Source organism: Lepisosteus oculatus, chromosome 8 (genome assembly GCF_040954835.1).
Source record: "Lepisosteus oculatus isolate fLepOcu1 chromosome 8, fLepOcu1.hap2, whole genome shotgun sequence".
In the NCBI taxonomy this organism is placed as follows: Eukaryota; Metazoa; Chordata; class Actinopteri; order Semionotiformes; family Lepisosteidae; genus Lepisosteus; species Lepisosteus oculatus.
Window position 1 is genome coordinate 22,915,680 of NC_090703.1, and position 72,089 is coordinate 22,987,768.

The 72,089-nt window shown below is 40.0% G+C and overlaps 2 protein-coding genes across 3 annotated transcripts; both read right to left on the reverse strand.

The window, feature by feature from the left end:
• Positions 1-10,211: 10,211 nt before the first annotated feature.
• Positions 10,212-45,049, reverse strand: dcaf5 (ddb1 and cul4 associated factor 5). The gene is made up of 9 exons (XM_006632708.3): positions 44,651-45,049; positions 40,844-40,987; positions 39,968-40,004; positions 36,118-36,257; positions 30,340-30,469; positions 26,876-27,089; positions 20,196-20,262; positions 17,337-17,464; positions 10,212-12,291 (listed from the first exon to the last, which is right to left on the reverse strand). The coding sequence occupies exons 1-9, from the start codon at positions 44,856-44,858 to the stop codon at positions 10,798-10,800; spliced, it is 2,562 nt and encodes an 853-aa protein (XP_006632771.1). The 5' UTR covers positions 44,859-45,049; the 3' UTR covers positions 10,212-10,797.
• A 4,743-nt stretch (positions 45,050-49,792) lies between these two features.
• Positions 49,793-60,112, reverse strand: LOC138241036 (DNA excision repair protein ERCC-6-like). 2 transcript variants are annotated; one of them, XR_011190245.1, is made up of 2 exons: positions 54,055-54,176; positions 49,793-51,639 (listed from the first exon to the last, which is right to left on the reverse strand). XR_011190245.1 is itself a non-coding variant. In XM_069193406.1 (2 exons), exon 1 carries the CDS (start codon positions 60,110-60,112, stop codon positions 56,534-56,536), a length of 3,579 nt encoding a protein of 1,192 aa, XP_069049507.1. In that variant the 3' UTR covers positions 49,793-51,639; positions 54,846-56,533. The 2 variants fall into 2 exon arrangements, 1 of the variants encoding a protein (XP_069049507.1); XM_069193406.1 differs by lacking the exon at positions 54,055-54,176 and adding an exon at positions 54,846-60,112.
• Between the last annotated feature and the right edge of the window lie 11,977 nt (positions 60,113-72,089).

Genomic DNA, 72,089 nt, shown 5'->3' on the forward strand with positions numbered 1-72,089 from the left:
AACCCACGAACCTGTTCTCTCTGTAACTGTAAATCATAGTACCAAGGCCAGTCCGTTCTTCCTGTGTAACCAGCTCTTTGCTCTTCTATACGCATCTGAGACTATGGATAACCCAGTTTTGCCTCCCAGCAACATGCTGAGATCAGGGCTTCTCTTTCACAGGAGACTGATCACAAGACAAATTAACAGATACCACCTCAATTTGACCTGAGTACTTATATACAGTGAATTTATGCTCAAGATAACACTTACAATTGTCTCTTTGCATACAGTGGATGCCCTGGAGTCTGGAAATTCTGGCAATCCAAACCCACTCTGGGATTTTTAAGTAAATACCAATACCCCCTTCATAGAGAAAACTAAACCCTGTCTCTCCCTCATTCTTAAACCAAATCTGAACCTTAGTAATTAATATCCATAATCTTGAATAAGCATAATCGATAGTAGTCTAACCTACCCATCTGATCCTGCTTGGCCAGGGACACTAACAATAACCCAGTGTTGCACAGCAGAAGTCTGTTCAATTTCTCCAGAATGTTCGTTCAGCTGCTACTGTACTTTACTAGTGTTCTCAGTTGCTGATGGGAAACATAACCATCTTACATCTTTGAACCAACCTTAGATCAGACCTCCTAACCATTGCTCCTTCCCTCCCAGTCTTCCCTTTACAAACTAGATGCTCACAGATGTTAACCAACAAGCTAGAAGCTCATTTTGGTTTAGTTGTAATGCAAGTAACTTATTAGGGTGTTCAGCGTGTTAATTATAGAGCTGCATTCTTATATATTAGCAATTATGCTCTAATACAGCTAAAATTCTTCTTTTTAAAGCAGCCAATCTTACTCTCCAGGAAGCTACATTTTTCAGTTTCTTTAGTGTCAAATGTTAACTCCTTATTAATGTTCAATCTACAATCACAAGTTACACAGTTTCTCTTTCTTGAAAATTTTCCTGTGTTTGTCTTTGCATTCTGTAACTTCAGCTTTAATGGGGATCAACCATTGCTTCAGCTTTGCTATTGTTAGTCACAGTTGTTAAGGGTTAATGGAGAACTGGCTAGAAGAAGTCTGGAATTAACACGGAACTAAGCGTTCTAAGGCAAAAATAAGTGAATCCATACTTTTATTAAGACATAAAGCCATGGAATCCAATACAGAACCAGCTATCTTTGGGCAAGTTTGAAAAAATGCTTTCAGAATACAGATGGATAAAAGATCAAGGCCCACAGTGACCCAGTAAAAGAATGGAAGTCATTTCTGAGGACACAAGCTTGTGGTAAGATGGGTAACAAAATGCTTTTTCCCATAATCCTGGTGTGCTGTCTGTGCTGTTTGGTTTGCCTGAAATCCAACTTTTCTTAGTTCTAGGCAAGCGTGTCAACCTGTCCCCATAGTGAACCACAAGGAGATTTCTGTGAATTGACCCTGTATGTTTAAATTGATAAAACTGGTCTTCCTTTCCTTCCAGTTGTTTCCTACTGTGTTGTACCTGTTCCAGCAGATTCAAACAGCCTTCACAATCACCGTTAAGAGTTTAATATGTTTGTGTGAAGTAGGACATGTTGCGGCTCAGCTGCAGCTTCTAAGTACTGACTCTAAAAAACTTAAGATGGGCATGCTGCCTATTTTATTTCGTGCTACACTCACACAAGAGGACTTCTTGGAGTTGTTGGCAGGAGAGCACTGAAACCTGATGGCAAGCTTTCACACCCGGAGGTGTATGTACTGAAATAAATTTCAAGTTTAGGAGAACTGAGGCTGTGCTGGCTCAGTCTTTGGGTCAAGAGACAGAGTGTGGTTTTAAAAGACTCTTTCAACTGCTGCCTTTAGACTCATCAGGTAATGGTGAATGCGCACACAATCAAGCCAGCAGACTCATCCTTCCCTCAGGCCATCTTCACACTAGAGCGGTTAGACACTGAATGTGGTTTTGACTCAGCATTGACATAGGTGCTTCACAGTACTTTACCACAGCTAGAAAAACACCTGAAAGCCCACCCATTTAAGAGTCCGCCTGAATGTGTGGTTTACAAGACTATGAGCGTCAATGAGATAGCTGCTGTTCCCATGAAAAAGCAGGTTAACTGAGCTGAGAAAGGTGACCACTGTCATTTGCAGAGACCTGAAGGAAATAGTTTTATAAGCTGAAAAAAAGGATGTTGAGCATGTTTGCTTTGTGCAAACAATATATCACAAACACATGCAAAATAATATAAAAAGACTTGAAAAGCTCTACTAAACATTGGTAAGTTTACTTGCAAAAGATGTTAAACATTTGGTACATTCCTTATTTTAACCCTAATAATGATGTGTTGTTGCAATAATAATCCTCCTCTTTAAGAGGTGATACATTTGCTGTCTGTACTCGGCTGAGGAGCCAATGGTGTGAAACTGCCTTCTGTGGGGTAATGAATGAGCCCTTCTAGATCGGTATCTCCCCTAAAATTTTTTCTATAGTTAGCAAAAGTAAAGGTTAATGATGGACAAAATTTTCTAATACAGGTTATTAACACTATTTTCTGACACTGTTGATTTCCTTTCATTTTTTGTAAGGACAAAGACCTTATAAAGTCTCTTTAATAAGGCAATGTGTGATATGTGAATGTGCTAGCTCTTTCAGAAAACACAACTGTGTTCGAGAAACATCATTTCAAAACCATTGTCTATGTTTCAGTACTACAGATCAAACTTCATTGCTTATGGCTCAAATGCTTATTTTTAAAAAGGTTCAGTTTTTAAAAAATAGGTTAAATAACAATTGGCTCAATAAAAAAAAAATATTTTACTTGGTACTTTCATTTGTATTTTAAGAATGCTTTAAGTTTTGATGAGTGCTGAAAGTCACATCACAGGAAATAAGTCACCACAAATACAGAGAGCCAGTACAGAAGAAGATGCCTAATATGGTGTGTATCAGCACATAGCGAAAACCTGCTGCAGACCTCCACAGCTCAGTATTACAGGGTGTACAATGAATGAAGGGTCTGCCATTCTCCACAGACACAAGAGCTCACACATGCTGACCACTGAGCAACTTGTATTTTAAATAAGCTCAGGCACCATAGCATTCTACTGAAGTGTGTGACATGACAAATAACTGTAGAGTTGTGGACATGAATTACTGGCCATTTCTGAAAGATGACATCAGCTGCAGAAATGAATTTCTTTTTTTATTGTTCCTGTTTTTGGGGTGTGTTTTGACAGACAAACCCAAGCTTTACTTCGATCAGCCCTACTTGCTGCTTCACCAACACTAATTGTGGAAGAGGAGTTTTATTTAAACCCTTTTTAAAAGCTGTTCTGGTCTGGCCTTCCTTGGGTTCTGATTTCTGATGGCTATACCCGAACTTCCCATCAATTGAAATGAATACTGTACAATACATAGCTCATGTGACAATGGAGTTCCTTCTCTAACCAACTTCCTACAGAATGACACCTTTTGAATGTATCACATGATGGCAGACCTTCTTCTTCTCTGTATTTTTGCATTTAGAATAATGAAACAGAACCAGAGGATACACATGGGAACTATGCGGTGGTGCATTTAAAACTGGGAACAGGAGGCACTTCTTTACCCAAAAGATTGTGGGAACGTGGAACAATACCAAGCCATGTTGTTAAGGCCAATGATCTCACTTCCATCAAGAGACACCTGGATGAGATCCTTTGATCTACTGGGTACTACCTAACAAATGGTTAGATGGGCCAAAGCTTTCTTTTTTCAAATCAGATTTCATAACCCTCGAGTGGACTAAGTGTACTTACTGAAAACAGGATTGTTGGACTAAATGGACTAAGTTAATGAGAAGAGATGAACACGTGCAGTCTTTAAGCTGCAAATACTAATATCCATCCATTTTCTAACCTTTTTTCCCAATACAGTGTTGCAGGGGGAGTCAGAGCCTATCATCCACAAGCAACAGGCACAAGGTGGGAAAATAGAGAGTTTTAAAATGCATAGTACTGATAATAAATAATCTGTAACACATGTGTTCTTGCTAAATGAATTTTAATTCATGTTAAATGAATTGGACCAGTTATTTTGAGACAATTTAAATATTTGGAGAAAGCTTGAGATGGATATACTGTATGACAATTATACATTATAATTCACATATATGAACAGGTTATCCAATAAGTTTTGAGCAGAGGTCTGTGTTAGTACTGAATGTGCTGGTCACAAAGGATCAAACAGTGGTCAATTCTATACTTAAAAAAAAAACATTTTGGGTGATGGGCCTTCTTCACACCTGCAATGTCGTACTTGTTCTTTCTGCTTTTCAGCATGGAGTTAATCTTTATTTGTTCCAAATCAGAAATTTCTGGAGTTACTACCTCGACCAGTATTGCAATCCAACCAGAACAGTATTATAAATGCCATCCAGTCTATTTAGTCTGTTCTGTAGTTAAAAATGCCCTATTCATGCCAGGAAGATTCAAATGAATGACATCTATTATATTAATGAGCCTTTTACCCCGGCTTATTTTCAATGTTGCTCAACATTAATGTAATATAACATACAGACTTGTATAATGCCTTGAGTCAAAAGCTGAGCTGGAGGAGCAAAAAAAACCCCTCAACAAATCAGAATCTCACCCCTTACAGATAAGTCTTGAAACAGGATTTGAAGCTACTTTTTGTTGAAGTTTGCATGGCATTATTTGGCCACGCTCTCTCCTTGAATAGAGCCCTGCCACCCTCTCTTTGCAACTGAAAGGCCAGAAGCCTCAAGTGTTCAGAACACAAAGCTGGGGCAGTAAGTCCGCCAGACAGGATGGAAACTGAAAGTAACACTGCGAACTGTTTTTGGAAGTTCTGACGCGGCAGTGTGGGTCAGTATAATTTTAACTGACTCTGAAGATCTGACTCTGGCATTCTCTCAATGCATTCCTGGTATATTATTTTTATGGCATAATCTGCTTTTTTTTGCCACTGTACTCACATAGCCAGAGCTGATTCCTTGTAAGGTGAAACATAGAACTGTGCAATGCCACTATAGCCTTAGGCCTCCTGCTAGGATTTGTCAGAAGGGGCCATTCAAAGGCATTGTCAAAGTCGACTCAATGGATGTCTTCAGAATGAACAGTGAAACACACTCATCCAGCATTGAAAGCAACCAGGGTATCACTTCCAACAGCCTAGAAGGGTAGCTTGTTCCACACTCCTGCAACCCTTTGGAAACAGACATGCTGCCTCTTCTCTGTTAAATGCATATCCATGTTGTTTCCACTTGTGTCCTCTGCTTCATGTTTCACTGACCATTCCAAAGAAATCTGCTGGGAATTTGAAGAAATCTGCTATGATATGTAAAGCTCTTTGGGATCACTGGAGATCAACAGAGCTACAGTATATGAATGTAATTACTACCATCCTTTTTTAAATTTGATGATTCTTCTTTTTCCTTCATATTTGGCAAAGGCAGTCATCCCTTCTACAACATAGGTGAGTTGTATACCGCACACATCCTCCTAGTCACTGACCTGTCAACACAAGCAAATTGCATCTTGCAAAACAAGCCCACAGTAAAATACACTATATTTGGGACCCAGCTCAAGGACTGATGCCTCTCTCGATGATGGCCTGCAGACTGTCAGGCGCCTACATACAGGGGCTGTGGAAAAAAACAAAACATTGCCCACGTCCTACTCGAACCTCCTGCTGCCATGGCATCCACTTTTGGGCATCCATGTTGTAGGTAGGAAGTTTTAGTTCTAGGTAGTATCCATTTTTATTAGGACACAGGTTATTCTCTTGATGTAGTTCAGGTGGGTAGCTGCGTCAGCATGCGTAGGCTGCAAAGGAACACGTAATAGGTTTATTCCATGCTGAAAAGAATAAAAAACACAATGTTGAAGACTCCATGGTTATATTTGTTTCTCTTTTCAGCATGAAATTAACCTATTACTAATTCTCTTGATGTCCTTTTAAGGTGGTATAGGGTGTTCTAACTACAGGAGTAAAATTATGTATTTCTAGCTGTGTAGTATGTATATATGTTGGTCTCCGGAAGTCATTGAATTGTACATGTTGTTGTGTAGCTGTGTTTTACTTAACTGTTTGTCTATTCATGTTCGACTCTGATTATTCTATTAACAGAGTTGTGCCAGTGAATATTATAAACTCACGTGATATTTCTCACAAGCCTCATTTTTACTCAGTGCTGAGGTTATTTAAAATAACTTTTCTCTTTAACACATGAAATGTACAATTGGTCATGTTCGGGAAGGACTAACACAGCTCACAAGGCAAAACTGCGTTGTAAGTAATAGATTTCTTCAGGATTTGACTGAAGAACCTCATTTGTTATAAAGTAGAATAATGTAAAAAACAAAGAACCCAATTTATCATAAAGCTATGTTGTGTATGTTTAGATTTTTAACATTAAGGGGGAAGAGGTGATGCATTTTTGTGGGCCTCAGTTTCCTGCAGATGTGAGATTGTGGGTGTCACTTATTGGAATGATAAACAAGGTGCAAATTCTTCTGCTGGCCCATAGCTGAGGACACTGATGAAAAGCAGCTCTACAGTAGTAGATGCTACCAAAGATCCACTTCGCCTCCACACTCCAGTTGATTTCCTGCCAGGAATTCGATGTGGGAATGCCGGCACAGCAAGTTCTTGGCACTACAAAGTAAAGTCCCACTTGTAACTGACTGAAGTCATTTCCTCCAGGCCGAATCGCATGCTGCCCTGGGTCACATAATAAGCATCATCGAGGTAGATGCTGGACTTGCTTTTGTCAGCTGAAAGTGCTCACCCAAGGACATGAAAACATGTAATAGTTCTTGTTTATGAGTTTGTCTTTTTATTGAGACAGAGTCAGACCATTTAAGGACTTTACGCTTCCTTCATAAGGGCTTTTTGGAGGATAGATAATCAGGAAGCCTGATTCAAGCAGCTCAACTAAGGAATAATTTGCAGGGCAGGTTGAGCCACAAAGTCCACACGTGACCAACTGCTTTCAGTCTGTTCCAGCTGACTACGACGACGTCTTTGGTTACCTTAAATGTAAGACTCATTTTTTGTGCTCCCAGATCTAATTGCTTTTGAAACAATCAGTAATAGTTTTAACCAAGATTACCATTTTAGAACAATTTCCATTTCCACAACATCCAATGGTGGAGCCCAAGCTATGGTGAGTCACATATTCTCCAAACAGGTTTTATGAAATTTTCCGATTTCAGAATGCATACTGTAAGCAAGAAGCAACAAGGCAAACGCAGTATATTGATGGATAACAGAGAAAGCAGTGTTTGTTTAGTCATTAGTAAAGGCAATGCAAACAGATTACAGACTCTCCTGCCTCCTGAATGTCACAGAACACCAGGCCTGCTTCACTTTACCTTTCCTGAAGGATAGAGCTGATGTAACCCAAGAGTTCTGCTTCCACATAGTGCACACTGCGCCGGGAATGCACATCTGTCAGCAAAAAGGAACGCGTTCAATCTTAAAGGCGTGTGGATGGGCAGTTTTTATCCCAAGGCCATATATCTTTTACAAGCAATAATGTGCAAACACCTCACCTAATAATCAAATAATTTGTTATACACGCATGTACGCTACACCAGATTCTTTATCATTTAGTTTAGTTTCGTCTACTCGGAATGATGTAAACAAGAATATGGATTTCATCAACACTTTTTATCCATTAATCATTTTCTTACATTTCAGGAAGAAGAATAAAAAAACCTTTGAAGAGATTGAAAATTATATTTAGGTATGGTTTTAGAGCTTCCTGTACCAATGGTTGCAATCAGATTGCAAAATCTTTCAATGGTCTTTAGCTGCCTGAAGATTTGAAAATTATTTGATAGTATTAGCTCTAGGTAAATGTTAAATTGCATCTGCTGCAGTAAATCCTTCTCATATAATGTGTGAATAGAGCAGTGCTTACTTTTCAGTTAAAAGCAACCTGTGATTAAAAGACACAAGGCCTTGCTCCTCAATAAAGAAAGAGTAAAAAAAAGCACACTAAAAACCTACAGTGCACGTGAAGGACTAAACCCTAAACTGTCTAGTAGATGTAAAATGATCTCACAGACTTGTACTGTAGATCTCTCAGGGCATGTGGTTGCATCCTTCTGAGTCATTCCTTCACAGCAGAGTGAAACGAAGTCATCAGACACTTGGAAAGAGTCATACTGCGATGATCTTCTGGTGACCAGCCCAGGCAGAAGGGGACAAGTCATCGCAGGATGGAAATTCCAGTAAGATCTCTCACATGAATCAGAACAAGGTAACGCACAGAGAAGATTTATCTTTTTCCTCTTCTAATTGTCCCATAGGTCTTAACGATCAACTGTAAATGCATACTTAGTACTTATACTGCACAAATGTGTGCCCAGCCGTAAAGCACGTTAAAAAAGAACTAGTCAGTAACCACAACTTTTTAAATTTAGTCAGCAAACTGAGCATATTTTTGTGAGTTTGCTTCAATTCCACACAAATGCCGTGGAAATGCACAATGCATTTTTCTTTAGCTTCTTCTTAAAGTAAAAAAGTAAGAGATTTAACTATGTTTAAGCAAACTATTCAGGCATTTTTTTTTGTTTTCTTCAGCAGTACAAGGATATTGTTTTAGCTTATTTCCAATTAAGGCCAAATCAAGGATTTTTTTACTCACCCAATCCCTTTCCAAAATGCATTTACAATAAAAAAAAGCTTCTGAATCATCACATGTCCAACAACTGAGTTGTTTTTAGAAAGTGATCTATTCTTAAAATGAAGAAGCTTTCCCATTTTACCCTGATTTTTAAATTCCAAGCATTACTCACAATGACTTTCAATCTGTCCTAAGAGAATCAAATGCTCACAGCATGGAGATGTGTGCTTTCTGGAATGTCACAGGAGTCATTCAATTTTTTAAATCCAAAAATAAAAAGTAAAAGTTCATTTCCAATAAACAAGAGGACAAAATTCAAGTATTCATAATCCTCAAAAACAAACGAGGTCTGAGAATGGACTGAGAAAAATTAACCAGAGGACACAACTGAAAACTATGGGGAAACCATAGTTTCCCATAGTTTTCCATAGTTTATACTACTTATTAATAATTAATAATTGCTTACAGTTATATAGCCCTTCTGGACACTCCACTCAAAGCACTTTACAGGTAATGGGGATTCCCCTCCACCACCGCCACCACCAATGTGCAGCCCCCATCTGGATGATGCGACGGCAGCCATAGTGCCCCAGAACGCTCACCACACATCAGCTATTAGTGGGGAGGAGAACAGTGATGAAGCCAATTCATAGATGGGGATTATTAGGAGGCCATGATTGGTAAAGCACAGAGTGTAATTTGGCTAGGACACCAATAGGACACCTATTCTTCTTGAGAAACGCCCTGGGATTTTTAATGACCACTAAGAGTCACAACCTTGGTTTTACGTCTCATCTGAAGAACAGCACCTTTTTTACAGTATAGTATCCCTCTCACTATAGTGGGGCATTAGGATCCACACAGACTGCAGGGTGAGCGCCCCCTACTGGCCCCACTAACACCTCTTCCAGCAGCAACCTTAGTTTTTCCCAGGAGGTCTCCAGGTACTGACAGGCTCACACCTACTTAGCTTCAGTGGGGGGCCAGTTGTGAGTAACAGGGTGCAACTCTACAACTTTACCCTAACAGACATGGAAAATGCTGCATTTCGCCAAATGAAAGGTCATCTTGTGAAGTTTCTGATAAAATTGACTAGTATAGCTCAAAATAATTAAAAGTTATATTGATAATGTATATATATATAAAGTTAAAACTAGGGCAATTAATTTTAAACAGTATTAAAGAATTAAATTTTTCTCAAAAGTATCTCAAAATTGTTTTTAAAACCCACAGTAGCTGTTTAGAAATACTTTTAACTCTGCTGAAAGAAAATTAATAGTATATACTGAGAGGCATTAAAAACAAATGAGTTTGGGAACCAATAACACTTGTTTTTTTTAATACCTCTTAACATAGGAATTTATATACAGCAAAAATGTATAACCTTTTTTTCAGTGGGTGACATGCAGTAACTTTGAATAAAAACTTTAATTTAACTTGTTTCAAATACGCAAAGAATCTTTGCAGTTTGTCATTTAGCAGCTCACTGAAGTTAACGCTTCAAACTAGGAAAGGTTATCATCATATTTTGCCAAACAGGTCAAAAAATAAACTGTAACCTAGTAATAACCCTTTCAATATTGAAATTAGAAAACAGTGAATGCAAGAATGATGGATGAACACTGGAATATAACTTTAATGCACAATCTTGAAACAAATCTTGTACATTTGGAACATCACAATAAGTTCAGTGGAGAGAGGTTTTGACCATGCCTGATTATGCCATATCCCAGCTCACAGTCCACAAAAGAATCCCTGACTTTCAACTCTCTCCACATGGAACACATCAGAAATCCAAAACGCTTGGTAAGTAGGTCCTTACCTTTGGAGAAAAGTGTTAGATTTTGCTTTGTTAAACTTAAAAAAAGCCCAAATTAATTCTTCTGAACTGAAAACTGAATAATTATCAATTGCACTACTTTTGTTATTATTAATGTCTGCTCTGATTGCCTTCTCTGGAGTTGGAATTCAACTGAAAAATCCAAGCAAAAATTCGAATGACTGCAAAAGAACAAGCCGGCAGGTCCCCGTTGCTCAAAGTAGCTATCGATGGGATAGATGTCTTCTATGACTACCTAAGCTCCTAGATGTTGCAGTTTTTAGTCTGAACTCATACTAAATTTTAGGAACTCAATGATGGCTCTAACACTTAAAAAAAGGCTCTTTTCTCAACATTCAGCCTAGATAGGTTGCCATCATGTTCTGAATTTCTTTTCAGACGGAGAGCTCTCAGAGTCTGCCTCCTCTGGCCCGGCTCGAGTCCGTTTTAGCCCGGCTCCTGTGCTGTGCACCATCCCAAGGGCTTGTGGTCGTTTGGAGGACCTGTCTGCCTTGATTTTAGACCCCAAAGATTCTGCTTCTGGTTTGCTGTGGCTGGGGATTTGCGACTCATTTGGGGAGGCCTGAGAACTTTCCAACAAGTCTTGATTTTCCCCATCTCCGGGATGCTGTCCATTGACGTCCATATTGTGCTGAATGGTCGAGTTGCAGCTGTTCTCTGAAGGCTGCGAGATGCTGCTCGGCTCCAGAGCAGCAATAGGAGGTGGGGGTCCGCTGTAGTCCTCCACCTCGGTTTCTGAACCTCTGGCTCCAACACTGCTAGCTCCCTCTGCCATCAAGTCTCTTTCTCCACCTGCCCGCAGCTCCTTCTTGATTGGAGATGTCAGGTCCTCACCAAGAGCCTTACTAAGGGGGATCTTAGGAGCTGAGCTCTCCTCTGCGGGGGCTCTACTCACCCCTGCTAATTCCCTTTCCTCTTTGGGACTCCCTGGAAGGATTTCAGGGATCGTTCCGGGTGGAGCATCATGCTGAAACCCCAACCTGTCTTTGTCTGGGCTCACGCACCTGGCTTTTTCAGAATTTTGTGCTTCATCCCCAGAGGATGAGGAAGGGTCCTCTACAGTGATCTTGGGGTACGCGCAGCTGTCCATCCAAGCATAGAGGCCCCTGGCAGTTTCGGGCCTCTCCCCCGTCAGACATGGGAACCTCCTACGGCGCTTCCTGGATGCGTTGCGTTGCCGGGTGCTCACCCTTCTCTGCTCCTCTTGGGCCTCCTCCTCTGCCTCACTGCTGGTGCTGCTACTGCTGGTGCTGCTGCTGGTGGCTGCCAGGGAAGAGGCTACGCTGGAGAGGCTGGAGTTTTCCCTGGGACTTGGAGAGCGAGGCCGAGGAATCGGGTCCGGCCAGTATTCGCTGGACTCGGAGGAGTCGTTCACGAGATCCAGCAGGCGGACGGCTTGGTAGGACTGCGCGCGGTGAGGCGTGGAAAGCACGTCCTCCTCAACGGGACAGGGAGAGCCCGTCTGCGTAGGGGCAGCCAGTGAAGACGAGGAGGAGTGTTCGGAATCGCTGTGGACAGCCGGGGTGGCAGCGGCGGTGCTGGCTGCCTCTCTCCCTGCCCTCCCTGACCGGCGCCCCCGCGCATGCAGCTGCAGGATGGTGCCCTCGCTCAGGTCACTGTCCGAGTCCGAGCTCCAGCCCTCAATCTCCCGACGCACCAGTGAATCAAAAAAGGCCATCATGCGCGGGTCTTCCTGGATGGACTGGCTGACATAGTCGTGGGACAGGCCACTGCCGCTGTTGAGCACCAGGCTGATGTACTCCTCGTGGGTGTACAGGCTGCGGGACTTGTCCTCCACACGCCCCTCCAGGTCCCCCACACTGTCAGGCTGCTGGTATGGGCTCCACACCTGCAGGACAGAAGAAGGAGAACATAAGAACTGTTACACCAAGAGGTTTCTCTTTGCATCTCCTGAAGAGTACTAGATCTCAGATTCTCAAGGAGTTTTTGTGAAACATTCTGAGAGGACCACCTTTGACAATTCAACTGGGTAGATTCCTCCAGAGACCTATTTCTCTTAGTGGGAAGTGCCTCTAATGGTTTCCAACTGCTTTTAATTTCTGCTTGTGACAGCATGTCCGTGTCCACTGTTGAGCCTAAAGCTGTCCTTCAGGTTAATGCAGTATTAAGTCAATATATTATGGAGGATTCCGAGCTTCTGAATCCTGTCCTCTGATGTGTTCATGACAAAAAAGAAACATTTCCTTTAACCTGTATATGTGACATTTCTCATTCTGGCTGCTGTTTTCTTTTTTGAGTCTCTGAACTCCTTCAAGCCTTTTGAGAAAAGATTACCAAAACTGCACACAGTTTTTAAAATGAGGTTTTACTAGTGTGCTTAAGGAGTGGAGCCAGGAGACAAATTTGACAGGGACATGTTACAAACTGGTCTGTAAAACACCTAAAAAAGGTAACACTCAATTGGTGAGCAGAAAACATTTCCTGTCTGCCTGCTTATTCAATCAGCTTCAAACTAGATCAGTTAAAACAGCTTTGTATAGGAATTTAGAATGTATGATTTGACAGTTAAATAAATACATAAACATGTGAAATACAGATGAATTGGCCTTTTCTGAATGCTTACTGTAATGTATGTAGATTTGCTCACTGGATCTATTTCCTCTGGCAGATGTATACCTCCTTGGAGGGTATATTATATGTTATGTGTAATTGGAAAGAAGTTCTGTGCAGTCCAGTAAATGAGAAGAGCAGCCTGCAACATAGTCCTTGCCTCCCGTTACTTTGTTTCTTTTAGTAGTTCGTGTTATAGCACATCCAAGAGACTTACAAATACCCCCCTCCAAAATATACCAACCACTTCAAGGATGATTTGGTTTCACATAAACAGTATATTCCTGTTCCCCAGACAGTTCTAGCCATTACTACACCCAGGTCTCCCAAGATTTAACCGCTAAACCACACAGCTTGTCTCACACAGTCGTCGCTCAATGCCTTCTCCTTGGTTTGCACTGCAGACTTAACTGTTAGCTCTAGCAAACATTATATCAATATCTCCCAGGCTCTTTCTTTCACTTCAACCACTAAGACACACTCTGTTCCTGAATCTCAGTCCAATAACACATTACTCTGCCCCCTGGCTCTCACCAGTAACCCCGTTATTCCTCTGAATTCTACAAGGTATTTGCAAACAGGTTTCTGTTTAACAGGATCAAAAGCAGCACAAGCCCATGCAAGCAGAGATAAAGGAGGGGTTCGGATTTAGATTGCTGACAAGATGAGGCCTGCAGTGAGATAACAGAAACTGAGATGTTTAAGAAGCATGTAAAAAATTCCTTTAGTGAAGAGACTGGTCCGCTTATCCCTTTGCTACATTGACCCCCTCCCCTTCTGACGAGTCTTAAGCTAATACTGTTTTTATAAATCTGCCTTTTTGTGTAAATTACAAGGTGCAAACTGCTCAAAGTGTTACACTTACTGTGAAAGCAAGCCTTAGATGTGTGATACTTGTGGATGCAGATGTGGGGGAGAATCATACCTTGAACTTTAAGGAATCATTTTTAAATGAAATACATTGTTTATTTACAAGGCCTGGATAAAAAGACAATAATAATAGAAAAACAGTCGGCCTGAACACTTCTTATTTCATGTACATGGTCTTGAAATGCCATATAAAAAGCAGGCTGTTAACTAGTTTAAGGCTGATTTACAGTAACCTGGGCAGGAGGCCCTGTCTGAGAAGGCCTACAGTGAATGAAACAGGCATGGTTATAATGAAGTTATTTTTAAAAAAATCCTGCGTGCACAAGCTTAAATTATATTTAAAAGGATGTTAAGGAGAAAAACAAATTTAATTCTACTTATTTTCCCTACCTGTTCAACACACCTAACCTGATAGCTGGTTAGAATGTTTTGGTTGTACACACATTGTGCACATGTGCACTGTAGAAGGCTAATTGTGGTTGTATATTTACTGTGACCGGGATGGTCTAATTCTGACCATCCTGTCAGTGTCCTGTCACAGTGAGTGGATCTTGTCCTGAGTAAAGTTCCCTCAGATCCAGAAGACCCTTCTCCATTTTCCTAACACCCCTTTTCACAAGTGGGCCTGAGTGTTGAGCGAAAGCTGGGGCAGTCTGTTCTTATGAATTTCCTTTTAAAATCAATGTCCATAATTATTCATCCATTTTCTATTCCGGGTGGTGGGAACCAGAGCCTATCCCAGCAAACAATGGGAGCTAGGCAGGATACACCATAGATGGGATGCCAGTTCATCACAGGGCACACACAGCCACAGTGCTTGACACTCAAATAGGGAGATGTCTTTAAGAATTCAAGCCACTAAAATCACAAACAATCTGGATCTCCCTGCCCTCAGGAGGGGCTTGAAGTCTCACAATTTAGTTTGATCTGAACAGTGACCGTTATTATTATAGTTCTAGCACAATTGGCTTAACAATTAGTTTTAAAAAGGCACTATTTAAATCCCGGCAAGCATTTAAAAACTCAAGTACTTGGTTTGGGATTGAAAAAGGGACTTGATTAGAGATATATAAGTAATTGGGACCAAAATAACAATTGTGTCATAAGAGAGACAGAGAAAAAAGGGCAGGCAGCAATTACGATTCAAAAGATCTTAGGACAGAAGAAGCTGAACAGCTGAGTAAAGATCTGACAGGAGATGAGGCAAGATGACTAGATATTTATCATCAAATGAGCCTGAACTAGCAGCTGTTCTGGGCAGTATTATGTTCTTTGGTGAATAGAGGGGAGCTGTTTCACTGACATTATCTGGCTCTCTTATCAGCTCCTCCCAGCAGTATATCAAGGTGACATTGGGTGTTGCAGACACTGATTTTTAAAGGAAAGATTATCCTGGGGCAGTGTTTAGCTCTGGAATTCAGCTCGTTCATCACACAAATCTCATCCAGCACCACGCCTTTCAAAACTACACTGAACTAAGGGGAGAAAGGAGCTACTGTATGGTGATAGCCATCATACCTCCCTAAACATTAACACTATGGCGTGCATATACCCACGGAGCTCCTATTTCTGCAATTTTGAAATAGTGTGTGCATAGTCAGAACAAAGTACCTCAAAACCCAGGAAATTTGTCACTATATTAAATTAGCCAACTTTAACTCGCCAAACATATGATTCAATTCGACAAGAAAGGAGTAAGGGAATGGAACTCCCGAACAGTATGAGCAATAAAGGCGCTTGACTAAAGTGTCTATTGGATATCACCAATTTGAGCCTGGGGCCTGGGGCAGGCAAGCACAGGATTAGAAACCCAGGGACTCTTGCCTTTCTAGCAAACAAAGCTCTTGCCTGGTACACCATCCACCTGCAGATCTGTGGGATTACTTACAGTCTTATACCACTCAGGAGGAAAGGAGAGCCACAGCTTAAAAAAGGTGACAATTCTGAACTGCTCGTCATATAATAAGGAAGTAATTTAGGACAAATTAATCAACAGAAGAAACAGAACCCTGAAGGTCTAATATGAATGCTGCAAAACATAAGTGAAATCTTGGGAAAGTGTAAGTGTTACACAGTATTAACCATAGTCCATCTTGCTGTTCAAACCAAGAAAAAACAATAACAAACAATAAAAGGTAAAGGCTTTTTCTTATCTATATTTAATTTTTAGTGTGCACAGAACTAAACTTTTACTTAATTTAAAATATGAGCTCTTATCAATCTGGAATTATTTACATCCTCATCTTTGTAAAAACTAATAACACAGCAACGCACTAAATGATAAATGAAAAACATTAGAAAATGCTGCATCTCAGCCACTGAGGCTAAATGAATGGACTCGAAGCAGCTTTAATTTTAGCATTAATGCAGAAAATGCAGAAAAAAATAAACAGCTAACTGATCAAGTACTACTATATTAAATGGAGGAGCTATCCAATCTCTAAACAGGCTGAGGAAGCAATTAGCAGATGTGAGTTGCTTTAAACCAAACTAACTTCAGAGGAAGAGCTTTTAATTAAAGCATTTTAACCCACCAAAAAAACCCAGCCATTTCTGGTAAAAAAAAACCCTCAGATGTTCAAATAAATCTGCACATTACCGTACTGGAAACTGCAGCAGGACCAAAACCAAGGGCATCGCAGCTCGATAACCCCTTGTCCTTGTGGCTAAAGCTTAATGGCCTCATTGACATATAACAGACAATGAACTATGTTTTCATGAATCATATTTCAGACAACTTTTATGCACTGCAGTTATTGTTTTTCTTATACAGTGCCTATAGAAACTTTTTTATTTTTCATTAATTTAGTAAAATGTCTGGATTTTTTTTTACTTTATAGAGTACTTTGTGTTGATGAGTGGCAAAAATTCTCAGTTGAATACATCATGGTTCCATGCTGTAACACAAAATGTGAAAACGTTCAAGGGAGCTGTAGACTTTTTATGGGCAATGTATATTTGTAAGCATTCAGAAAATGCCAATTCATCTCACATGTTTATGTATGTAATTAAATTCATGTACATTGAATTTCAGCTTTCAGAATTTCAACAACCAGCTGATTTAACTGATTTGATTTGAAGCTGATAGTATAAGCAGTGACTTGGGAAATGTTTTCCAATGATTGAGCAGTACGAGTTTTTTGTAACATCCATTCACTAAATCTAATGCAGGGTCTCAGGGGAGCCAGACCCTCTCCCAGAAAGCAACAGGCTCAAGGCAGGATACACTCTGGATGGGATGCCAGTTCATCCCAGGGCAGACCCAGACACACGCACTCACACCAGGGCCAGTTTTCCTAGAACCCAGTATGTCTTAACATACCAGTATGTCTTTAGACGGAGGAAAGAAATCTCTTTTAGGTGTTTGTGCTGCTCACGGAGCTCCAACATGTATAGCAGGGGTTCCTAACACTCCAGCCAATGGGGGCAGTGCTAGGAAGACAGTACACCTACCTTGATGACCTTTTCTACGCCCGAGGAACAGATCATGTAGGTGTGGGGGTTGAAGCGGACCTGGTTAACAATGGACCGGTGCCCCTTCAGCACCATGAAGGCTCCATTCACCACTCTGCCTGGGCCTCCTGTACAGCCAAATACAACAGTGAGAGTTTGAAGCCAATTTACAGCAACACCTCACAGCTCCTGACAGTTTATAACAATAACCAGGAAAGGGTTCTACAGAGCCAGAAAGGAAAAAAAGTGCAGATGTATATGTATTTAAAATCACAGTGCTGTGGCCAAACATCTTGGAAATGTCGTATCCGACAGTGTCTTTCCTTAGCCACACATTTGGTTCCTTTAAGATACAGTAGCAGAGAAAAGGTAGACATGGCAGTAAAATACACGTGCAGACATGTGGTGATGGTGATCTTAAAAAAAACACAGAAGGAACGTTCCACATCTTTACAAGATAATACAACTGGATTCATTAGGGACATCCAAAAGCTTCTTATTCAACTGCAAATTCTCTTAAGAAACCAGTAATGCAAACAGAGAACGCCGGCGGCAGTCAAGTACTTTGGAAAAGTATCTGACTTGAGAAGAAAAGACATTTGTGCAACAAAATGTGAAATGTGAATAAACAGACATACAAGTAAATTTAGTGTCAGGAACCATGGCCTGCAAGTTTGTGCATCATGGAAGAGCACTACTCATCCTCCTTGTGGATACCGAATCACAGGGATTTTACAACAAAGCTTGACTCGGTTAAGCTATCAGCAACAAAATGAAGCACTTCTGAATGAGACTTAGTGATTCTCCTAGTCAAATTGTGTTACTCTATTATGCCTGGTCTGTTATGTAATTCAAAAACTATACTTCCTTCATGAATCTAAAAATGTTTTTTTATACCTTTTGTAGTACACACTTTGTTTATAAAAATAAGTTGCAACATAATTTTATATAAATAAAATGATCAAATATTACAACAACATACATGTAGCAGGAGATTAAGGACAGTAGAAAGTACTGTAGGTGTAGAGCACTTTCCATTAAGAGGATATAAGATACTGAGGACAATAAAACAGAAACTCTGTCATCATGGTCTGGTGCAGACTGGTTTATTGTTTACAGTACCCCTTTGGTGATTTCCCAAATGTTGTCAATCAGAGAACATTTTCCAATGTCATTTCACAATAGAAGTACAATTGAAAGCCTACAGAAAACAATGGATACAAGATGGACCTTTGAATCCAATTCAAAACAACTCAAGCTTCTCTTTCAGCTGTATCGCCCCAGACAGCTTGTTAATTGCTTCTGGGTTGTAACGTGACAACACAAGGTCGAAAATGAAACTTTTAGGCCTAGTGAAAATAACATGAAAACAATACGAACAACACACGAGGAAGGTTTTTCCCTGTCTATTTTTATTACAATTAAAAGCTCATAATTCAAGAAGTTCTGTTTGTAAATAAAGCTCTGTTTGTAAATAAAGGATTAATCTTGCCAAGGGCATTTCAACACCTGCAAATCTTTACAGGGGCTAAGAAATAAACAAATCAACACTTCAGAAACATAGAATCAGCCCCATGTTTTGTATCATGCACATCCCCCTATAGCAAACATTATATGGCACTGCTGAATAGTTAAAAAAACAACAAAGAACTTAACTTTGGGAGAAACATTCAATCAAATAACATCCATTGATATATTAATATAAATAACATACTGCTTCAACCTGTTCTGAAAAATGTCCAAAAAATTAATTCCTATTTCTAGACCTTCTATGGTTTCCTCTCAGTCAATGTAGCCCCAGATAGCCTCTGCTGGACTCAGACCCAGACTGTGAAGGCCATGGCATTCATTTCAGTTCCTGAGCTTGCTTTTTGCTAGACCAGGGGGCTACACCACTGTCAAACCAAAAACTCAAGCCTTGACCTAATCTTCTCTTTACAGATGGTACAGAAATGTGGCAAGTCTTGTATTTCTCCCTTGTGTGGATAACTACATTTTGTAACACCACTAATTAGCTAATTAATAGAAGATGAGGTCGCACTAATATGCAGCCTCAACCCTCCATCACAGATGCCAGAATGTACACGAATGCTGTGGCAGAGTCTCCTTTTCTGTATCAGCTGCACAGTCGTCTGTCACTGCTGAACAGCCTCAGATTTAGATGTCCTTGACCAGAGGACTTTACTTCAGTTAGACAGCTTCCTGATGTAGCAGGAGCCAGGGAGGGGAAACCAACAAGCAGTGGCTTGTCGGGGTGATGGGGAGACAGTTGAGGCTAGCTCGAGGAAAAGGTTTAAAAAGGCGTGTTTTCCGGTCCTAGTGAGGGGAGGGCGAGAACAGAACTCTGGGTTGTGAATAATACCAAAGACGTGGGGGTTTGTGTTAGTTTGTTTATGCATAGTTGGTTTATTTGTTTGTTTTAGCTTTTTATTTTTACTTTTTTTTTTACCATCTTAACATCCCTTGGTTTTCATTTCTTTGTTATACTTCTAACACTGTTGTTTTCTCTTGAAAATAAATGCTGAAGTACTTCTATCTCTTTTAACTTGATGTGTCTGAACTGGAGAGGTCGTTTAACAATAAACAAAAATAAAATGTGTGGAAGTATTCTTGATGGGGCCAAGATAAGTAGAATAAGCTTGTTCTCAGATGTTTCTACAAGTACTGTAACATATTACAATTGTAAGTTAAAAAAATATTTATATTCATGATTTTTGTCCAATAAATCATCTCTGCTGTACTTTATATAATATATATATACTACATTACAGACCCTGACATGGTGGAGCTCTCTCTTTTTCCAAAGTGACAAAAGTTTTTTCCACGACCCCTAACCCCTGAAGCCCCGATTTCACCCACCTGCCTCTGGATCCTTGGGAATTCTCCACATGTACAGGTTGAAGTCATCTGATCCTGACAGGATGTACTGGAAAACAGAAGGAAAGCACATATGTAGGCGTGAAGAGTAATTTCCAAGTCACTGAGTAGTGCAGCAGTTGAGGCTATGATACACATCCTGGGTGCCAGTGCATTAATGAGAATGACACTATAACAATAAAACATTTACAAGTGCTTTGACTTTATTAGTTTAATGAACTCCAGCCAGTTGAAGTAAAAAGAAGCAACATGAAACCCCTTTAAAGCCAAACCCTGGTTCTTAGGGAAAAGATGGCTCCCATTTCTGTTTATTAGATATATTTTATACATGACGAAAGCCGTTATTACCTTAAAGAGATACACAACCATGTACAGACATTTACACTCTGAAGTTGACTTTAAGTGAAGATACTAATGGTCACTTGAATTCACTGTATTAAACACAAAGAATGTTTCTATTCTAATACATATGCATGGGATTACCCAACACTATCCATTTATCTAACTGTTTACGACAGCTTTTAACCAATTCAGGGTCGAAGGGTGAACCAGAGCATATCCAGGCAAGCAGGGGCAGGGGAGGATGCACCCTGGACGGGACGTCAGACTATTGCAGGGCAGACACAGCACACACTCATACCAAGGCCAATTGTCCCAGAAGCCAATTAACCTATCAATATGTCTTTGGGCAGCAGGAGGAAAGAGCAGCACCCACAGGAATCCCACACAAACATGAGAAGAACATACAAACTCCGCACAGATAGCAGCCCAGTTCCAGAATTGAACAGAGAGCCACAGCGCTGTGAGGCAGCAGAGCTAATGACTTTGCACAAGTGCTGCCCATTACCCGAATCACGACTTCAAATACCAACTGCACAAATGTATTTGAATTTTTCTTTTTCTATGGTATTGGTACCATAGATCTTAAATGAGAATCCTAGAAGCCTTGGCAATCAAGATTCCATTAGCAGCTGCAAATGTTTTCCTGTGACTATAAAATTAGGGCCCTAGTTTTTGTCACAGTTTTGCAGTGTGCCACTCTCATTCTGCAGTATAACGAATTTTGCGTGGTTCCTAAATTCATGAGCTTTATAAGAATAAAAGACAGAACTGAGAATACAACATCTTTTGTGACTTGTTATATAGAACACAAAACTGTTTTATATAGCACCTTTAAAAACAAACAAGGCTTTTAGGACTTCAACAGTGAAGTTTTCTGTTTCATAAGGCATCTAAAACAAAATAGCAAGTTGTTTGTCTGCACTGCAGAACAGAGTATGGTTAACAGGCAGAGGAAAAAAACTTTCAGATTTTATTTCTTTTCCATTTTAAATAAATGGCTTCATTGTTAAGCCTCCTAAAGGCTATGGACACAGATTCATGTAGAAAGGTATTGGAAACAGGAATACTCCTGGGGGCCACAGCACTCCCCTCAGACGCAGTACTGTATTTGCTCCAGGTATCTGAATGGTGTGTGCTCTGAGCTTAGCCACAAGGGCCAGAAAACTAATTAGGCTGGCCTGCAGTTTCTGACATGGAATTAAGGCAACGGGTTTCAGATGATTCTTTTTTTCCAGCTTTAGAAACCAAAAGACCAGCAGGCTCTGCAACATAAACATGGCTTTTATTCAGGAAGCTTCTTCAATAAAACATCCAGAGAGAGACTGCAAGGTCACAGCAGCAGATGGTGACACTGAATGGGCAATTAAACCTGATCTCAGGGTTTCACAGATTATTGGTGTAGCCCTTACACACAAATTTAGAAATTTTACATAAATTAAGGGGAATTTTATTCAGGAAAATCTCCCCAGTTGAGTTCCTGCGCAATAGCTTCTGTTGTTGTACGCCATTTTAAAATATTTTTCCCCCATTTTCACCTTGACAATATTATTTTACCAACTCTAAATCCAATATGCATGTATAAAATGTTTGTTTTTTAAATAAGATGGTAGTTTATGTTCCAAGACTTTTTTCTCCCTCTCAGACTGTCAGTAATTCTGAACATCTATTCCTAATGGGTTTTACATACAAGCATAGGAAAGACCTTCTGGACAGGAGGCCATCAGAACTGACTGGACCATGTTCTTTCTGGACACACAGTAGAGAGACCGTTACCAAGAGCACCACAGTCCGGCTTACCTACCGCATGGAAAGAGCTTGACTGTTTACACTCTCAGGCTTTTGCACATCCCTGAAAAAATCCGAGCACCGGTGTGCTCCGAGGGGGGAAGAGGGGCTCAAAAGTGGAGCGCATTCCTGAGACGCCTGAAAGGCACACTAACATCAACACGCGAGGCTTCCGAATGATGTAATGTCTGCAGAGCTCCGTGAGAGAGATGCAGCAAACGAAAGGTTTAACCCCAACACACAACACACTTCCCACCAGAGGGCTCTGGACAGGTTCCAGAGGGCAGCGTGCATGTGTATCTGCATTATCTTGTTTTATAGACCACAGTGGATTCCTGTGACTCCATATGAAATATTATGGAGAAACACACCCTAAAGTACAACACCATTAAGAGAAATGACACAGTAGATAGAGGGGTAGAGGGATATTTTAATTGAAATGGACAATTAAATGTCATATTATTGTAACTCTGTGGTGCTCACTTTTCAACAAAGTGAATGGTCAGAGTTGAATATGGACCAGTTAAGAACAAGAACAGCTACAAATAAGAATATTTCAAATGAAATCTGGAATAAGACTTTTAACACATAATATTTATTTAGTTAAAAACCTTGCCATTGCTCTTTATTGGTGCATTCTGTATGGAAAGCATATTGGTATTACAGGTAAAAAGGATTAATGATGCATTATTAGGCCACACCTTTGCTCCAAATGTATAAACTGTCTTTTCACAAACAAAAAGAGAGGATTTTAATTGAAATTTCAAGCAAATACCCTTAAATTCTGAGCAATACCTCTGCATTTATATTAATCTAGCCTGTTAAGTAGTCAGTAGCTAATAGAGCAAAGGAGATGAAAGAATTCTTGAAAGAATCCAGGGTATCTACTTCAACAACACAGCTTGTTCCACACTCCCACAACCTTTTGGGTAAAGACATGTCTCACACCTCAGTTTTCAAACCCTCCTTTTATTTCTTCATAAATTCCATCTCTAGATGTTTAAAACTACCTTGTAGCAGTGTCTGAGGGAAGTGTTATTACGTATTTTAAGAAATATGTAATGAGGAATATGTTTATATGAATATGAATATGTTCTGAGGAAGTTCATTCTCTCCTCTCAAGCTTAAGGAATTTCCTCTTCGCAAGGTGTAAAACTAACGGCCAAGAGGCAGGACACTGTCTCACACTGCTTTGTTTCACCTGAATTCATTTTTTATGTAATTGCATTTTTATGAATCTCCTCACTCGTGTCTGAGGCATCATGGGGCCTCGTGTAGGGCATCCATATCTCTCCCCAGGAAATTTCTAAAGCCACAACAAGACACACATCAGTATTCTTGACCAACAGCAGTGAACTGTGGGAAGTCCACTGCCTGCCTTTGTACCCACCAGCAATACTCAAGATTCATGCTACTCTAATTCCCCCTTTGCTTAGGGATTCACCATCTTCTTTCATTGGTAAGCTACCTAAACAAAGGATTTCTTCCTTCTCTCCTTCTCTTGATGGCAAACCTTCTGATTGTTTGTAAGGTACATCCTTCCTTTTATTATACAGACAGCAGTGTGGAGAAACAGTCTTGGTTCTGGACTTACAATTGGAAAGTTGGGTTCAAATCCCTGATTAGATGCTGCTATTGTACCCTTGAGCAAAGCACTGCACCCAGTTGCAGTGAAATACCCTGCTGTATTAGTGGGTGCAAAGTTAAGTTGCTTTGCATAAAAGTGTTGACACATAAGAGATGTTGTTCACTTAAAAAAAGGTATGACTTCCAAGGTTTCTCCTGGGAAGGGGAGTTGATACTTGGTTTGTGATGCACTGATAGCACTATGACAACACTGATCTAATCTGTGATGATACGTTCTTGCCTCTTCATGGTAATACCTTTTCCTAAACTCCAGGTTTTCATTTGCTAGTTTTGCTGAGTGTGACGATTCAATTAACCACTGTAACCCTTGCATTCACCAATATTTTTATTTACAATAATCAATCACTTCCAACAGTGCCTGACAGTGGCAATGTTATAATGGACTTCTCCAAGGCACTCCTCAGATGAGACCATCAGAGTCCAGCCCCTTGTGTGAGAAGCTTCATCTTTTCTGAAGCAGATTTCGATTCAACAGTGAGTGTCTCTGTTGTTGACAGCATGGTGGGCTGTCCGCTGTTCCTCCAACAGCTGAGCATTTAACAATTTTGTTGTGGGCTTTTGTACTGGCACTGCCACTGAGCTAGCGAATGTACAGTAGTGGGCAGCAGTGCACGTGTGCCAACAGCTGACAGACCAGGGTCATCGGTGACGGACCTTAACATGTGGGCTGACCTTGCTTGATGCAATAAGTGCACGTGACAGCTACAGGAACGCTCAACTGATCTTTCACTGCCACCACTTCATAAATTTATAGAATAGGAACTATAGGGAAAGGCTGAAAAGTCTGTAAAGGTAATTATGCTTCTTGAAGTACTGCTCACAATTTAAGAGTATTTGCTTGAAATGTCAATTAAGATCTTCTTTTTGTTTGTTAAAAGAAACTGTATTTTCATACACTTGGAGCAAAGGTAATAATGCATAATTAAGACTTTTTACCTGTTACTTAAATTGCTTCCCATATATAATGCCCCAATAAAGAGCAATGACAAGGTTTTTAACAAAATAAATATTATTTGGTAAAAGTGTTATTCCAGATTTCATTTGAAATATTCACAACGGAAAACGGAACAATTGGAGCTACGGAGAACAAAGCAACTTGACTTCCAGTTAATGAAGACAAATTCATGTGTTTATCACCATGCCGCTGTTCTTCTTTCCCTGCTTTGTCTCTCTTGTACATCATGTACTTGCCTCCAACACTACAGGTAAGACGCTTGTTCAATCTGCACGTCATGAAAGCACGCACCTGACCTGCCCGGCTCCCCGCTAGGACTCAGGAAGAGCCCAGCCCAAACAGGATGCAACACTGTAAGACAGACTTCCGAAACACGTATTTAAACTCAGGTTTAATGTTTAAGCTGCGGATGCTTGACCCCCAGAGAGACAACCTCAGATCCAAAACATTTGCCAGGAAAGCAAAGTCCTGATTTCTTATACTCCAAGAGCAAGTATTTTTAAGATCTTGTGACTTGAGATTGGCAGACTGCTCAGACTTACAACCTTCCATTCGGTAACTGACTCCAACATCCTCTGCCTCCTTTCTCTTATCTTTTCTAACCTCTGTCCTGTCCAACCTGATATTTCTCAAAGCCATTTTTCAAACTCTCCTTCCTGGTTTTTCTGGACACTGGACTAACCTTCTCATCCCCCTCCTGCAGTTCCTTCAGTTCATCACGTGCTTTAATACATGTGACACAGCCGTGAGCACGTGTCCATCTCCAACCGGCGACTATAGAAGCAGACCCTTAAAACGAATTTAGTACTGCGCCCCCACCTGATTAAATCTCCACAGACTCTCTCAAAAGTCAAACTGCCAGCTGTACTGAGGTGAAACGTTTCCACATTTAATCTCAAAACACTTCTTACTAACTGGAAAAATGAAGATATACCTGCACTTCCCAAACTGGCAAGCCGAGGAAAGGTCTTAGGTGTGCCGTGGACTCGGAAGAAATCCTGTTTAAAATTGTGTATCAGGACCTTTGCATAGCTCCTTCTTTTATCTATCTATTTTCCGCTGAAATTGCAACCCATGTTTCAATATGTCATTTCTGGCGATATTATACCTGATTATTTAAAATTCATATGGTGTGCCACAAGATATTTGAGATGTTAAAAGTGTGCCAAAAGGTCTGAGAGCTAAAGAATCCCTCAGGAAAACCACGACTTTGTAACTATCCACCGCGGGATGCTCCTAACCTCTGTGATTTTCCCATTTGTCCCTCATTGGCTGATTTTTTAAACATGACACATGGACGTGTTCTATCACAGATTCAGAGGTGGTCTGCTGACGCAAAATTATTATTCCGGAGTCCTCCAGCTGGCAGTGGACTTTGTGAGGTGCTGCTGTTTTTCTGTTTGGAGATTGGTACGTTTCTTTTTTTCTATTTGAAGCTACAGGGTACAAATGAGCTCACCCACATTCCCCTAAAACTGTCACCTTTAGAACTGCATCTCAGGGAGCCATACTGTTCTCACTTAAACAGTAGTAACAGAAAAGCAGTAATAATAAATACTGGGATTTAAAAACAGTGCATAAAATTATTAAGGCAGTCCTGGTGGCAGATTAACATGCGAGAATTGCATATCGAAAGTATTAATGGCACTCTAATGCATCGAGCCAAACTGCTACTTTTGGTGCTTTAGGGGTGTTATAACATATTAATCAACCTCTCATCATACCTTTCTTGGAAACTGTGGTTCCTTTTAAACATTAACAGCCTTCACTGGCTACACTGGTACAGGGACCTCACTCATCCTTGTCCTGCGCTGTCCATGACTCTTCTTGGGTACAGGCTCCGTTTACCCAGCAGGGAATTAAAGTGAGCAATCTCAATCAATTTTGGCTCCAATACGGATGTAGGAGACCAGCTGTACTGCGGAGCGCTCACCTGGTCGCGGTCTCCGGCGAAGCAGCAGCTCTTCATGGTGCAGGAGTTGAAGTAGCCCTGGTTGTCGAACTGGAAGCTGGGCAGGCGGGAGTGCAGCTCGTACAGGACGGGGGGCAGGCGGCGGCGCAGGGCCAGCAGCTGGGTGCCCGTGCTGTTGAAGCGGACGCTCATGGCGCTCTGGAGAGACAGGCTGCCTCCATAGCGCAGCAGGGAGCTGGGGACACAGGGGCGACAGTGAAGGGAAAGAGCACTGGCGCCAGAAAAAACCATCAGTGCAGCCTTTCTGGGACAGAAATCCTAGCATGGATCTTTTAATAGTAAGTGGAAAAACTTCACATAACTATTACCAGGCCAAAGTTCACGTTCAGAAAACACCTTGAAAAAGGTAGAGGCTAACTACACACTGAAAAACAGAAAGAAGAAACACAATGTTCGGGCTGTTGTTCAGGTGTGAGACGAAGGCTTAATGTTGTATTTCTTCTTTCTGCTTTCCCCAGAGCCTTATCCCAGAAACATGGAGCACAAGGCAGGACAACACCCCAGACAGGGTGCTAGTCCCACACATTTTGATACTTTGGATGCTAGGGCCCTTTAGGGGAGCTGAGAGAGCCAGGTGCGGCTACAACTGCTACAGTTCCTCCGTGTCTAGCTGACAAGGCAATGAGGGCCAGTTGTAAGTAAAAAAGCAGCAATGTATTCTCCACCTTTAGTGGTGCAGAGTCTACAGAGAGAACAAGACCAGACGGAAAGGAAAGACAGTCTAGGCGGAAGTAGAAAGACCAATGAAGACAGCATGTTTTGTTGGTTTAGGCGACTGAAATGTCGAGTTAGGGCAACCAGATGTGGACAGATCTTCAATCTGGTTTCAGTGCATGCTTGAGCAAATTAAAGCACTTAAGCCACAGCACTGAAAACTCTTCCTGAAAATGCTGCTTCACTTTCTATGTTAAAGGATGCAGCTACAAAAGCACAGCTGTAGTGATCAGCAACCTTGAACTTCCACAACACACATGTATACGGCAAATTCAGACACATCAATTAACATAGCCGGCATGCCTTTGGAAGTTGGGAGGAAACAACCCAGATAAAACCATATGGATTTGGAGAAAACATGCAAAACAGATGATACTCCAGTCCGAAATCAAACTCAGGACCCAACAGGTATGAGTCAGTAGCACTAACCATTGTACCACCCTCACATAAATCTTTCTGTATGGACATATAAGAATTCCTATGGCTTTCTTCTTTTTTGGTTATGCAGAATCTTAGGGAGCTTTTTAAAAAAAATGGTAAATGAATACAATTTTTCATACAAACAGTGAGGATTTCAAACCTTTGTTATATCATTTGTTGTAGTCTTGAAGATATTCTTCTCTACATTTTAACCCCCATGAAATGGCGTTAATATAATAAACATTAGATTGAAGAAACCGCAACATGATAGACTGTACTTCATCCTAGTCCTTTTGCTCCCTCTAGTGGAAAATTTAAGTAACTGAATTCTCATGATCATTTATAGATAAAACAAATCGTCACGATTGCAAGGAATCCGAACCCTTTTGTCAGTTTTACAATTACATGATTCGTTTCCTTTTTTTTGTTATAGATTTATAGTTACAAACTCTATTGTAGTTAGCCTTCTCATTACAAGAAAGATGGATTATTCCATGATTTATGAACTTCCAATCTCCAGCAGCCATTCATTTTGTTCAGAATCGTATTATATGACAAATAGAGATAGTTGCATTAATATGACCACAAACTGCAGAATGCCAACATGCTTATTTGGACTATTTCAGACATAGTTATTTCCTTGTTTTTTAAAAACCACAAGGTTACTGGACGTTTACTGTGGACATACATTTTATATACATTTTTATCAAGGTACAGTCATTATAGCGTTCTTCAAAGTGTTTTAGTATAATATGGACGTAACACAAAAGAATGTTTCATTCAACTGCTAATATGTATATACCTCACTGCTCTGAAATACATTTCTTGTAAAATGTTTCCATTAAAATAAAATCTGATACTTCCAATCAAAGGATTACGCTACTTTGTCCAAAGAGAGGTGATAAAAGTTGAAACTATTAACAATACTGTCCTCTCTACTAATAATACACCTAATATTTAATGTTTGCTTCAACGCAGGAATCTCCAAACTTTACAACTGTTCTTTCAGAGAAGAACATGCTGAGACAAAATGTTTTCAGTATGGACAATGCTACCTCCTAGAAACAGGTTTTTGTTCATCCCCCAGTCTTCTGTGTTTAAACCTTTATGGCCTTCATTTTTGTTTTTATGTAAACACATAAAATATGATCTTTGACAGAAAAATAACAATTGTTTCAGGCAGTGGGAAGTCTCTCTCCAGCTATGGTAAATGTTTCCATTATAAATATTGTGATGTTGCTAGGCTTGTCAAATGATTGTTTTATAAAAGGTGTGTATATACTGTTTTCCTGGATACATAAAATAATCAGTTTAACAAATATTTAAAGGATGATGAATGAGATACCCTACATTCAAATAGTAAAAAATGGCTACAACAATTAAAAATTCAAAGAAAAAAAACATCTGTGGTAAAATATAAAACAGTATAGCTCTTTATTTCATGTAATTTGGCTGAGATTATTATTTTTGGCACTCAGTTCACATCTGTTTGGGAGCTGAACTTTTGATCTGCAATCTAACATCTTTGGACATTACTGTGCAGTCTTAGCAGACCAGAATATTCACAGACTACTAACGTAATATTTCATAATGACAGGACATTTTTCACATTTAGGACTTTCAAGTTCTGCCAGGCCATAAAAAGTTTAACGTCAGGAGAAAGGAACTTTTAAATGTTGAGGGCTTGTTTAAACCATAATCAAAAGCATTTTCCCTGGAGAATCCTTTCAGTTCACTTTTGACCTACCATTATATATATACAGTAGCTACTGTATATCTACATAAAACAGTTATTCAAATCGAACGTATTAAAAGGCCTTGAAAATGACTGGTGCATTGATCTCCACTTGTGCTAGCTGGATATTTAGTCCAATTACTCAAGCAAGTGATAGTTACCATTTGATTTAAGAATGGTTTTGCAATCAAACACAAGCACTGAATTAAGACCTAAGAACAAGGGTACTTTAGGTGTGAAGAATATCTTTGCTTTTTTGCCCAGATGTATTATTTGTTTCTCTTTTATTTCTTCTGACAAATCAGTGATTAATCAATGAAAGCTCTTGTACCCATTTTCTGAGTTTTTCACATCCAACCAGAAAACACAATTAAGCCCCCTTGTAATTTAATGTAACTCTACAGAACGTTAAAGATAAAAACTACTTAAATGTATATGACCATCATCATTTTACCAAGAGTAGCAGAATGTATTTATTGCATTACAGCAGGGCCACTGATCTGTGATAGATTAGTGAAGGGGTTTCCTCTGGTGCCACTTCTTAGCGAGAACTAACCTGCGGGGCTTGCGGATGTCCCATAATCCCACTCCCTCTTTGGAGTTGGCAGTGGCCAGGAGCCGGGGCTCAGCTGGGTTGAACATCACACTGTGGAAGGCGGACGGGTAATTTGCCAGACAGAAGGGTTCTGGAAAACACACACAGGAGCTCCAGTCACATGACAGAGCCTAGGAATGGCACAAAGCCATGTTCTTTAAACCGATACCCTGGCTGCTTTGAAGAAATTGCTGGATGAGATTTTCAGTTCAATTAGTTAATAGCCACAAATGAGAAAGAAGAGCTGAATAGTCTGCTATTATTTGCAACCTGCAATAAATAAAACTAGCTTTTATTCTGTACAAATGTAAAACACTGATCCTGCCTTGTATGAAAATGTTCATATATTTGTATTTACACCTTTTTCAAATTTAAGACATTCCTGTATTACAGAGCTCAGTAGACAAATTTCTCTTCACAGAGATAAAGAAGGTTGATCTCAAATGCTTTAGTTCTATATTAACCAAATTATTTGGATAAAAAAAACATCCGTGTCACCAACTTTTAGATTGATTTTAGTTTTGCCAATGGAACCACTACTGCTGTGCAATTCATAACATATAACAGCTTAAAAAGCACTTAAGGAAAATCAAGCTTGAGGAGACTTTTTTCTTTTATAAAGGTATTTGATAGCACTGATTATTAAAATCCTATGCAAATAATTAGTTTATATTGTTTTTAACACAATCACATGCCTGACAAATTAAAAGCCAGATTGGATACAGGCCCTGCAATGTGGTAGAGGTCTGATCAAAACGCAGGTAGGTTAAAGGATACAATGATCATACAATTTGGTAAAGGCAATCGAGAATTTAGTCAGAGCTGTTTAAAAGGTGCTGATTATGTTTTGCACACCGTGAACAGATATTCAGATGAATTTTGTCTGATCCCCAGATGACATACAACTCAATAAAGTTTGCCACTGAAGACAGACTTCATTCTTCATTCATACTGACAGTTTAGAGTGTAGAATTCAACCTTTCGGAAGGCTTTGATGTGGCAACAAGTCTTATTTTAACATTCTTCCAAATTTCTTCTGGGTCAAATGTCTTTACTGTCCATTTATGATAATGAAGTTATTATTCAAAGTCTGGCTTCAGAAAAGACTATTGAACACCACAGAAGAGAAGCATCCTTGTATTATATAACTTATTACAAGCACTTCTTAGAGCACTTTGATCTCCAGAGTAATTTCTCGCAAATTACAAAAGACTATATCCACTAGACTAGGATCATAACCATTTTCTTATAATTAAGAAAATAAGATAATCCTTGGGGATATTTAAGTGTTTTTTTTTATTCTAGTTGCAAACATTTGATTATAGGCTTTTCAAAACTGGGGTGGGAGACAGTTAATGAACAATGTCCAAAGAGTCATAAAACTCTGGAATATGCTGTAAAATCAAATTTGCACAAACAAATGCATTCAGTGCCTTGATTATTTTCAGTTGTATCTAGCTTTCATGTGCTCTCTCACCGAGTCTGGCACTGAATTATCTTAAACAGAAAATGTTTATTTCCCTTACAATCTAAAACAGATAAACCAGTGGCCTGATAAGAGTATGCCCAATTTTAATTCAAAATTATTTCTTGTGCAGCACCTTTACTATACAAAGATAAAATTAATGTGTCTTACAAATCAGTTTTAGGCAGATGTCTAAAAATTCTAGATGTCTCATGCGTTTCTAATGGAGCAAGGATCTCTATATTTTCTGTTTCTAGATTCCTAGGAGACCACATGATCTTTTTGGATACTTTTTAATATCTAGATAATATGTACTATATCACATGCCACTTTACATGTTAACTGTAGTGTAAGGGGATAAGAAACCTTATCAGTGATGGACCTCTAATATGGGGGGAGTGGTTTAAAGGTGGGCAGGTGAACGCAGTCTAATTCCTGTGTGCAGATGTGGGGACTGTAGCAAAAAGCTCAGACACTGAAAAAAATTACTGGCTATCACAATCTGATTTGGTGATTTGATGACTGTATTTAACACTGAACTTTGAGCTCAATTGTTTTTTAATTGTTATTTTGCATTCATCATTTTTAATTTGCAGTTTAAACTTGTTTTATCATTTATTATAAGCAGAATCTCAAATCCCAGACCAGGAGGGAGGGTGGTCAATTACATTGCGAGACTCCAATCATGAAGAGCCATACTGACTTTGGGTAATCAAGATAATTATTAGCCAAATTATTTCTATTTTGAACATTCTGTGAAGGTCTTCAGCAATTGTTGATTTAAAATGACCAAGAAAACCTGCTTTCAGGTTCACAAGATCATGACTTGTGCACATATGGGTTGACTGGACAAATTACCCAAATCTTCTCAGCTTTCCAAGAGCTGGTATCATTAATGAGCCTAGAAAACCAGCTGACACACTGTCCTCCAGGACCAGAACTGCAGACCCCTCACTAAAAATGAACATGTCTTCTGTCAATTAATTGACAATTCCCATCATCCATAATATATCCTTTTTATATTCCTTATTTCATAAACTGTATCAAAGTTGTTTCAAAATGCAATATGTATAGCCCAATGTTCTCTTTCTTTTCCTGTCCCTCATTCTATTTGTATGGTAAGTTCATCCTGAACAGCGTACCCACCTCTCTGCACCTGCCTTAGAATGGCTACTAACATTTTTCAACAATTTCCTATTACTAAACAAAATGCCTAAGATCTGGAGAACAGAAAAAGTCATCGCTATTCTTAAACCAAACAAACCACCTGAGGACCCAAAAGGCTACCAGCCAATCAGCCTCCTCTGCATCACCTTCAAGCTTATGGAAAGGCTAATATACAACAGAATAAGCTTTATCATAGACCCACAGCTCCCAAATGAACAAGCAGGTTTCAGGACAAATAGATCAACAACCGACCAGGTCTGCTGTATGGTTAATGATATCGAACAATGCTTCCAAGAAAAAAAGAAAGTGGGTGCTGTTCTTGTGGACTTAACAGCAGCTTATGACAGTCTGGCATAAAGGACTCATAGTGAAACTGCTTTGTATTATCCCAAACAAGAAAATGGTCCTCTTTATCCAAGAACTAATCTCTAACAGATCATTTATCCTCACCAACTTCTACAGATGTACGGTGGAAAGCATACTGACCAGCTGCATCACAGTCTGGTACGGCAACTGCACCGCATCCGACCGTAAGGCACTACAGCGGGTGCCCAACACATCATCGGCAGTGCCTTACCATCCATCCAGGAAATATACAACCAGGAGTCTGAAAAAAGCCACCAAAATTATGTGTGACCCCACTCACCCCAGTCATAACTTGTTTGTTCCCCTACCATCTGGCAGAAGGTTCCAGTCACTCCAGTCGCACACAACTAGACTCCTAAATAGCTTCTTCCCCAGAGTTGGGGAAGTTGGTGACGCCCCCACTCCCTCCCACCATATTATGATCTCTCCTAACGTCTTCCTGTACCCACAACGACTGTACTCCTACACCACCACACATGTAAGCCGAAATTGTACTGTCCCCTCGATAGCCCAGTAAAACTGTAACAGGCATAATAATATTTAATATTTATTAATTAACCATACCATTTTTAACCATACTATTTTTGCAATGTTCCAAGAATTACCTTGCACTGTTTTTGTCCTGTTATATTTTCTCTGTTTGTGGAATTTTGCACAGTTTTGATTACTTGATTACATGTTATTTATGTTATGTTATTACATGTTACTGTTATTGGTATTGTGTAACTGTCTATTGTCTTATCTTTTGTCCTATTTATATACTGCACCTGAGTGACTAATGAGAAACACTTTTCATTATACTATGCACCTGTGTAAGTTTAATGACAATAAAGTTGAATTTAATTTACCTTAACACTGGGCAACGACACCTCCAGGAAATTTTACCTTAAGAATGGCGTCCCGCAAGGCTCGGTGCTGGCGCAAATGCTGTTTAACATCTACACAGCTGACCTGCCATGCACAACTGCCAAAAAGTACATATACGCAGATGACATTGCTATTATGCATTGCTCTACAGACATCAGAGCAATAGAAACAACACTATCGAATGACCTGAACAAGCTGAACTGCTACTTCAAAGACTGGAGGTTAAAACTTAGCATCACCAAGACAGTGAGCAGCACTTTCCACCTCGCCAATCGCCTTGCTAACATAACAATCAATGTCAAGTGCGAAGACAAAACTATTCCATTCGAGAAAAGCCCGAAATAACTAGGAGTTGACCTTGACCGCTCACTGACCTTCAAACAACATCTCGAACAAACAGCAGCAAAAATCCAAGCAAGGAACAACTTCCTGCGAAGACTAGCTGGCACTAGCTGGGGTGCAAATTTCACCGTCTTCTCTGGCCTTCTTGGTAGCTGAGTACTGCTCTCCTGCCTGGCACAACAGCAGCCACATGAAGAAGGTAGACACAGCCCTGAACAACAGCATGTGCATTATAACCACGTGCATTAGATCTACGCCTACTGAATTGCTACCGATTCTCAGCAGCATCTCTCCACCTAACCTTCGCAGAGAAGCAAGTTGCATCAACCTTGCACTGAAAGCCTCAGATGACTCCAACCACCTGCTGCACGATGCAATCTGCAACCAGAACACCACAATCCTCCAATTAGAAAACGGACACTCACCTTCTAACACAATGAGGCAACTTATGAAAGAAGCAAACAACGACAATGGCAGTAATTGGGCAAACAAAAAGTGGCAAGATGAGTGGAATAATAACAACCACAGACTGAATCAATTTATTGACAAAGTATCCGACAAACCTGCTGGAATTGACCTACCAAGACAAGCCTGGGTCAAGCTGAACCGACTAAGAACCGGAAATGGCCGTTTCCGGGCCACCCTACACAAGTGGGGTCTCACTGATGACCCAACTTGTGAATGCGGCGATGGCAAGGAGCAGACGGCTGATCACATCCTATACTCCTGCCCTCGCTTCAGATGCCCCGGCAACTTTATCGATTTGGATGATGCCAGCCGCGACTGGCTGAGGCACCTGAATGTGACAATATGACTATGTAACTTCTGCATGATAAGCTCATACGAATATATATATATGTATTCTATTTGTGTATATGGTATTATGCCAACTGCATTCATCACTTTTCAATCAGGAAACATGACCAATTTATATCAATCAGCTCTGACCAAGACTAAAAAAACTGAACATATTTCTCCTGTGCTAAAAGACCTGCACAGTCTACCAGTCTCTTACAGGCAGACTTCAAAATTCTTTTCTTGACCTATCAGGCATTGTCGCCGGAGTACCTAAAAGTTATTATTCCCACACGTTCCAGTTCACTTACTTTGTACCGCTGGTTCTGGGCTCCTTGACATTTGAAAAACTTCAAAATGCATGTTAGGGGACTGTTAGCAATGGCCCTTCATCTCTGAAATACTTTTTACTCGCTTTTATTCTGAAGTGCTTTTTATATCTCACCTTTAAACATATGTGTTTTATACGGTTTTTAATTTATCAATCATATCTGATGTATAATTTAAGTAAAGAGCCCTAAGAATGCTTTGTATTGAAACGAGCTATTTATGAATAGACTGACTAATTGACTGATTTGGCAGGGAATGGTCTTTTCTGTCCAGTGATTGGGTCAGTTAAGGAATGGCATTGAGAGACCAAGGCCATGACCTTGTTCAGCAGAATCCCGTCCACGAAACTCAAGCAGGGAAATGTTTGCCTGAGCTGAAGGCAGAAAGAAGGCCTGTTCATACAGTACCTCCATGAGGTGGCTCGCGGGTGTCCCAGATCAGAACGCGTCCATCATCTGAGGAACTGGCAAACACGTTGTCGTTGACTGGGCTGACAGACAGACCATACACAGCGTCATCATGGAGGAACACATTCAGAGTATCACCCCTGTGGGAGAAGATGACATCAGGAATCAGAGCTGTCAAATCAAGAATTCATGACAGGAAACAATCTTAAAAGTGTTAAGGGAAATGGCAAGAATCAGGGGCAAATGAAATTATATTAAAGTGGTCATTTATTACTTTGCGCAATAACTTTACATTCTCTACATAAAGAACCAAAAAAGATTACTTTACATTGACGTCTAAATCATTTTCTCCAGTAATCCTTACACTTTTTTGGACACTCCACTCATAGCACTTTGCAGGCAATGGGGACTCCCCTCCACCAGCACCAACATGTTTCCCCACCTCAAAGACATGACAGCAGCCATAGTGCGCCAGTACGCTCATCACACATTAGTTATTAGTGGGGAGGAAAACAGAGCCATGAAGCCAATTCATAGATGGGGATTATTAGGAGGCCATGATTGGTAAAGGCCAATAAGAAATGTGGCCTTGACACTAGGGTTACACCGCTACTCTTTTTGAGAAACACCCTGAGATCTTTAATGACTACAGAGAGCAAGGACCTCTTTACGTCTCATCCAAAGGACCGGAGGGTAAGTGCTGCCAACAGATCCTACTAATACCTATTCCAGCTGCAAACTTAGCTTTCCCAGGAGGTCTCCCATCCAGGTACAGGCCAGAATCTCTTCTGCTTAGCTTCAGTGGGTTGCCACTTCAAAACATTTTCATAATACCACACTCAACTACAAAATATGCCTTCAGTCAGTACATCCTGGGAAATTTCTAATATCCATACATACTTTGCAATGCATTGTCTAGATTGGCTACCTATATTTTCTAATCTATTTTACACAGTTACATCTATGCCCCTAGCAAAAACATGCTAAACAGTATTTAACAAAAAAGGACAGGAGGCTCAAGATTAAAATTATGAATGTGGAACATGGTTGCCTCAATTTATGAGTCTTTCTTTGTCCTATGTTGTTCTTAGTCTATAGTTTTTTCTACATGTTAATGTGTCAACCGATACTGTTATGGGCTTGTAGCGTGAAGCAGTTTTTTGGATAATGGAAACGCCAGTACAAACTTGAGGGTTCAAATCCCAGATGAGACATTGCTGTTGTACCCTTTAGCATGGTACTTCACCTGAATTGTCTCAGTAAAATAGACAGCTGTATAAATGAGTGCCAGTGTAAGTTACTTCGGATAAAAGCATCAGACAATAAGTCATTAGTCTTAAGTGACAGCATGAGTCAGTGTAATGACCTCCCCTTCTTATGCTGGCAGAAAACACCTTCTGTGTCACAGGAAACCTATATTGAGAGGCAGTGTGGCATCATGGAGACATTTTGGAATGCACACCACTTAAACAATGACATAATGTGCTCAGAAGAGCAGTTTGGTATGATTTCTGTTTAGCACAGAATTAAGTCTGCCAGATGTCATATCTGACAGTTATGCTACATGTTAGATGAAAACTGAATATTCAGCTTTGACAGCTGAAATTAAACACCCTGCTGCTCCAGGTAAGGCTGCATAAACAGACTTCACAACTTTAAGTTTTGTTGTTAACAGCAAAAGCACATGACTCACATATTGATTCAATTCATTTCATCAACAGATGCAAGATCTTTGCTAATCACTTTTAATGTCTAATCACATTTTGTACACATAGATACATACATTTCACTATCAAAATCTCTTGTTAAAAACTCCCTGAACTTATGTGTCAGGAGTCTATGCTCCCTGGCTGATCCCACATGGAAAGGTAGATCTGATGGCCAGAATGCTACAGGATCATTGTGAGGACCAGACCTAACAGGCAGGCCAAATTCTATGCCGAAACCAGAGAAAGTGAACAGTAAAATATGTGGCATCACCCTGGAGTCTTGAGGGCTGCCAGCAGAGCATAAACAAATCCAAGCACAAGGATGTCCAGCAGAAGGATTGGAGGCCACTGGAAATTAGAGAAATCCTGGAACTTGAACTGTGGGGGATTAGGGATGTCACAGTGTGAGATTTTGGTGGTACGATTATATTCTCAGGAAATAATCACGTATTACTTTTTCTTTTCAGGTAATTTATTCTGAGACACTATGGAGGGAAAAAAGACACAAAGCATGGCATAATTAAACATTTTATTGTTTTTTTTTTCCCATAACATTCTTTTGGTCCTGGAAATAAAACATGTAACCTACTTTATATTAAAAACATAAATATGATGGAGAAAGGAAATATTCAGAGGGGTCAGTCCCAGACCGTCCCTCTCCTCACTTGGAACTTTGTCACTTGTGTGTAAATAAAAAGTGTATTTACTTTAACGCTAGGGCCAGTGGATGGACTGGTGGCGAGCACCAATTACAGCTCAGCTGACGTCCAACAACACCTTAGTAAGGCTACAGAGAGCAGACGTGCTGTGAAAATGACAGAAGGATATGACATCTCAGCATTGTATCCACCAAAAAAGCGCCTTAAATCAGCAGTGTGGGAGCATTTTGGATATCTAAAAAATGATCAGGGGGTAGTAGAAGGCGCCAGATATCCAATTTGCAAAACGTGCCGAAAAAAAGTTGCTGCCAATGGTTCAAACACGTCTAATCTTCTTTAGTGATCACCATCTATCCCTCTATACACAAGTCAAGGTAAAAAAAAATAAAACTAGCTAACGTTACATTAGTTACCTTAAGTTAGGGCTTGCCCTGGCTGGAGCAGTTCAGAGCTGCACAGAAAAGCTGAGTGTGCAGCCCAGTGCTTCAAGGAAAATGAAACCTTAAACATGTCTTGACCCGTTCAGAGTCCTGACCTCAGTCCTACACAACTCCAAGATGACACAAAATGAAAGATAACAAAAATATATCTCAACGACCAACCTTTTTTTGCTGGATGTACTGCTCTGTTTGAGAACTGGAAAAGGATTCTTAAAATGATGAGAAGTGCCTTTGACTCTGAAGTCAATTTAGGCAGACACCACATTAAAAATATCCTGAACACCTGACTTTTGTTACTTGAACTCTTGGTCCAATAACTCTGTAATACAGAGTACATGGAAAAGCAATAAGTCATCTTTTTGTAAAACCATTAACATGTAGCAAATTGTTGGCCCCTTCCCAACTGGCAGTTTGCCTATTCATCAAAATGTGAAATTAGCCAACAATCCCATATGAATTTATGGGGTGCAGTTAAAATGTTATCAAATCCAGAAAGAAGAACAGTTACAGTGCAAGGCTCAAAAAGACAAGACCACTTGAGATATCTCAATATTACTCATAGACATAAGAAAAAAAAAGATTTATTTTTAAAATAACATGTGTGGAAAAACCAACCCCTGACATGTTTATTTTACATGTAAAAGTCCATCTGTTGTCCTGAATTATAACCACTGTAGGATATATTTAACTTAAAGCCAGTAAAAGGTAATATTCATCAGGTCAGAGATGGGCAGTTCCCATCCCAGTATAGTTAAATTATGCAAATGAGGTGTTCAGTTCAGTAACTGAAGTGATCTGGATTGATTAAACACTATTCATCAAAAGCTAAAGCTGCCCATCCATTATTCCAGTTATAACGCTCTTTGTATTCAGAAACACAACAGATTTTAAGTTAAATCCAAGCAGGAAGTAGGGCACCTGAAGTCTGAACCATAAGCACACAAATATTTAGAAAATCAGCAACTGCTCTGCTATCTCAGAGTAATTGCTGATATAAAGACTGATAATCTTAAGTTGAACAAACATCAGTATGAGATCTTACCTCTCCACATCATGGAGGATGACCTGTTCGTCATTCCCTGAAAGAAGAAAAAAAGAACTGTAATCTAAATTCAATCTGTTTATCTTAAACAGTTGTATTGCCACTGCAGTTTAGTACAGAAATGATCTAGCTCTATCTAATGTTTACGAATAGATCCTATTTTATGTCTCATAGAAAAAAACAATATTTTTTTTTCAGATACAGATTAACAGAACCAAGAACTCAAAAAATGAAAAACTGATTGATCCCCATCAGTACCCATCCCTGCTGCTTTCTCTACAAGGATATATGTGAACAAAGGACTAAACATTCAAAGATCATACACATATACAGAAATATTTGAATTATGAATTGATTTCAGCAGTACAGGCAGCATATTTTTCTAATAATATGCTTTCTTTCTCTAAATCACCAGGGATGCCAGAAAAAACAAAGGAGCTAGAGTCCTATCAACAGCCAGGAGGATCTTCGGGTTAAGCCTGTGTCTCCGAGTGAAATAAGCAGGTGACAGCATGTTTTTTTCTAGCGTTTCAAAATTAGATTTTTAGTCTAGGTGGTACAAAATATGCTTGAAAGAAATAACAGGAGGTGGTATTGGGGTTTAGAACAAAAAAAACACCATATTGCTCAAACACATCTTGGGAGTCTGGAGTTAACCATCACTGGACAAAAGGGGCAACAGCAGGTTAGTGGTAACCTGTCAGTTGTCATTTTCTTAAACTACCTAATCAGCTATCTGTCTACTTCTCAAGCCTTTATTAATGTAGGTGCTAAAAATCTTCAGCACTGTGGATCTGCAGGACTAGACTTGACCACAAGGCCACAAAACTGTTACGTTTTCCTGCAGTGAGGACATGACACCGAGTGGAATCTTACCTCCGGAGAAGACCCTTTTATTGGTGCTGTCAAAGGCCAAGCAGAAGATGTTGGACAGGTGCTCTCCCTTCAGCTTGACTGGTTTGGCCCGCGAGTGGATGGCCTTCTCCATGTGCCAGAGCAACACTCTCCGGTCATCTCCTCCTGAGAGAGGACAAAAACACATCAACCCATCAATCATGACAGTCAGTAGGACAGTTCTCTTACCAAGAAGACAGCATACAGTAAGTATAGCAACACACAAGGAGAACTGGGTGTGAGCTCCACTGATTCCCAGACTTCTGTATTTGACATTATACTCACAAGTCCTGCTCCCAATAATATTCACATTGCTATAAAATTAAATGTGAAGTCTTGAATGTGTTTTGAATCTAGGGAAAAAAAGCCTTTCTTAATCTTCCTTACCCCCAAAAGGTAACAGTGACCCTAAGGAGAAAATGTGTATTGGAACTGATAACATTGGGATCGCATCCAAACATCAAACTGATTTTGTATGCAAATCCCCAGTAAATCATGAGTATGACTTTGAAAAAAGTCAGACCTCAATGCAAATATTCCATTTTACCACAACTGTTGTGGGATTTTTTAACAGTGTCACTTCAACAGGAGTATACAATGATTTTGAACACACTCTGTCAGACATTTTTTAGTTTTCTTTCTTCAAGAATGTAAAAGCAACGGCACTGACAGAAGACTTCTTGTGAGGAAGTAATGAATATTTATTTTTTAAAATTTGGCAAACGGTTTTATTTGCAATTCTATGTATAGCACACCAAATGTACAGCATGTCTTTTATCGAATGGAGTGGTAACAAATTAAAACTGTGCTATTCCATTTTTAGATAAAGGCTTTGGTTCTGTAACCAAAGTTTAAATGAATAAAAGTCACTTTTTAGAGTGTTTTTGACAAAAAGTAATTCTTCAGGTTTGTAGAAACAAAACCCGTTGCTTGAAGTTCTGGAGTGAATGTCCAAACAGAATATCCATTCCAACAAGTTCTCGAGTGCCAAGTCAAATAAGGTTGTTTGTCCAAACAAATCTTATTTTAGTGCCTTAAACCTTGTGTTGAAGTTTTCAGGCTTTTATTTTGAATTTTGTGGATCCTTTTATTATGTTTTCTGTGGTGGAATGCCTTAACCTCTCAAACACATATAGGATAGTCACATGTCACTGTTTTTCTTGGGCCAATACTGATACCAAAAAAGCAAACATAGGATCATATTAAAATAGCACTTTTTGTGAAGACGATTGGAAACTGTCTGTAAATGGTAAACCCCAACTGGTTAATGAAAGCTTCAGAAAACAAATTAAATCGGTAGCTGAATTGCAAGATTATTTTTTACATACCATGGTAGAATTACAGTATATTAAGGAGTGTATTAAACTATGCTTGGTAAACTGGTCTTTATGATAGTAAATATACTGTATATATTAATTTACATTGCTATGCTAAAACTGTATGGATTATTTTCAATAAGGTGCCAAAGGTGCATAATAACTGAAGAGCTGGAAACAAAGTGGTGAAACAGGGCAGAGTTTGCACATTGCCTTATTACATTAGTGGTAGTTATTCAGGAAGTTCCAAAAGAACAGCAGGATGAATGCTATAGAAGGCCAGAAAATAAAACTAACATCTACTGGCAATCCCAGATGACCTGGAAGAACAATCCTCTGCATCCACAGATAACATCTTAGAATTATTATTGTGGGAGATGTTAGAACAGGGAAGGTGGCCTTGAAGAGCCACAATAGACCAATCCATTTAGATCTACTTTAAATCAAGAATCTGTAAGGAACTGCAACATGTGGGGTTTGTTGAATTTATTAAATTAACCGATTCTATAAAGTTAGGAATGCCGAGTTTTGTATCTTGGGAGCTATAGAGCCCTGGCATTTTCATTTCATAGAATCTCTAAATGGGAGGCATGGTGGGGTCAATTTTGGACATGGAGTCCTGTTTGCGGGAGTTTGTACAGCATGTTCTCGCCAAGTTCATGCGGGTTTCCTCTGGGTGCTCCAGTTTCTTCCCACAGTCCAAAGACATACTGGTAGGTTAACTGGCTCGTGGGAAAACTGGTCCTGGTGTGAGTGTATGCGTGTTGTGTCTGTGAGAAATGTGACTAAATCCTCGCGGGGTATCAAAATCAAGTCCAATAATCCTAAGGCACGTAATTAGCAATGGTCACTCTGGGATGAAAAATAATTAGGACCACCAATAATAGTCTTCATATGGGAAATTAAAACAAACGAATTCCTAGCAGCAGTGAAAGGCAAACTGGACTTTACTACTGTTGAAACTGTGTTGTTACTAATAATTACAGTAAGTCAACTTTTAGTTTTCATTTTGCTTTATTTATACCTATTTATTATTTATATCTACAAAGACGTTAATCTTTCCATTGCTTATTTCCAGTTGAAGGACTTGCCGCATGTTGTCAAAAGGTTGTATTTTAGAGTTACTGCAATACCTGATGAGAAACGGGATGGAAATTCAACAAAAAGCCAATTCTCAAGACCCACCGCAACAACCAGAATAAAACATCCGGATCACTAATATTTTGTAACTGCGTCAGTGTTATAAAATCACAAGCGCTCCGAATAGTTACAACGTTATGTGGATTCACCAAATGTGTAATTTGTGTAATTTAAAACTACACATACAGCATCTACTTGTCACAGGACGGCAATCGACTATGTCAGGTTTTTCTATCCTACTTGTTCAGTCTGTCATCTTTAAATAGGTACTCGATTGTTCAACCTGTATCTGGTGGTGTGGGGCCTTTCCCGATGTTTTGAAGCCTGGGGTTTTACTTCAGCACCTGTCCACAGAACCCCACTCGAGATTGTGGCGAAGGAAATAGGTTGCTTTAAGGCCCCCAATAATTAGAACTTGTTGTGGCATACTGAATGTTTACGGAAAGACACGAATAATAGCATGACCAGTCATCTCAGTGGTATTCACACAGAACTTAAAAAAGTAATGCAACGCTTGCTAAGACGAGCTTCAAGAGCACTTTTACATAACGCATAACTTTTAAAACCCACTTACGTCAGAGATACGTTGAGTTTATTATGCTGTTTTTAATAGCTGTAAATTAATATAAATCTGTCAACATTTTAACTACTTATTAGAGGTTAACGCATTCAGACATCTTTGTTTTCAACACAGGCTAAAACGAAACATCGAACTTCAGAAGCTTTTGGGCACCTCTGCACTGCACGTCCGTTCAAAATAAACTTTCGCGTTTCTGAGCACTTCTCAAAAACGTCTTAAACTCCTAACCAGTTGAGAACTGATCACCGTATTATTTTTCTCCATTTGAAGTACGGTGTTACATAGGAAATATAAACTAGGCATGATCAACAAACCAATGGAAATTTAAAAATAGAATTACTGTATATTTTGACCCAAATTTTATATTTATGCTTCAGTCAGTTTCAGTTTTATTCAGTTGTAGGGAAAACTTCATATTCTGATGTGAATTGATCTGTGTTAAAAGCAATTCCAAATAAAAAAAAAATAAATGATCAAAGATAAAATGTCTACATACTAACATTGCTTAACACTAGCTAGTGAATGCACAGATGACGTAGCTTGTCCTGTAAATAATATTTACATAAAGATATGCACTGTTGCATGCCTTTAGTCTTCAAATGAGACGACCCGAAAAACAAAATATGCCTATTAGCATGATTATATCCTAAGATGACGAAACTGTAGACATGGGTTGCAGTCAAATACTACTAATAAAGATAACCATAATGATATGACAAGGAGAGAGAGGAAACGGAAGACATGCCTACATACCGGACACCAGCCATTCCCCTCCATTGTTAGAAAACTCTATTGCATTGACACATCCAAAATGTCCCAGCAGATCCTTCTTGTACAGACTGGTGCAGCCTGCCAGTCGTCGCCTCTGAAATTCGTCCTTCATCAGAGGGTGGCCGTTGATCTTCCTCCGGGACAAGAAGCCCACCGAAGACCGCATACCGCAGCCCTTCACCACCTTCATTCTTCCTCTTCGCTCTTAACTACAATATCCGCAGTGTCAGACGCCGACTGTGTCCAAACATTAAATATGTCAGATTGCGTGCTGCCTATTTGCGGCTACATCGTGGCACGGAGAGTCTCAGTCTCTGCGCTGGATGTTTGCAGTTCACACACACGACTCGCTTCCTGCTCCACAGCCCCCTCCTCCGCCGACATCATCACAGCTGACCGGGGTGAAGTCATTTGACACCGGCGATGCACTTTTTTCATCATTCTTTGCTGTGACGTTTTGTTTGGAAAATTTCCCTGAGCTATGTATTATTTTAAAACGTTTTTTTCTTTTTGTATAAAATGATTATGATTGTGAGTTAGGGTTTATACACGTTCGTGTCTACAACACCTTGAGGAGTTATTGGTTTATTGAGTACATAGGTATCTGTATTAATCAATATTGTATTTCACAACCTTAAAGCTTGAGTTGACAACGCTGCCTTCTTCTTCCAAAGATGGCACAAAATTGTATGTTCGGTAGAACTGACAGTGACCTAAGAAATGTGTATGATGTGAAACACAATTATTAAGAATATTGAATATTACGAAGATAAGTCTAAATTCCAGGTGCTTTTCCCAGATTCGAAATAGACTCCATATTTTGAGATACCAGTCATTGACCAATGGAAAGTGTTTTGGTCAATTAACAATGACTATTTTTTAATTGAAAAATTATTTGTTTAATTAATTTACAAGCTTTTCAGCAATAAAATGATATACAACTGTGAGAAAAATTGCTTTTAATGTATGTGAAACTGAAATATAAAAAGATACCAAGTGAATACCTTTGCCCATCCTTTTATCTTTTTAAAAAACATTAAACATTAACTTTTTTTGCATCTGTGTTTTGCACTTCTGTTAGGAACACAGAAAATATAACCTTTGCCTTGTTTCACTGGCTTTATGAGAGATTAGGAGTTAGAGTTCTGTACCATTTTTATTAGATGTTATACTGATTATGTATAGAAATCTTTTTTTTTTCTTTTTGGAAGACAAACTCACAAAGCTCTTAGCAGATTGCAGAATAGGCAAAAAATATCCAAAAGTAAAAAGCTGATTTTGATGTATGCTGAATACATCCCAGACCCTAACACCTAATACCCTAACCCTCACCCCTTCAAAGTTTTCTTATCAGCCAGAAGGTGTGTATGGCACTTGTGTGAAAGCAAAGCTGTGTACACAACAGAAAATATCTGCATGTCTGATTCCTAACAGATCTTTCTGCAAGGATGTGCTTATTCCCAGAGAGTCAGTGAGCAAGATTAACTACTGGTTGCTAAGACTCTCCGGTCTCTGTTTTGTCTTTACTTTAAATTTAAATTTAAATTCCCCAATAATCAGACGTACCTATAAGAGTCTTGAAGTTAAGCATGCTCTACTTGTGTCTCATATTTCAGGGAGTACTTGCAGCAGTATCCTATTCATTGATGCCGAATAGTTGCGGAAAAGTCTTACCTGGAGTTATGAGAAGCACACTTTATTTACATGCACAGGAGACGTCTCTCAAGAAACTCTCCATAAGGATAAGTTCTTTAATGCAACAGCCTCTTTAAACAGGAATACGGTAAAAGCTTTATGCAGTTCTAAACACCAATTTTATCTACAAAACGATATCCAACCTCTGTCCCTGTTCTCTCTTCTAACATAGGGACAGATGTTAGAAGAGAGAACATCTCTTCTAACATATTATGTTAGAACAATATTCTAACATATTCAAATATTCTTATGAAATATAAGAATATTTCATATTCTTATTTCAAGACCTAGTCTAAAATTAAAACAAACTTAATAAAAACAAACTTATAAAAAGTTAATTGCAAAGATTTTGGACAGATGAACATACTGTGAACTTGTATTGCATACTGAAATCATCATTCTAATCAAATCCTGTTCTCAGTTCAGTTAGTTTTCCTGGAATACAATTTGCGTTGTATCCTGCAAAGAAAGCAGGCTTGATTATCTACCAGTTTGTCAGTCTCCACAGTCTGCTGTGTGCACAGGGAGAGTTTGGAGTGGCCCTGTTGAACAGAGGTGGAGCTCTGTTCACAGGCCTCAGGCTAGAGTCGCAGGGTTCAGATTTTCTGTTTGGTTCATGCAGTCGGGAAAAAAATCTCCAGGATGTAGGAAAACCTTAACTTGTATTTGCTGCAGCTGTTGTAGAGGCAGCCTAACTGACTTTCACCATCCTAGCTTCTCCTGGAGAGATTATAACCCAGCATGATAGCAACAGAAGACAAGTTTTGTGCAATTTTAATAATAATAATAATAATAATAATAATAATAATAATAATAATAATAATAATAATAATTGCTTACACTTACTGTATATAGCACTCTTCTGGACACTCCACTCAAAGCGTTTTACAGGTAATGGGGACTCCCCTCCACCAATGTGCAGCATCCACCTGGAATGCTCCCCACACATCAGCTATTAGTGGGGAGAAGAACAAAATGATGAAGCCAATTGATATATGGGGATTATTAGGAGGCCATGATTGGTAAGGAAAATTTGGCTAGGACACCTGCCTTACACCCCTAGTCTTTTTTTTCGAGAAACACCCTAGGATTTTTAATGACCACAGAGAGTCAGGACCTTCATTTTACATTTCATCCAAAGGACAGCACCTTTTTACAGTATAGTATCCCTGTCACTATAGTGGGCCATTAGGATCCACACAGACTGCAGGGTGAGCACCCCCTGCTGGCCCCACTAACACCTCTTCCAGCAGCAACCTTAGCTTTTCCCAGGAGGTCTCTCATCCAGGTACTGACCAGGCTCACAGCTGCTGAGCTTCAGTGGGTTGCCAGTTGTGAGTTGCAGTGTGATATGGCTGCTAGCATAATAGATCTCTTGATTACCTGTTTTGCTAAATCTGTATTTTGTAATACATCATAAATTGAGCATTTCTTTAACACATTTATTAATACATTTAATACCTTTACAGCTTAAATACATTTCGTGCTTACCTGAAGCCCTGCTAAAGCTGTATTTCTTAAGATAGGTAAGATAATTAAATCCATATTTGGCAATCTTCCAGTTTATTTGATTTGACCTCTGATCTTCTCTGACTGATGTTGTGACACCCAGGGTATCTCAGTCCTCTTTTTCCCTTCTCTAGCAAGTTCTAAATTTGTACCACATAATCGAATTTAACCCTCTGCCTCCTGCACCACTACATTCACTGGGCCATATGTTCTCAGGACCAGTAGCAAATGACAAGGGCTCTGGTCTTCCACTAAGTGAAATAAGCTGTTCAAACATGTTGGAGAATGCAAACATGCAGGGAGCCAGGGACTTGGGGACTCAAACAATGTCAGCAGTGAAGGGCATGCTGTGACAGCTTCTGATACCATGCCAGATTGCAACTTGGGTTCTGTTGCACCAGGGGAATTGTGGGGGCCTGGCGACAATGAGGAAAAGGAAGGTGCTGTTACAAAACTGGTAATAATCAGGAATTGACAGAGCGGTTTAGCCAATAAGTGAGAAAATCATTCATAACCCCTGACTTGTAAGTGATTTCTAGCAATATACCTGAGTGGCTGGTATAATTAGAGGCGCATGAATTCTTTGTTCTCTGGCACAGCTTTGTTGAGAGGAATAATAATCCAGGCACACTTGGTTAACCAAATGTTTGTTACAATGACAAGACACAAACTACACTACACACAACAAAACATACAACACACAAGTTACTTTATGTACAGTATTTACAAACAATGCAACCTACAGTTAAATCTATTTTTCTGCACCCCAGATGCCACAAGATAAATGGGAGCCTATATCCCTGTCCATAAAATGCACCCTATGCATTAGAAAGATGGTTCTAACTAAGGTATCTTTTATCCAGGAAACTGAAGTTCCCTAAAAACACAGAATAGCATGCTCTAACAAGGTTCAAAGACTTAGCTCCAGTCAGGTTTGGTTTGGATGATCAAGAAGTAGGGACTCTTGCCTGGCACAAGCTTCAAGTCCCAACCGTTCCGGAATCCTCTCTCTTCTCCTTGCCCTCCTGGTTTCCTTCTTCCTCGTTGTGCTCTTAATGTGATCTTATATTGTGTCTTTCTGTGCTACTCCTTGCCAATCATTAATCCACAACTTACCTAGGTATACTAAGATAAACTTTACAATTGTTTCTGCTCAAGGGACACCCCAGACCTCAGCTAACACCCTCTCTCCTTTGAAGTTTGAAGTGTTTACCCTTCCAAGTGTCACAAAATTGATCTGAAATCTAAGAGACACTTCAAGTCACCTAAAGCTGCAACCCTGTTCTTGCATGTTGTTCCCTCTTTCCTGACAGGTGGGTCACTGAGCTCCATTTGTTTGTGAATTGGGAAAGGGTCATGTTTTCTAAAGGCACAGTGTGAACACTAAAGGTGAGCAGGACAATCCTAATGAATTATCCACCAAAGTATGTCTCGCCTGTCTACTGGAGAACATACTCCAGTTTTAAATGATTTTCTAGTTGACCCATTCTGTTCTCTTTCTGCTGTGTTCACTAACATGTTTATACACTGGACTAACTTTCCAGATCCATAAAAGCTGCTAGCTTCTCTTCTAATCTCTGCAAACTTTCTTATTTTTTAGCTTTTGCTGATCGTTCCTTGTTTCATAAGACTGCTTTTTATTGCAGATGAAAAACTGTTCAACAACTGTATAATGTTATACCTGAGAAGCCTTTGGAAGCTACTGGGGGTTGCTTTAGCTCTGGAGTGGAGTTTTCAATGCTATTCATGCAATCGATGGTAACATCAATCTCTGGGCTCTTCTCACCTTCAAGATCTTTGTGAATAACTTCTATGGTTGTTAAAAAACACATTGGGCGTGACATAAATATGACATAACTTACTCTGCTAATCACTAAAACAAGTGTAGAAAATGAACACTCTCAATCAGGTTTGTTGTGAGAAAGGCACAGTGAGTTTATTATGTATGCATACAGGAATTGCTCAGCCACAAAAGCCGTAGTCAATTCAAAGTACAAGCTGGGACTTTCTCCTTTATATAGTCAAGCAGTTACACAAAAACAAGCACAAAGGAGGAAGCGTTTCCCCGAGGAGTGATACCACTTCAAGGGAGTAGTTAACATATTTGTGCAATAAGGCATTAAGAAAAGATATTGCAGAACAAAGACAGCTTATTTACAGCTCCAGATATCCACCCCCCATTAGTCCTTGAACATTATTTTTAAGTCCGGCACAATTTCAGCTCCAAAAATCTTATCCAACAACTTCTGTTACTCCTCAGGCAGTTTCTATGCCCAACAACAGCTAAGAGCTCCAATATGCTCTTAACCTTTTCCTTTCAATCCCCCCTTAGAAACTACATGAAACATGTGGTTTCTCATTACCACATATTATTATGAACGTCAACTGCCTTTATGTTGTTTTCATACATCTGTGGGGCTGAAGTTGTTGCCTCTCCCGGCCCATCTAATTAGGGGTAGTACGGTAGAAGAGACCCAGTAACAAGGTGTAGTACAAATTGATTTTAAACAAACACAGAGCAGAATGCAGATAATCAATAAAAACAAGCTAATGAATATATATTGCACTTGTGTCCCAAACCCCAAGACCTAAATACTGATTGTAACCAGACAGTGATTCCTCAATCATCTGGATTGTAATTCTGATCATTTTTGCCCTTCGTTATATAAATGTTGAGCTAGGTCGCCAATATGCTCAGAATTGCCAGGAATATAGGTACAACATTCAAAGCATATTACTGCACATGTCCCACCTTGGATTGCTAACAAATAATCTAAAGCCAGGCAGTTATGCATAGCAACCGTCCTCAGGGCAACCATTTCATCATTGACGGCCTTTATACCGGCCAAAGTCTCATTTGCTATTCTCTCCAAAGAGATTCTCTCCATGTTAATGGATTCTTGAGTTAATTTACCGGTACCATACGGAGGAAACACTATAGTAAAAACAAGTCTCAGTGATTTTTCTTTAAACTTTTTCTCCAGGCCTAAAGGGGCTGCACCCATATATGAGGGACCACGCACCCTAGGTAGCATGAGCCAGACCACTCCGTAGGTAGCCACGGGTAGGCGTTCTTCCTGCATAATAAGTAGGTGCCATTAGGTAGTGGCCCGTCTGTCCAGTTTTTGCAGGGCCCTTTCTATGTAGCCTTTGACCCAAAAACCAAATGCTCCACCCAGATTGTTACCTTTTTGGGTGGTAAAGTAATAACATGAGCTATACCCTATGATGGGCCCAGTTTCATTTGGGTTAAAACAGAGCCACCCCGGTACATGCCGGGAGAGTTTAATTAGCACTGGCTTTTATTATACTGTGGGGCATAGTACCCAGAGAAATTGGTAGATGTAATGTTTCATGAGATCATAAAGTCAGTGAAATTATATGTTGACTGTTAAATGTCACCTCCTGCGGCATCTGGTTCCGCCATTATATTAAACCCAAATAATCATTTTTATTAAAAGGAATGACTCCCATAGGAAGCCCCTCCCCCCCCCGCACATAGATTCCCAGCAAGAGCTTTGATTATTATTTACAGCAGATACGTACAATAATGCTTAAAAAGCGTTAACACTATGTTACACATAACAGGCATAGCAATAGCAACATAGTACCAGTCTGATTTCAGGTGCTGTGGAACGTCGACAGTGTGAGGCGTGGATCCCACCAGTCATAGCCTGTAACTCGGATGGCTGAGTCTGTCGTCAGTATCACATCCCCCCTCGATGGGTGATCCCCAGGCTGCTAGCATCTGCTCTTGAGTTAGTAACCTGCAAAAATGCAACAAAATGTCAATGAGTAAACTTAGAGAACCTGAGGCCAGATCAGCGAACCAGTAATTACTTCAAAGGGGCTAAGACCTGTGGTGCCAATTATTCTGACCTGTTGGCTACATAACACCATGGAAAGGGCATCAACCCATGGAGTCCCATCAGCCTGATACTTAGTCAGTCTGACTTTCAGGGTGCAATTGGTTCGCTCGACCTTCCCCACAGATTGGGGATGATGAGGGGCTTCGGAAATCCCACTTAATGTTCAGAACCTTAGTCACGGCTTGACAAACTTTTCCATTAAAATGTGTCCCGACAGAGCAGGCCCCATCGGGGAATAATGTCTATAAGTAAGTGTTTGGCAGTAATGGAGGCTATGGCTTGTCAAACTGGAGAGGCCTCCACCCATCGCGAGAATGAGTCCACTATTACCAAGAGCCCTGTTTTGCCCCTGCACATTGGCAGGCTTACATAGTCTATTTGAATGAGCATGGGCGCTGGGCACCTTGGCAGGGGCAGGCGCACTTTGTGCTGGTCAGGGTTCTTTTGGCATGCCATGCACCGCAAGACAATGTCTGCTGCGACCGTGGGGAAGCCCACACCACACCTTCGGACCATCTGGATCACTCAGGGGTGTCCTACGGATAGTGGGGTTTAAGGCTCCCTCACGTTCAATAACGAGGTCAGTCGCTTCTAATACCACCTGCCATTTAGTCCAGCGGGCCAAGCTCACTTGGGACACCTGGTTCAGTGACAACAGGGTGTGCACTCTATGAGGATAACCAGCTGCTGATCCAGAACTAAGCTATTTACAGCTTGAACTGCTAAACACGTAGCCTGCACAGCCCTGAGGCAGGGCCCCCACCCTTTGGCCACAGCATCCAGGGGCCCTGAATAATAGCTGACCGGTCTGTGGCTAGCTCCGTGTTACTGCATCCGCACCGCAGCCCAGAACCCATTCCTTTCAGTTACCGTACATACAGGAAAAATGTTTGGTCCATCTGAGGAAATCCCAAGGCTGGAGCCTGCAAAAGGTTCCAGCCTGAAACATCCCATTGCTTGTTTCAGATTGTCAAAAGCAGTTAATACAGCAGGAGGCAAAGAGACATGATCTTTTCAACGTACATTTCCCTTTAACAAATCTGTCAGAGGCTGGGTTCCCTCCAAGAACAAGTCCACCCAGGCTCGGCTGAAATTACACAAGCCTAGAAAAGACCTTAGTTCTTTTACTGTTGTGGGCACCAGTAATCCACGAATAGTGTGCGCTGAGTCCTCAGTCAGCCCCCTCTTCCCTTTGCTGATTTTCTGTCCCAGATAGACCAAAATCAGTTGGCTGATTTTCTGTCCCAGTTATCCAAACAAATCTGGGCTTTATCGTAACTAGCCTTATGTCCCTCTGCAGCTAGTAAGTCTAGAATCTTGAGCAGCTCAGCCTTGTGACTTTCCTCATCAGGGGAAGCAATCAAAATATCATTTACATATAATAATAATAATAATAATAATAATAATAATAATAATATTATTATTAATTGCTTATACTTATATAGCGCTTTTCTGGACACACCACTCAAAGCAGGACCTCGGTTTTAGGTCTCATCCGAAGGACAGCGCCTGTTTACAGTATAGTGTCCCCGTCACTGTACTGGGGCATTAGGACCCACATGGACCACAGGGTGAGCGCCCCCTCTGCTGGCCCCACTAACACCTCTTCTAGCAGCAACCTTAGTTTTTCCCAGGTGGTCTCTCATCCAGGTACTGACCAGGCTCACACCTGCTTAGCTTCAGTGGGTTGCCAGTTGTGAGTTCCAAAGTGATATGGCTGCATCATATTACAAGGGAGATCAAGGAAGTCAGTGAGGCGCCATTACTGGTTTCTCCCTTTGTCATTTTCTAAATTTCAGTCACCTTATCCTTAAACTCATTCAGACCTTGCACCTTACCCTTTCACTTTATCAACCTCCATCAACTTATTAATGTCCTCTTGGTAGCGCAGATGTTTTCCTGAAATCAATGCCCACTGCAATTTCTGGTCGCCCGAAGACTTCCATTCAGAATGCATTCTTTTACACTTTTCCTCTGTCCATGGTCCATCACTCATCTTATATTTTCCCTTAATTTCTGTTAATGTTTAGCTAATTTCTGCCGCTCTGACACCCAGTCAGACACCTCATGCAGCAGGGGAGATAATACTGACGCGGCCTTCGTCATCACGCCTCCTGCTCCTCTGTACTTGCCTTACAGTACAGGAAAACCAGTCATCCGGCGCACATCACGGCTCAAGGGAAACCTCTTTACTTACCAGCTAGCCCTTCCCGACAAACGGGGAAAACCCAAACCCACGGACCTCTCACACACTGGTATCCCGCAAAAGCACCTTGTCCTCTGAATCAGCAGATGAGAGACTTTGGGACTTACCTCTGATTAAGTGCACGCTAGAACTGCTTTTCCTGCTGTCAGGGAACGCGGAGACTTGGGCATCCTGTTTGTGATGATAGATTGTAGAAAATGAACACTCTCAATCAGGTTCGTTGTGAGAAAGGCACAGTGAGTTTATTATGTATGCATACAGGAATTGCTCAGTCACAAAAGCCGTAGTCAATTCAAAGTACAAGCTGGGACTTTCGCAGTTACACAAAAACAAGCACAAAGGAGGAAGCGTTTCCGAGGACTGATACCACTTCAAGGGAGTAGTTAACATATTTGTGGAATAAGGCATTAAGCAAAGATATTGTAGAACAAAGACAGCTTATTTACAGCTCCAGATATCCACCCCCACTAGTCCTTGAGCATTATTTAAAAGTCCGGCACAATTTCAGCTCCGCAAATTTTATCTGACAACTTGTTACCCCTCAGGTAGTTTCTCTGCCGAACAACAGCTAAGAGCTCCAATATGCTCTTACTACTTTATTTCACAGGGAATTAGAAATGTTAGTCAATATGCACTCCATTTTTCAGACATTGTAAGGCAACAATGCAATAACTAAGTGAACAACTTTAAAAAATCTAGCATATCTACTAGTATTATTTACAGATAATTACAATCCAATACTGCAGTGGTTCTCAAACTTTTTGGACCAAGTACCACCCCTGATCAAACCAAAGCATCCACGTACCACCTACAAGTCATCTTCTCATAGGAACCAGAGAAAAACGACCAACATGAGCACGCACACACACATATAATAAAAATAGCTCTGCGCACTTACCATTTCAGTGAGGGGGTGTGCCTGTTTAGTCGAACAAAGCCTTGCAATGCCAGAGATGAGGGCAGAGAGCTTTAAATGCAGACCTGGCTCCGCATCCATTTTGTTGCAGTACTTTGTCTTGATTGCAGTGAGAGCAGAGAAGCCTTTCTCACAAAAAATGGCAAAAGGCATCAAAAACCGCACAGCCTTTAATAAGAGGGCTGGGTATTCACTTTGTCTTTGGATCCAGAAATCTAACAGTTAATGTCGTTTCAATTCCGACATCAAAGTCTTATTAGATGATAACTCGAGAAACTTCTCTTGTTCATCACAGGTCAGATCTTTGGGTATTCCTATGACATCAACAGTAAAGGGGTTCCTGATCCACTCTGGTGTGGTCTCAACTGGAAAAAAATCTGAGAAATGTACTTACAATGACAAGAGATGCACTGCATTCACATCGTGAACAGCAGCATCAAGTGCCACACCATATGTGTGTGTAGATGGTTCTGCAAAGTTGGAAAAGTAGAGACATCACTTGCATTGCTTTTATTAACAAAAAGCTGCAGCTTTTTCTTCATAGCAGTGATCTTGTCAGACACATCAGAAATTGTTAAAGAGAGCTCCTGCAGTCCCATATGCAGCTCATTCAGATGTGAGAATATATCAGCCAGGTAGGCTAATTTTACCAGCCACACTGGATCATGTATAATCCTCCTTGTTCTCAACAGGTGTGCATGATCTATCAGAGCTGGGGTCAGTACTCTCGGTGTCTATTCCTTTCAGCCATGATATAATACTTTATTTTTGCGAGGTATTCATTTTCGATCAATTGTTCTGTTGGCAAATGTGGCGCTGTTGGAGAAATGTTTCCCCGTTTCCCCTTAAAAAAGACAGTTAGGGGTCCGTCTCAGAAGTTAAAAGAAGTTTTTTTTTAATGGGCATGGGAACGAAACACACAGAGATGCTCATTGTATTTTTCTCAAAATAATTAACCTAGAACTGTCCTTAAATATTTGTCCGTTATCCATCACGCTTTCCTGTGCTTACAAGATGGGCAGTGTTCCAAAATTCACACACATCCTCATACCTCCCTATTTGCTAAAGATAACTTCTTTCAATACAATTGGTTACTCACTGTAGGTTCGTAGCACGTGTTCCTATACAATGGTATATACATAGTAGACCTTGTGTCTACTCAAGTAAAAGGGCGAGCTGTGTCGACGTAGCCAAGTACTTAAGGCTGCTTATTTGACACATTAAACTAATTTTATTAAAATAGAAAATATAAGAAACAGTCTCAAGCTTTCTGAAACTGATTAAGTAAATTACAGCTGAAATATTTACATAATGTTTAATTATTCAATTTTCAATTCCCAATTTGCCAGTGCACACAGCAAATTTCCAGGGTCATCTGGCATACCACTTGGGGGTGCTCCACATACCACAGTTTGAGAACTACGGTAATACTGTACATGGAAAAGAGCATGGGTACCTTTTTATCTCATGAAAGATCCTACTCTGGTCTGAATTCCTCTGTAAAAACTGATACTAAACAAAATGGGAAACTCTTCCCTTATTCCAAAAGAATGTAACAATTCCACAATTATTAGACTTAACATATAAATATAAATACTGCGATACCCCTAACACTAATCGATATGTACTCTCAGAAATGCTTGTAAATTTCCTTTTTTCTTCAGATCAGACTAGACCCTGTTTATTTCTTTTACGTTTAATTTTAAAACTTGCTTTAAAAGTATATCTGCTTCTTGCTGTCTGCCTTTCCTTTCCAGTTTGACTGCTTGATTAAGTAGAGCTTTACGCACATCTATAAGGGTTTTTTCAATGACCTTTTCAGATTCCTGATCGGAAGAGCCCTGCATACTCCATGTATTTGAGTGGCTGCAATCACTATTGGAATCGTCTTTACTAGTTAACAATTTGCTGGGGAGATCACGGACCATGCAGCCCCCTTCACATCTTATCTGATCATTCTCATTACTGGCTCCCTTTGCCATTAGGGTTCCATCTACAGTTCTCAGCTGAGGAGATCCTGCTTCAGGATTTTTCTCTTTTTTCTCATCTGTGTTTCCTGCTTTTTGTTCATTGGCTTCCAGGTCTTTTCCATTGTTGTGACTGACTGAGGCACTTTCAAAGGGCACAGGCATCCAGTCCACACCATCAGGAAACAGTGGTGGCACATAACCTTTGTTTGACACATCAGCCTCTGTTGGTTCATTAAGGTATTGAAGGATCTGAAAAAAGCTGTCTTCTCCATAATCTGTGGCCTGTTCCTGTACCTCTTTATCTGTAGACTGTATAGGAGATGTTCCTCCACCACTAGTCACATTGGCATTCTCAGAAATCATATGTCTTTCTAATAAAGCTAATACTGTGCTTAAGTTGTGGTCATCATTTTCCAAGTATGATTCAAACAATGGATCGTTTTCGTTCATACAGACAGGGAATGGATCATTCAGAAGTTCATCCAATAAAAGAGTGTCCCTCTTCTCTCCTGACAATTCAGGTTCTTCAAGGTTAACAGTAGGTTGTATGTGGCTTTCAGTTCTCTTTACCTTGTCAGAAGGTAGACTGTGTTCAGTGGGATTTAGTTCTCCTGTACATTCTTCATAAAAGTGCAATTTCCTTGCATACTGGGTTGTCACCTCTTTCTGTCCAGCTATATTTTCAAAGAATACAGGGCTTTTAGCACATGGAGAAATGGGCAATGCAGGCCTGCCTTCACTGCATGGCTTGTCCTGTAAAGAAACAGCTTCAGTTTCATTAGAAGGTGATTTATTGTTACTGTCTATTAGAGATGACATTGAACTTGAAGTCCTAGAATAATTACACAGTATAGGCAATTGTACTGGTGTGTGATGACCTGACTGCTCAGACAGCATAGACACATCATTTCCTGTAGTATTTCCATTTTGGACAACAGGTTTAATGGAGTCAGTTTCTAACACTTTTGTTAGATTTGTTTTCTCACAGTCCTCAGCACCAAGCCTTTTTGATTGTTGGGCTGGAGTGGATGTCATAATTAAATCAGAATCTGGCACATTGAAAGACAAATGGGTGGCTTTCTGAAATTCCAGATTAGTTGCAATTTCACTACCTGTTTCTACACTTTCATCACTCCTATCAACAGCAGATGGTTCATCTCCAGTTAAGTCAACAATTGCAAAGACATTGTTTCTGTCTTTGTTAATGGATTTTGTGGTCAGTTTGTGCCCAGTATGAAAATTGTCTTCATTCATGGAGAGATCTTTTTGACTCATGGTAGCACTGTGGACGTGAGCTGAAACTTTGCATTTTTTCTCAAGTTTGGTACCTTGTTGAGAATCTCTCAATTCTGCATCTTCTATGGGATCTGAGTCACTGTCACTGGAGTAAGAAGATCTTTCTCTCTCTGTTGTTTTTTTCTTCTTTGTACTCAACCCTGTTTTGTGACAAAAGCTGTGCAGTTCTGCTTCCTTTTGCTCCTGGGGTTTTTGCACTTGAAGTTGATCTGTATTCTGTAGTGATTCTTTGTTAAAATCATTTTTCCTGGAGGCTGAGAAAAAGAAGTTGTGATCCGAAATCCCAAACATTTTCAGGCTGTGCAGGTAAGCTAAATGATCACCCAAGGTTTTGTCTGTCTCTTGCCGATCACAGTGCAGGGTCTGGAAGAGACGTTGTATGGAAGAAGATTTTGTGTCCCCTAATGTAAAACACTGTTTCATGTCTTGTTTGTTGAAATACTTGATAAAATTCCCATTCTCACCCATTGCCTGTCTGAACAGCGAGTTTTTGAAAATCTGACTGCGGTATTTGTTTTCCTCGATCGTCCCACAGGTAATCAGTCTGTAAACTATCACATCTTTCTGCTGTCCAATTCTGTACATTCTGTCTAAAACTTGACTGTCTGTGGCAGGATTCCAGGATGGATCAACAATGACCACCCGATTGGCAGCTGTTAGATTGAACCCTACTCCTCCTACTTTAGTTGTCAGTAAGAAGACTGTATACTGGCTCTGTGTCTGAAACAACGTGACACGGTGGTGACGCTCGGCAGCAGAAAATACTGTCCCATCTACTCGCAGCAACTTAAATTCTCTTTCTTCCAAAATGCGCTCAATAATACCCAGCATTTTTACAGACTGAGAGAAGACAAGAACTCGATTACCCTCCTCTCTGAGCCTTTCAAGTAAAGGCACAAGGAATGCTATCTTTCCTGATTCTTGAATAAGATTTTCACTTGGAAGCCGAAACATGTTATTCTCATTAAAGTCCTCGATAAATTCGCTATGTGAAAGATCTAAACCCAACTCATCCCAGTCAAGCAACTCACTGTATTCTCTGACAGTAAGCAATCTAGGATGATTACAGATTTTCATCAGACTATCGCTGTCAGTTAACTTAAAGTCAGCAAGACATCTAGTAGAAATGAACTTTTTGTACAGTCTCTCTTGTAAGGGGCTGAGATAAACCCACACCACAAGATCATTCTTCTTGGACATCTGGGCCATCTTGACAGAATCAGTAGCAACCTGATCCTCTTTTTCTGGCTCTTGCTCTTTGCTTTCTCTCTGTATGTCTTCTTTTGTTCTCCTAAAGTAGTAGGGCTTTATCACTTCTGTCAAGCTCTCTGATGTCTTCAGGCCCAATGCTTTCTCTGAGGGACTGGCATGCTTCTCCCTTCCTCTCATTATTGGATTCTCATACAACTTTTTAAAGCTTGGGTATGTACCAAGGAGACTTCCCTGGCAGGCAAGGTGGGTCAAAGACCACAGCTCTTGGAGGTTGTTCTGTACTGGTGCACTAGAGAGCAGAAACCGGGTCTTTGCTGGGATCACATCAGCTGCTTTAAAGCTCTTGCTAGATCGGTTTTTGATCTCATGAGCTTCATCAAAAATCACACAGTCCCAAACAAATGCTTCTTCGTTATTGGTGGAGAATGTCGGCAAGTTAGTAAGTAACATTTTGTATGTGGTTAGGAGCACATCTCCTGTTTGCTTCACTTCGTTCAAATTCCTTACTCGATGTTTGTTTGTGGTATGAAAGGTAAAGAAATTTATATCCGGTGTCCATTTTGTTAACTCTTCAATCCAGTTCTCCAGCAGTCCGATGGGCATCACAAGCAGGACAGATCTAATTTGCTTCATGTTTTTCATTCCGGCCAAAAACACAACAATCTGTACAGTTTTTCCCAAACCGGGGTCATCAGCTAAAATCACACCTTTTATATTTTTTTTGTATGCTTCATAAAGGAAAGCCAGTCCTTTTTTCTGATGCTCATACATTTTGTCAAATAATGATTTAGGTAGTAAAAAACCACTATTGAGGACATCCACTGACTGCTCCTGGGCTGCCTCTTCCCACAGTTCTCTGCTCTGTTTCCACTCCATGTTATTCGACCTATAGAGGAAAATGAACAATTTCCATGAGGAAAATGAACAATTTCCCAACTGCCTCACTATGAACTAAGGATGCAAAATACATTTTATTTTCTTCACCACAGCTCATCATTTCCAGTCTCGGGCCTTTATGGCTAGTTAGTTTCTGAAATGACAGATTCTGAGATTCCACACAGTTTTGTGTTGGTTAAGGGATCAGTTTTGGGTCTGCCCTGATAAGTCTGAGTCTGATGTGATAAGTATGATTGCAGTGCTGCCAAAACAGATGGAAGTACTGTAGCTGAAAAAGAAATATGATAGCAGATAGCAGATAGCAGGAGGCCAAAATAAGTCTGTTAATGCTTAATTACCCCTCTTTGGGTTAAAAGTGACCCACTGAAATCCTTACCAATTGACTTTCAAGTCAAGGATGGATAGGCGACCTGTAGGCTCTGGGTAGCTCTAGGTGCTTTCATGGATGCATTTTTATGGGTGTTTCTATTTTTATGGGTATATAGGCAGGGCCGTCTCAAACGGGAGGGCGAAGGGGGTGGACGCCCAGGGCCATGTGCTTTGGGGGGCCCAGAGCCGGCAAGCCCCAATCCCGCTTCACACACTCACATAGAAATATAAATACATTCATGTTTCAATATTTTAATAAAGCGACACACACTTTTATTTTAACTCAAGATGAAATCTAAAGTTAGTGGGAGAGCAGATGTTTTATTCAGAACTGGAGGCGTGTCCCGCACTAACTACTGTACATCATATGCCATCAGTTGCCAAATAAAAGTGATTACGTCAGAACTAAACTAGCTTGGGAAAAAGTTAGTTGGTGGATAACTGGCGTGCACAAGCAGAGATAGGGACAAATTTTGAAAATACTGCAGTGGGAGCGAGAAAAGAAAAAGGAAGAAGAAGAGGGAGGATACAAATGGGGCCTTTGAAGGGTCTTTGGAAAGGTTCACTCTAAAAACCAGGAGCGAAGAAGAAACGGACATGGGTGGTGATCTCGACCACGACAAGGATGCTAGCATTGAGACACCTGAAGGCACCGACAGCATTAGCGACAACGGCGATTAGTAGTTGTGTTCGGTTCAGTATGTCTGTTTGCGCAGGCCAGTCAGGTAGCTATTTCATCACCTCAATGCTGCTCCCTGCCGCCACAACTACACACAAGAACCCCCCACCCTGGGGTCTGCCCACCCCTTGAGACGGCCCTGTATACAGTATAGGTGATATTTTTTGGGATAGCCTTTCCTTGCAATATCTACTGTATATAGCAATATAATGTGTTTAATTTAGCAATATTACATATATATTTAATCAAGAAGATGTTTTTGTTATAGTTGTTTATCATACAAGTAAATAAACATAGTTTTATCATTGTTCTATTTTAAATCCCACAAATGGACACATTTTTTAAAAGAACAAGTAATAGGTTTATTCCATGCTGAAAAAAAGAAGAAAGAGAACACAACGTTTCGGCCGTGGAGCCTTCTTCAGGTGTGAGAGAGACAGGGCAGTAGGCAAAGGTAAAGTAGCGGGAGAACAAAGGTTGAGAGGGAGGAGGAGTGAGAGGCGGGAGCAGGGGACAGAAAGAGAGGCCAATCAAGAGGTGTGAAGTCAGAATGGGTGCAGAGAGGTGTGAAATGAAACTTCCAATGAATGAAGAAAATTTAAAAGAACAGTAATCTGTCGTTAAGGGAAGGGAGAATGTGTGATCCTAGCTGCAGAATAATTTTAGTTTCGGTCGGCGATATGAGATGATAGGGCGATCAGAAAAGAGGGCCCCAATGGAGGGATCATCCTGTAGGATGGAAAAGTTCTGGTTAATGGTCCTGGGGATAGGAAGTGTGTTAGGGTGGTAAGGAAGCACCGAAAACCAAGCCCTCGAAATGTACTCATTTTTCATCAACAAAGGATACCCCAGCAGTGTGATTGACAGGGCCCTTGCCCGAGCCAAAAACACCCCCCGGACCATCAACTCGATCAGGAACTCCCGCCGTAACAACCGCATTCCTTTGGTGCTTCCTTACCACCCTAACACACTTCCTATCCCCAGGACCATTAACCAGAACTTTTCCATCCTACAGGATGATCCCTCCATTGGGGCCCTCTTTTCTGATCGCCCTATCATCTCATATCGCCGACCACCTAATCTGCGTAACCTCCTTGTTCACAGCTCCCTTGACCGCCCTCAGCAACCATCCACACCAGGCACTTTCCCTTGCAAAAGAGCTCGCTGTATCACCTCGTTGTATACAGCAACCTTATTTACTGTATCTCTTGCAGTAAATGCCCAGCCATCTACATTGGGGAAACAGGAAGGAGACTCGGAGACCGCTTCAGAGAACACGTCAGGGCTGTGAAGATTAAAGATCTCTCCAAGCCCATTGTTTCTCATTTCACCTCTGACGGCCACGACCACTCTAATCTCTCCGTCTGTGTTCTCAAAGACGGTTTTCCGAACTAAAATTTAGACCACCGAAACTAAAATTATTCTGCAGCTAGGATCACACATTCTCCCTTCCCTTAACGACAGATTACTGTTCTTTTAAATTTTCTCCATTCATTGGAAGTTTCATTTCACACCTCTCTGCACCCATTCTGACTTCACACCTCTTGATTGGCCTCTCTTTCTGTCCCCTGCTCCCGCCTCTCACTCCTCCTCCCTCTCAACCTTTGTTCTCCCGCTACTTTACCTTTGCCTACTGCCCTGTCTCTCTCACACCTGAAGAAGGCTCCACGGCCGAAACGCTGTGTTCTCTTTCTTCTTTTTTTCAGCATGGAATAAACCTATTACTTGTTCCTTTGCAGCCTACGCATGCTGACGCAGCTACCCACCTGAACTACATTTTTTAAAATGGCTCTAAGGCCCAATCTAAATTTATTGAAAAAGTAAAGTTTGGAATCCAATTTAATTTATGTTGTTAGTGGCAATACCACCGACATATCAAATAAATTTATGAAACAAAGTCAAAGTGGTAATGATTTATGAGCTGTTTTTATTTTAAATTAAGGTTCGGTATTCTACAATCTGCTACAATGGTTTTCTATTAATGTTTTCACACAGTAATACCTATACTAACTCCAGTCCTGAACATATGAATATAAGAAAGATTACCAATAATAATTACCAATTGTCCATCTGACTATTTGGGTAGCTAGAGACAAATTTATGCAAGGATCTCCACCATTGTCATGAATAAGGTAGCTTGTTCCATATTCCAACTCCCACTGGGTCATTTGAGTGACCACTGTGTGTACAGGTTTTCCTTTAAGCTCAATTTTTCACAACTGAATTGAATTGATTATTGGCTTAACTGGAGAACAGTTAAGTCAGTAGTTCTTAAGGTAGCCACCTGATTTAAAGACACATATAAATTGTACTGTACTGCAGGCCTCAAAGACTGGGAGATCCTGCACTAGATTTTGTAATCAAACAGTAGCTTTCTCCACTTAAATTTGGTTAATCAGAGACATCCTTAAAAATATTTATCATAATGATCAGCATTTTATATGTTGCTATAGACAAATTTACAACACCAAGGGAATGTTAATATTCTAAATCACTGGAAAATAGACTTGGATCCAGATTGCCCCATCATTTAGGCTTGTAACATTGAAATGTACCTAATCTGGTGTCAAACACATTACAGTTACTATGAGTAGCCATTATTACCGCCTTCTGTAGTTGCAACATGTACTAAATGACTTAACTAGTATGAAGATGCCTCCTACCTCAGTGAAATTGGAAATGCAGGAATTCAACACCAGCAATTCTAACACAGTGTTACTTTTTATCCATATGGTGGCGACAGAGACCTGCAAAACATGGTAACGCAAAAAATATTTTCACAATAGCAACAAATCTCTTTTTCAATGTACCCTAATCAGGAATTTGCTTCTAATTGTAGATTCAGAGAGGTTAAAATGACTCTTGCCTGAAACAAGAAATTCCTTGGCATTTGATTGAGAGACTAATAAATATTTGCTCAATTGTTTATGCATGTATTTATGACTGATAGCATTACAAAAAGCTTTCAGTTACAGTACTGTATATGCAGATTATTGTCTCTGTAATTCCCAGGAACTGTGCAATGCACACTCCTCAAACATATGACAACACAGTGAAAAAAATACAATTAAATAGTTGATTGTTTTACTCAGACAAGTCCAAACTGAGCATTTGGGAAATGTCAAAGTGAAAGTTTTGGAGACTTTGAAGACATAGCTGGCATGCTTACTAAGTGCTGTGCTGTGTTTTCTTTTGCGAATAGAAATGTAAATGATTTGACAGTGCATTCTTTCTATATCAAAAGTTTGCTTTGTTTATGGAAAACAAACAGAGCCAGAGAACTCAGGTTCATGTTTGGGAGAATTTGAATTTAACAAGTTAAGTTTTCTTATTTCCAGTACAAAATCAACTTTTCTACATATTTAAAACAAGTAGTAAACATTAGTCATCTTAAAATGAGAAAAAGTTATAATTAATCTGGAAAACAAATTAAGAAAAGTCACAGTAAACAAAAAAACATCTAAAGTAGAGTAGACTTTAGTAATACTTTACAATGTTAGTTTCTAAAAGTCTGTATGTACTGTATATTTAAAAGGTCACTTCTTTCTTTTATAGGATTTCTTGTGCATGTGAAAATAAACCATTATGTCTTAACTGCTCGTACAGTGTGAAGAAGGTGGGAAATTTTGTTGATGGATTAAATGTCATAATTTAGTATTAAGCCAAAGGAAATGATAACCTTACCCTGCAAATGAGTGCTACAGTATAACAATCTGTTGTGTGGTAAGGATTTGTTTGGAATGAAATTGGAACATCAGCCACAGTAAGTTTCTTTACATTTTACACATGGTGTAAATAATTTTATTCCACTTTCTTCTGTGTTTTTTTTTAAATCAGGTAAATTCTTAAAGTGGAAGTGGATTTTAAAGTTAAAGTGGAATTGTGACTTTCCATTTGATGCTGAGCCTCTTGTACCAGAGTTTACAAATACTACTAATGAACATAAAAACTTCGGAAAATGCCTCTGTAAATTTTCTATGATAAGATTATCACAGTTTCTTTGTCCCAGTTCTCTGCTAATATTGATTCTCATTGACAGGTATCATGTACTTATTGTGGTTTTTTTCTGTACTTTCTTAAACAAGTGAAACTGCATTATAATATGGAGAAATACTTTTAAAACACGAGTGTGATCTTAACGCCCTAACAATATTTTAAAATATTTTCTGCCAATGCTGACTAATGTATACATTTATACATATATACATTTACTATAAATGATCAACAGATTTGGTAGGTTGGCAGTTGTTGCACAGCTTACTGAAATTGTGTTTAGTTCAGTTCGGTTTAGTGCAATGAAATGTTTAGAAACCCAGAAACACGGATTCGTCATTGCATATTAAACTGAAAAAAGCACAGGCTGAAAATGCAATGGCATACAATATTCTCTGTGATTAAAATGAAAAACAGGTTCAGGAATTTCTTAGTAAAATCTCATATTCAAATGATAAATGTGTTATACTTACATTCAAGATGCAGCTCATGCAGCTTCTAATACTGTTGACAGACCTTCTATCATATCATGAACCTGTTTTTCACCACAGGTGTTTCTATTTGTCTAAAGCATTTGTCTTTTAGCACCTCCCTTCAGAACTATATAAATGCTGATTGGACAATACTTTTTGAAAAAAAAATACCAGGATGTTTACAAGGGAATGGTGAATTTAAGAGAGGTCTGGGGGATCATTTAGGGATTTTCCTCTGCATGTTCCACCATTAAACATAAAAAAGCATTCGATCCACATTTCTAATTTTTAGCTGCATAATTCAAGTAATAAAGGAATCTTTACAATAATTATTCTGAAGTCAAACTTTTGGTTTAGTAACAGCAACCAAGTATGTTTGAAAACCTTCTACTAATTATATAGAATAATGTTTTATTCTAGATTTGAAATAATATAGTCACTCACAAATAGCTTTTTAGTGGTGGTGGCTATCAACCAGGTTTCTGGTTTATTAATGTAAAATTAGTTTTTTTCTTGTTTTGATATTTTGCTTTGTTTAGAGCAAAGCACACACGTATTTGTGTTTATTCCTCGTCATTTTTAATGGAATTCAATAATTTGATTTGAGCTCTGTGAATATAAAGTTGAATAAAGGCATCCTGAGATTTTTAATGCATTTTTGCCAGTTTCTTTTATTGGGGGTTTAAGAAACTTAATCAATTATGATATTTTATTTATGCTATTTATGTTACCATTCTTGCATGGTATTTACCACATGAAGTGTTAACACATGTTGGTGCAAAAACACTATGTTATAAATGCCCCTTTATAAGTATCATTTATGCTAACACTTTTACCCAACATTTGCACCCATTCATATTTTGGGTATTTTATTAGAACAATTAGTACAACAGCAGTATCTTACATTTGAACCCACAAGCCAGAAACACAACCACTATTAACACTATTAACCTTTTCCAGCTTTTTTGTAGTAACAAATAAAACTATCTGTTTTTGTGTTGTGCTTAGGCCAATTAACCTACCAGTGTGTCTTTGAACTATGGGAGCAAACTGGAGTACCTGGAGGAAACCAGCACCAACCAGGGAAGAACATAAAACATTTTGTTTTAAACAGTACACACAGATATCACCCCAATCGAACCCAGAGCCCCAGTGCTGCGAGGCAGCAATGCTGTCCTGTCCACGGTGTCATCGTTCCACCAGCCCAGCCTAGTGTATGTGGCAAAGGTCTTACTTTCCCCTTTTGGAAAGTACCAGAAAAAAACAAAAAAACCTGCCACCAGAAACACCTAAAAAATTCCCCTGCCAAGCCTAACGCACGAATACAATAAATAAGTAAAAAAAAGTGAAAGGAGACAGAGAGATGAGGGGAATATCATTTTTGGGTGTGGTTTTCTCATCGATTAACAAGCAATGCAGTAATTCTCAGCCCTCAGATGTGTTCCTTGCAGCAGCCATGTCTAGACTAGTCTCTGGTTGTTTTGTCCTTTTTACATAGTATATAAAGTAAAGGGCTGTTGGAATAAAATGAGTTCCATATTACTTATTAAAAAAATGCATGTCTGCGTTTTGAAAACTTGAGTTTAATTGCACATGTACAAATGGCCTTTTTATTATCTTTGTTGCTGGTTGCAGAAGATGATTCTGACTTTGGAGATATCAGGTTTAACATGTTGCATCTCTTTCTGAAGTTGGTTTGTAGAGAGATGCTTATCTGGATTTTTTAATGTAAAACATTCTCTGTAATAATAATTGATAATTCCTTAATTATTTAATAAGTTTCAGCAAATTGAAACAGTTTTCAGTGATTTAGAAAAGTATCCTACTGCATTGCTAAAATTCACGTGCCCTGCTACTGCAGTTCCATATTAAAGCAGTAGAATGCAAGTGGAGTTAAAAACTGCTTTAAATTATATAAACATTAATTTAAAATTTCAGATTGTTCTCAGATTATAATGCATAGAGACTTCACCACTTTGCTGACCTTACAGCAGGAATGGGCCTAAGGCAAAACACAGATGCCTTGTCTGTGTCATATTCTTTATACAATGCAACTAAAAGGTGGATGTAGAAAAAACTACTAATGGACGTTCTATATTGTTTGCAAAAATATCATAGGAACATGATACGGCTATCAGTATTAAGAGATGCAGAAACAAATCTGTCCAAAATAATGACAGGGTTTTATAGATGCCATTTATAGGTTTTATAGATAAATGTTCAAAATGATTCACACCACAGGAATCTGTATTTTGTTGATTCTACTTTGGCTTTGGAAACTTAGAGAAGACACTTCCTGCAACCTTTTAATAAGTTTAGCTATTCTTCTCAATAGGCAGGTTTGACTATTTTGGAACTTGCTCAGATTCAGCAAGTTGTGCTTGTTGTGTTGTAGATCATACCACAAATGTTCTATTGGACTGATGCGTGTCCCTCAGTTATAACAAGGGCACCAGAAAGTGAGCATACAACACAGTCTCTGAGCAAAACAGACTATGCTTCTTAGAAGGAATAACACTCTTTTTCAACATGAGATTCTCCTTTCTGTTATAGCGGTGAGGCTTATTAATAAGGCAGAATTAAGTGTTTCTGAGCTTTCCCAAATTAGGCCTCATTTCTTTGTTTATCTCTGTGGTGCAGCCACAGAGAAACCATGCAGGCTGATTTAGGGTTCCTTTGATAAAAGACAGCTCCCAAAGGGGGATGCACTTAGCTAAGCCTGGCTATCATGATCAATGGTCATCCATTGGCGCCTATCTGTCTAGGGAGTGCCAGTTGGACATCTGGACTGCATTCCTAAGTGTCAGGAGTGAGTGACTCATATCTCACCTTGATCAACCAATCAGGGACTGGTAGGGCCGAGTAACCCACGAGGGACTCTGATGCCCATGGAACTTTCAGCCAATCAATGAGCTGAAGTTCCTCCAGGTAAAAACAGGCAACACAGAGAGCCTGTGTGATTCAACAAGATTCAGATTCAACAAGAGTGAGATTCAGTAAGATTCAGTAAGATTCTGGATAGGATTCTGTGGACTGTTCTAAAGGGAATTCAAAGGAGAATTCCAGGGCAGGACGGCCCAGGAGCAGAAGGCTCCCAAGGGCAGGACATTCTCGCAGCGCGCCTCCTGACCATCCTGAGACTCAGCCCAGACAACCACGGAACGGCCAGTGTGTCCGAGTGCCAGAACTTTCCTTTGTTCTAAGAGTCTAGAGTGGAGGTTGCCAGAGAGTAACCAGCAGCAGGCCTCGTGAACAGGTCAGAACTGTGGACAGCTGAATCACTATTCAGAACTAGCTCTTCATCAGGGACGAACCAGTCCTCTTCCTGACTTGCTGGGACCCACAGTCATCTTTTCTCCTGTGCACAAACTTTGCTAGTTAAAGCCAACACTAACTAACCGGTCAGTGAGCATCTGCAGCGCACCGTCGCAAGCCGCACAGCACAGCCTGGCACGGAGCCAGAGAGCGCGGATTGGACAGCAACAGCCTGCAACTGTTTCTTTGTGCCCGCAGGAGATCTGAATCCACAAAAATTGGATGAGTATTCAACTTCAATGCATTACAGTGCGAGAATTCAATTGTTATCCAAACCAGTTGATATCAATTTAATTCCTAAGAGTTATGTACTTGTTTGAGTATCTAATGTCGAAGTTGTAACCAAGTTCATTTATGAAACGGTCTTAATGAATGATATGCTGAACGTATGTCCTCTTGATATGTGTAACACTTTGTAACTGAATGAATATATATCTTTTGTATTCTGATAACCCTCTCGTTAAGATCTGTTAGGTTTACATGCATATTCTATGTATTAATAAATGTATCCTCGTGTATTAGTACCTGTGTGTGCGCGTTGTTTGAGTTATGTCGCATGGTTGGATTCTAAAGCCATCAAAAGAATCAACTTTGTGATTTACTGCTACAATTAATAATTGTCTCAGTAAATGCCCAAACCCTACAGAACTGGTGCCTTCAGAGAGCCACTATGATTACATATTTGGCGTCCCTGAACCGGTTTCTTACACTGTGCTAATATTAGCACTGGTGAGACTGTCTGAAAACTCATTTGGTCTTTCATGCAACCACATCAAATGGTCCCAATCACCACTTATCCATTTGTCAAAATACAGAGCTGTGGGGGGAGCCGGAGCCTATCCTGGCAAGCAATGGGTGCAAGACAGGACACCAGTCCATCACAGGTCACATACAGACATACACACACCCACACTCACACCAGGGCCAATTTTCCCCGAAGTCAATTAACCTGCAAGTATGTTCTTGGACTGTGGGAGAAAACCCATGTGAACACAGGGGAACATACAAACTCTACATAAATAGCACTCAAGGTCTGGAATTGCACCCAGGGCCCCAGAGCTGCAAGGCAGCATTGCAAACCAATGTGCCACTGAGCTCTTTAGCTAAATAGTTGTTATTTGGCAAACTCATTTTACACTTGATATTTTTTCACTTTTTCTGACCACAATGTTAAATGGATTGCTTCTGTGTACAACATCCTTATATATTCAATAACTATTTACTGTGACACAGTGGAAGGAATCTTACACTACAGGGGCTCCTAACACCATCAAGGCAGTCCTCAAAATGATTTTTCTCTCCCTGATTGTAGCGTGAGAATGTTCATCAGCAGCACCACCTGAGCTTCTAATTAAGAGCCTCTCTGCTTTTATTAGTACCACCAAGTACTCTGTATACTGAAAATGTGTTTTATCTTGTGTATTCTTTTTATTTATTGTTGTTGTCATTCTGCGCTTTGATAAACCACCTTCAAAGGTGCTATATAAAATAAAGCTCATTATAGTTATTATAATAAGGGCCTTGATCATTATCACATTTGTTTACCTCTTTTTAAAATCCTTTGCAATTGAAGAAATAATGAATAACTGTGTATGCAAATACAGCACTAAATAAGCTATTTCAACTTTCACCAAAATCAGAGTCTTCTTAGTACATGCACAGAGATCTTCCACAGTCTGGTAATCTGTCCTTCAGGGGTAGGACTGTAGTACAGTATCTCTTTGTAATAAATTAGATTTCCCCAAAATGCCCAAATCGGGGATTATGGTGTGTGTGCAAGTTTGTTGATGGAGATTTTGTGAAGTACCACTTCATTTGTTTTTAGATAGATTAAGTATTTTTCAATTCAACTTTTCTTCATCTTGACAAGTCTTCCCTTTTCAATATGACCGAGTGGTATAAGGTACCAGACTCAAGGACTCGTGTCTTTCCAATTCACTTTGGTGTTCTGGTCTCTGAATGGAGATGTGGGTTCAAATCCCACTCTTGACAGCTACACTTTATCCAGCAGTTATATCACCTTGAAACTGACATCTGGCAGCCCACTGACGCTAAGCAGGTGTGAGCCTGATCAGTATCTGGATGAGAGACCACCTGGGAAAGCTAAGGTTGCTGCTGGAGGAGGTGTTAGTGGGGCCAGTAGTGGGTGCTCACCCTGTGGCGTATGTGAGTATTAATGCCCCAGTATAGTGATGGGGACACTGTACTGTAAAAAGGCACTGTCTTTTGGATGAGAAATAAAAAACTGAGGTTCTGACTCTCTGTGCAATAACTGCAAAGCACTCTGTAGTAACCTGTTGCTAAGGGAAGGACTCTGTATTACATTCTGAAACCTACAGGCCTATTCATGGATCAAACGATTATTTTCCATGGATCGGTTACTATAACTACAATTACTAATACTAGCACTACTACATTGCTGCCTTGCAGCTCTGAGGCCCAGGGTTCAGTTCTGTGGAAATGAAGGGTTTCCTTTGGATGCTCCAGTTTCATTGCGCAGTCTGAAGACATACTGGTAGGTTAAGTATTGGCTTGTGGGAGAAACTGTCCCTGTGTGCATTTGTGTCTGTGTGTCCGCTGCAATGTACTTCTGTCCCACCTTGAGTTATCCTGCTTCACACTCATTGATTGCAGGGATATGCTCCGGCTCCCCTACAGTCCTGTATTAAAAAGATACAGCGGGATCTATGGCATTATTTATTTCATAATGATAAAAAATCTAAAGTGAATACACCTTCTCATGCTTTTTAACAGTTCAGATTGAGTGGTAGTCTGCTATCTCTGTTTTAAAGCTGCTTTCTCCTTTGGGTATATTACAATTCTTTCATCAATTTAAAAAAAAGTTGTTTTTTAAAGTGTCGCGTTAAGGCAAAAAGTGAGACAGGATACCAGTCTGTAGGAGCACCAGTTCACCCTGGCAAAATGTGTTTGGACTGTGGCAGGATGCTGGAGCACCTAGAGAAATCTCAAAGGAGTGTGGAGAGAACTTGGAAGAACAGAGTGTGGAGCTGTGAAGTGACAG

Coding starts and splice junctions, on each gene's coding strand:
- dcaf5 (XM_006632708.3), bottom strand. CDS start 44,858: ATGAAGGTGGTGAAGGGCTGCGGTATGCGGTCTTCGGTGGGCTTCTTG. Junction 40,005..40,843: donor TAAAAGGGTCTTCTCCGGAG/GTAAGATTCCAC, acceptor TTCTTCTTTCAG/GGAATGACGAACAGGTCATC. Junction 17,465..20,195: donor TCCCAAGGATCCAGAGGCAG/GTGGGTGAAATC, acceptor TTGGCTGTACAG/GAGGCCCAGGCAGAGTGGTG.
- LOC138241036 (XM_069193406.1), bottom strand. CDS start 60,112: ATGTATGAGCATCAGAAAAAAGGACTGGCTTTCCTTTATGAAGCATAC.